The sequence below is a fragment of the Rhipicephalus sanguineus genome, chromosome 5 (assembly GCF_013339695.2).
Source record: "Rhipicephalus sanguineus isolate Rsan-2018 chromosome 5, BIME_Rsan_1.4, whole genome shotgun sequence".
Classification (NCBI taxonomy): Eukaryota; Metazoa; Arthropoda; class Arachnida; order Ixodida; family Ixodidae; genus Rhipicephalus; species Rhipicephalus sanguineus.
In genome coordinates, this window is record NC_051180.1 from 181559069 (window position 1) to 181631157 (window position 72089).

Here is a 72089-nt window from a genome sequence, read left to right on the forward strand (position 1 = left end):
TCGACGGAGACTTCGTGTGCGAAAACAGCGGGAGCCTTACCGGCATAGAATTTTCATTAAAAATCTGTATTTTCTAAAAAAAGGACACCTGTATATAGCCTTCATAGATTACGACAAAGCGTCCAATTCGGTCGAAATCTCAGTAATCATGGAGACACTACAGAATCAGGGCGTCGATGGACCATATATAAAAATACTGGAATAAATGTACAATGGCTCCACATCCACCATAGTCTTCCACAAGGGAAGTGGCAAAATTTCAATAAAGAAGTGTGTAATGCAGGGGCACACGATCTGCCCAATGCTATTCGACGCGTGATTACACGAGGATTTCAAGTTTTCTGCTGTAAACGACACCCAGAACGATTACCTATTGCGACGCCGCTCGAATGGTCTTCCGCACTAGAGTCGTACAAAAGTGAAACTGGCGTCTGACATTCACCGGGAGTGATGGCCAAGGAGTGCGTCTGATATTGCACACCGGCCGTGCATGTTTCATCGTACACAACCGTCCGACTCGACGCGCTCGTAGCCACGACGCATTGCTTTGGGTCATTCACGTCTATCAGCCTCTCGACCTCGTCTTCGTCTATCTCCCCTTTGTCCGGGAGAGGTTCGAAAGTCTGTGGGTTGAAGCGAATGTTGTTGAACTTGTCGAGCGGACTCTTGAGGAGAACGCTTATTAAATTTAGAATCTGCATCCTTGAAACGGTTGATAGCATTATATCTTAGTCGCTTACGCTGAGCGCATACGAGGAGCAGCGTCGAGAATGTCTAATAAATCAGAAATCTGCACCCTTGAAACGGAGCGTCCGAGCACGACGCCAATTTTTTGCCACGCGCTTTGTTTTTCCCGCGGAGACGTAACCGTTGAGGGGCAGAGGTATACAGCTTCGCTGTGAAGTTGTACATGCAGTTGAGAGGAATTAGAGACTTCAATTCGGGAGCACAAAACAAAAGCGCGCCATTACGAACCAAGAAACTTTGCACCACGGCCTTACAGGCGCCATAGAGATACCCCAAGAACGAGAAGTTTTCTTTTTGCGGGAAGCAAGGAAGACCAGGAGGTGCACAGTCGCTCATCAAAAGTGCGCTGAAGTTGGGCAAGGACCTATCGCAACGCGAGAGAACGGCGATAACCACCAGGATACCCGAATGCTGGCGCTCGACCTTGAGCCTTACCTCTATGTCGAAAATCGTGGTTTCACAGAGCTGTTGAACCAGATGGAGAGGTTGTACGAGAAACCCAGCCGCACGGCGTTTTCGAGGACAATCATTCCGCCGTTGTGCGGACACACAGTAATGGCTCTCAAGGGGACGATGCATGCGGACTTGCAGGAAGGCATAGAGTCAATCTCGTTTACAAGTGACATGTGGACATCGAGGTCTAACCGAAGTTATATCGGCTTCACCTGCCACTACTACACCTCCAACTTTAAAATGAGAAGCTTTGCATTGAACGACCAAAGTGTGACCGAGAGCCACACTGCTTGCAACATCCTGGAGCGCCTGCAAGCAATGATGGATACATGGGAGCTGCCACTGCAGAAGGTACCAGTCTATGTGTTGACGGACAATACACGAAACTTCTTTGCGGTCCTTAGGGACATTTCTTGCGTCCCAATGCAGTGTATGTGCCATACACTGCAACTAGCTATACAATATGCATCTTGTGCAGCTGAAAGAAGCCATCCCTTTAGAGCTTGCCACCTCTGAGACAACTGTGCCCGACCTGACGTCACAGGAGTGGAAAGCAGTGGCTGGGCTCGTGAAAGCTGTTGAACTAATCGCACCGGCGAACAAAGATCTTAGTGACCACAAGTATGCAACTTCATTGTCAGTAGTGCCATTTCTCTATGGAACACAAATGATTCTGAAAGACTGCATTGTAGCTGACGATGACAACTCAGAGTTTGCAAGAAACTTGATGAAAAGCATGAAGACAAGGTTTCCAGGTCAAGACAAGCAAAAGGAGTATGGGTTGGCAGCCGCATGTCACCCAAGGTTTAGAAACATCTTTTGAGCTGAAACGTTCCGGGAAACATGGCTCTCGGAGCTTGCAAAAACTGAGTTGCAGAGCGCTCCAGGAGAAGCATCAAGTGACTGAACTGAAGCGTCAACATCTACAGCTCACAAGGAGCGCATCAGCAGTATCTGATACAGCATTTTGAAGCCGGCAGCGTGATCAGAAAGAAGACAGCCTCCGAAACATCCCAAATCGAGGGGTTTGAGCGATACCTTCGAGAGTCCACTTGCAGTAAAGACCGATGCCCTCTATCATTCTGGAAAGAAACAGGCAAGAAACACTTCCTAGGAGTGTGCAAGATGGCCGTGAAGTACATGGGTATTCCAGCAACGAGTTTACCTAGTGAAAAGTTGTTTTCGACAGCTAGCAACATTGTTACGGCTCGGAGGGCGAAAGTGACCCTAGATCATGTACAACAGCTGCTTTTTTGCATGGGAATGTGTCAATATTCGAGCTCCTGTTAAATAAATCTGCTGTTCGATATTCGATTGGATATCGGACTTTTTTATCTGATTCGATTCGGTATTCCATTCGAGACTTACTATTCGGTAGTCGCACATCCCTAGTGAGTGCCTTAGTAAACTGCGATTCGCTGATGACATTGCCTTGATGAGTAACTTGCGGGAAGAAGAGAAAATCATGATTATTGAATTGGACAAGGAAAGCCTAATGGCAGGTATAAAAATTAACATGCAGAAAATTAAAGTAAAGTTCAACCGTCTCACAAGAGAACAGCGCTTCGCGATAGGTAGCGAGGCGCTGGAAGTGGTAAGCGAATATCTTACTTAGAACGGTTAGTGACCGCGACGCCGAACCATGAGACTGAAGTAACTGGAAGAATAAGTGGGGGATGCCGCGGCGATGGAAGGACGCATCCCGACATAAAACATAACGACTGTTTATTAGCGTAGTAGGAGCAGCGGGGCGAGCATACCGACGCTGCGCTCAGTCGGGTAGCGAAGGAAAGAAGGGTCACCTCCGAGCTTAGCAGCTTAATTTTATTGCCACCGTCGGTGACGTAAGCCTCCGGTGACGCTGCGGTGGCGCTGTTCCTTATCGGAGGCGTGGCGTAGCATGCAGCCGTGTCACGCCGGCTTAGTGACGAGGCGGCGGCTGCGCCGGTTTGTGCGCAGTGTGTCGCCACATAAGAATGGGGTGCATTGCATTTGGCAGGATTTGTGAAATCATGAATGGTAGTTTACTACTATCCCTCAAGAGAAAGGTATTGAACAGCTGCACATTACCGGTACTAACCTACGGAGCAGAAACATGAAGGATTACGCAGAGGGTTCAACTTAAATAGAGGACGACGCAGCGAGCCATGGAAAGGACAATGATATGTGTAACCTTAAGGGACAAGAAGAGGGCGAAGTGAGTCAGGGAACAAACGGGTGTGTTAAAACACCTTAGTCGAAATCAGAAGAAATGGGCATGGGCAGGGCATGTATAGCGCGTAGGCAAAATAATCGCTGGTCATTAAAAGTAACAGACTGTATTCCAAGAGAATGCAGGCGCGCGACGGTACGCAGAAATGCAGGTGGGCAGATGAGGTTACCAAGTTTGCCTAGATAATGTGGACGTTATCCCGAGTTCCCCAGTAGTGTAGAGGTTATCCCGACGTGATATGTTATGCCGACTTGGTCGTGGACGCTCCTGCCCGTTCATGTGCCAGTTAGTCTCGCCGAGTTGCGAACGATCTTTCTTGCGGCTCTATTAACTCTTCGAGCGCGTTGTAGACTCTCAGCTGTAGTAGAAGTTCGAGACTCATATGTCCTCATATTGAGGCTGTTTGGCATTTTCAACCTTGTACTAGTTGCGGTAGGCATCCACGTAGATGATGATGTGGCTAATGAAGAAGATGTGCATATCTTACGATGCTGGCGTCCATCATAAACTTGTCTTTGTTAATAATACTTGAACCTCAGGGCGTTCGTGATCTTAGTCTCCAGATTCCTTACCGTTGATCCGCTAGTGCCGTTGGATTCTATGATGAGCGACCAACCCCTTAATCTCGTTGTCCGTCTTTGGTGCGTTCGCCAATTTTTTCGTACAAAGCACGCTGCATGTCACCCTGGGGAGCTGTTCACATAGGCGTCGGGTGCTACAGAAGAAGTTGGGATCTTTCCGGCAAGAAGATGAGACCGGTTCCGACAAAGTAGTCTACGACTACCTCAACCGCGGTCTGTAGCCGGTGCTCGATTTCACCGTCGGTACCCGCCCGTACCCAAAATGTAATGTCGTCTGCGTATACGATGTGATGGACTCCCTCAATGGCGTTTATGCGCTCGGGGATCATAGCGAAGTAGCGTTGGCGGGATGACGGAGCCTTGCGGGGTGCCGACGCCGCCATGCTCCCATCTTCGGGTGTCTATTTATCCAGCGTTAAGAAAACTTTCCTGTTTGTGAGCAAATCCTCAACTTATATAGCTTGTTCGCGCTGCCAGGAAGTGGACGCCTTTGAAACGAAAAAAGACGTCGTCCAGTTCCTGGCAGCGCGAACAAGCCATGTCAACTAGCCCCCATAGCAGCTTTATTTGCTCAACGTAGTTGCATGTCCGGTTTCGTAGATTTAGTGCGGCGATCTAGCGAAGTATGGCTGTGTGAGCTGCGTCGTCGAATGCTTTTAGGTATAGTCCTAGAATGGCTTTGCTACCTCTCGACGTGTTGTCGAGTATCTGGTGCTTGATTTGGAACATTGGATCCTGCGGGCAGAGATGATCTCGAAACCCGAGCATGGTGTCCGAACATGTTTCGATGTCGCCCTAGTGTGCGTCGATCCGGCTGAGGATGGCGTGCTCCATGAACTTGCCGACGCCCGACGTAAGATATATTGGTCGAAGGTTGGAGAGATCTGGGGACCTCCCGTTTTGGCAATGAGCACCATATTTGTTTTATGCGTTGTTCGGGGAGGGATACTTCTTCCAGTTAGAGGAGCCCAAAAAAACCACTCACTATAATACGCATGCGATCCTAGGTCGTGCATGTCTTTGTGATCAAGTGCTCCTGAATATGCGAGTAGAAAGAATGGCTGTTCTCAACATTAGCACGTAAAGAAAATACAAGCGAACATCGTACAATGATCTAACGAATGTTGTGCGATCATCGCTTCCCTTTTCTTTTCATCCTAGCTTTAGGGGCAGCCATTCTTTCTACTCGCATCTTCAGGAGCACTTCTTCACAAAGACATGCACGACTTAGGATTGCATCCATTTTATAAATGTTGGTTTCTTTGGCTGGTTTCCTGAAAAAAGGTGCAGTGAGGGGTTCACGTAAATACCGACTGATGTTGCGTCTTAGAAGAATAGACTGTTGGGTGAGTTGATATTCCATTATCAGGGAAACTGCACGAAAAAAGATGGACAAAGAAAAGAACAGCATAAGGGCGTACTAGCATCTGAGAATTTCACTGAGAAGACACAAAATATATAGGGCAAAAACACATGTGCTTGATTAAACACCACAGAGAACCTACATGTGCGCGTCAAGATAACTAATCTCTGCTTTATGCAAAGCGATGAGTCATCGGTGACACAACTGTCTCCGGCTTTGAAAATTCAGCTTCAACAAGCTCACGCGTCGTATGGTCTTTGTGCAGCGCAAGAGCCTTGCTTCCTCGGAAACCAGGGCTGCAACTACAATCTCGGCAGTGAAATGACAGTTACTGCATTTAGTTGGGCTAGTTGGTACTGACTGAATGCTTCCATATTACTAGCGAACACGCACAAGGACTGCAGACTTCAACTTATTTTTAATCGACATGCTCCTGTAATGACAGGTTTGTTGAAGGCTGCCCGGTGGATAACCGGTGGTCATTCAACCTATCATTGAGACAAAGGCCAGTGTGCCCAATATAGTTGTTACCACTGGAGAAAGAAGAGTATACGACTCCCTTACCCCAGTCTGATAGACCATCCTTATGTTTGACCTTACACTCAAACCACTTCTGTGCACTGCGCTCCACCTTTCTTTGGACAGCCACACAAATTCTGCTTAACCTATCCTTCGCAGAAAACACCACACTGCGCACCCGCCTTCTTGAGGTGGTGCGACACACCATGCAGGTGGGGAATACTGACACGCGCCTTCTTAACAGGACCACTCGCAACACGAGCCAAACCTTTCAGGTCGAATTTCAAGCTGCGCTCAATCTTTTCAAAAAGGCGCGCCAGAGCGGTTGCAGGGAAGTGTGCAGGGAAGCCGCGCGATCTGCTTAGTGAAGCTGTCCGCTAGATGGTGTGGGCATGATTTCTTTATCGCTGAGGGCAAACAAGAAACAGCAACTCCGTGTTTTACTACCTTAGAGTGGTTAGATCGCAAACCCAAACTTGGATTTACAGAACGTGGTGAATAAAGCCACCAAACATGCGAACCACCAAACGGAATAACTAGACCTAGAAATTGTATAGCACCTTCTTTCGGAACGTCAAAAGTGAACTTAAGCCCTGCCACTTTTTCCTTGAAAAGTTTAGAAACATCCACTCTAGCCCCAACACGTCGACTTGAGTCTACGAGAACAAGATAATCGTCAATGTTCAAGATTAGCTTGTTCTTGTAGATTCATGTCTTAAAGAACCTAAATATTCTTACTCTGCTTTTTGCCCTTTATATATCGCGTATTTTTGGTAAAAATATCAGTTGCTAATATGCGCTTGTGCTGTTCTTTTCTGCCTTTGGCCACGTTTTTTCGCGCAGTTTCTCTGATGATGATTATGTTGCATCCTAGTCCAGGCGGAAGCTGTTACTAGCTTTCGTAATGCCATAAGGTTTTAGGTTGTTGTGAAGGGTCGGTCGCATAGGTCGGGACAGCGCCTCCTCTATTTTTCTGTGCCTGGGCGAAGGAGCGGAGCGCAATGGGAACCGACCGTCGGCGTTAGTGCGGGTTTTAGCCGCCTGGCGCCGCCACTGTAGTAGACCAGCCGTCGCGTCGTCGCTCGCGGAAACGAATGCCGTGGCTGCATTCGAAGCTGCTATATGGTTCAGTTTTCGGCTGTATTCGCATTGTTTAAAGTATAAAGAAAACTTGTAAACTGGAATCATGAAGCACTTGTCATTCCGGGCAACCAGCCCATATCGAAGGCCTGTGTCTTTCGCGGCTATTTGGTCGAGACGCTCGCGCGTTGTCTGCTAGCCCGATTCCACTGAGCGCATGCCAGTGATGCGCGGAAAATTGCTTTGTCACCGTTACATTCGCTTGAGTGAGAGTCGGTTTTTGGCTGTCTGAAAGTCGATTTTCGAAAGCAGCATTTGCCAAGAGCTAATACTGAAAGCTTGGGCGCTTAAATTTCCCTGATGCGTGCTACCGTCTACTGGTGTAGCACACTATACGCAAGCCTGGAGTTCATGCGCTAAATAGCATGAAATGTCACTAGACTGCTTCCAGTGACACTGTACATAATGATTGTCGGTTGTTGCGCCGGTAGCGCATGTGGTGTCCATGGGCTCCGATTCTTCAGCTTCACGACCTAATGTCAGCGCTGCATGCACATGGCGGCGATAGCGAGGCAGCGTTGATACTGATACTACATGCATTTGTTGACTGTTCGGACTCAACACGGTCACGTTTAGGGATACTTGCAATGCTTGGTTCAGTTGTTACCTTGGGCTGCAAACGTGAAGGGCAGTCTGCAAAGAGTGACGCTACTGCATTCTTCGTAAGCCGCCTCTTATATTCTATGAAATCTTCGCGTCGTGAACGACGGCTGCATATTCTAGTGTAGTTTGAAGATGTATTAGGATACCAATTATCCCGCCTAATTGCTGCTAGCCACCTCTACCGAACACCAGCGGCAGCTGGAATTTCATGGAACGACAGCTGAACAATGTGTTAAGGCGAAAGCCTTAGATGCCTCATCAAACGCGAAAATTGACCGTCGGCGGCGTCAGCACGAGTGATTCAAAAAACAATTACGTGATGACGTCATAATATGACGTCACAGATCATAAAATTTTGTGACATCGTGACGTCACATTAAGTGACGTCGTCATATTACATCTTCGCTTGGCCAAAATGGGCCGATCACGCAGGCAGTGCATGCCTCCGCTGATGTGCAGAAAGCTAGCACTGCCTCCGATCCTTGATGCTGTAAGAAAACCACGTCAGGCGCAGAAATATCTCGGAGGGAGGCAGGGAATGTCCAATACATTGACTAGAAGAAAAAGAAGATGGCTTTCGCCTTTAAGTCGTCTTAGATGAATGCATAAGGGACCCTGTGAGATTTTTTTTCTTTATTAATAAAGGGAAATAAAAAAAGACAATCGTGATTTCTTTCAGTTCCGTTTGCAGAGTGGAACACAACAGTATGACATACTAAGGCATTGGGGCGGTTGCAATAGCCTGAAATAGAAAATAAAACGCGAATACTATCAAAGTCGAGTGCAAGTATCGAACCGGCAGCGCGGCCTGACACAGGGGCGTAGCCAGGGGGGGGGGGGGTTCAAACCCCCCTCCGCCCCGAAATTTTTCAGTTTTGCTTGCGTATATATACAGGCACACATACAAACGCACGCACGAACATAAAAGTATGGTTGAACCCCCCCCCCCCCCCCGAAAAAAATTTCTGGCTACGCCCCTGGCCTGACAGACTGCCTGCGGAATACGTACAGCGGGGATGTAAAGACACGCGAACATGCGGCATCTGCATTCCTTGCGGCTTCGCATTTATTTTCAAGTGGTTATAGCCTGGGTGATTGATGGGAAGACAACGTAATCCATGACACAATAAAAGACCATCTAGCGTTTTTTTATTGCCACCACAATTAGAGCGTGATGAAAACAGCGCGCCGCTATTTTCGCGTTTCTTTCCATCCCCCTGTACCTGTGAAAGCCTGCAAGAAGCACAAATGCAATTAAACTCGGATGCAAACACGAATTCGTGAGCTTCGTGATATGCGCGGGCGTTCAGCGCCAGCTTCCCGGGGATGGATGCTATGAGCGTCCCCTTTATAACGGGGCGGTGACATATCTGCCACCAGGCTCGAAAAAAAAAAAAAACCCTTCCTTGTTTTATGTTGGCCTAATACCTTATCGACATTGATTAAATCTATGCTATTATAAAAAAATGCGCTGTGCAAGTCTACTTGCACAGCGCCACTACGCGGCAGCGGCGAGCGGACGCGGAGCGCGCGCTCGACGGCCCGAGGAGAGCGTTCACCCAGGCACTGAAAAATAGAGGAGGCACTGGTTGGGACAACATGGTATGTAAAACTGAACAAGTTCTGAAAATTTTTTTTTTCTCTTTGCGCAGGATACATGTGCGGCGCACCGATAAGAAACAAGAGGCTGCATACCATGGCGTCGAGGAATACATGGGGCAGGCCGAAGAATTCTACAGTGCTCTGGCACTGCGTGGGGAGGCGGTCGAGAAGCGAGTATTTGTTGCTACCGATGAGCCAGACGTCATTGATGAGATAAAATTGAAGTGAGGAAGCATTTCTTCTTTTATGTCATTGCTTATAGGTTTTGAATAGGGCAGACAGCTTAAGTCTTTTGGTTAGTTTTCAGGCATGCGTAATTCAGTCACAATATGACTGTATTAGAAGTTGCTGTAGCGCAACAATGACAGCTGTGATAAAAACGCATTCCCCAGACAGCACCGACGCGGGATATGAATAAAAAGTGTCATTTTAGGTGATCAAACGGCGATGTGATTATTAGTCAGCCCTAGCAATAATTTGCTCTTTTAGGATAACTGCCAAATGGTTCATGATGAACAAAGCGCAACTTGCACAAAGACTCAGAAAGAACGCAGGACGGAGCGCTCCGTCCTGTGTTCTTACTGACTCTTCGTGCAAGTTGCGCTTTGTTCATCATGAATAATTTCCTCGACGAAACGTTTCGGAACAAGTCCCAATGTGCGACCATAAGCTTTAGTATGTTCTGACACCTGGGGTCGCCGCAGCCGCCTAGCGGTGGGGACGGAATGTGATTCGTGAGCTTAGTTCTTGTTGTGAATAGTGTGTTGTACTTTGTACACGCGCTTGTTTTTTCTTTTCACAAAGAGTGGCCCAAGGTTTAATAAGTGCTCCACCCCAACTGCATAAACCTGCCTTATTTCATTCTGCATAGCTCTTTCCCTAGGCTGGCTAAATATCTTGAAATGCCATTCTAATGCCGTCGTCATTACTGTAAGCGCGTCTGCATTCAAATGCGCTGTCGACGATTATTAGGGGGCGCACAAGCGACCAGCAATCGTGGCTAACAATGTTTCTTTTTCAATTGTACGCGTTCGGGCATAGAACGTTATTAAAACAAATAATTAAAGGAGAATATGGCTATATAGATAAAAGAATAAATTAATGAAAACAAATAACATATACATTGTGAATTTGGTTATATATCGGCGCCATTCCTTTAAGCTGCACGTGAAAAAACGAAGGAAAATAGGATGAAATCGGGCGGAGCTATGATGAAACCAACGCAAAAACCCAATGCATTTTCTAAAATGCTTCCTTTTTTTGTCTACTGGAAACACATTGATCATGGTAGCAGCGGTCGGTGGAGTCGCTACGCCGTGATGAAAGCGTTACCGGCTTTCGAAATGCCGAAGTTCTTCACACGCTACAGCGCCTCGTGGCATGGAGTCCATGGTTTTGTGCGATCACAGAGGGACCTGCAAGGTTGAACAGCACGAAAGACGAGGACGCAAGAAAACAAGCATACACAGGACCAGCGCTGAATTACCAAATGAGCTTTATTCGATAAATGTGCCTTTTACAGTGTCACTCGTCGCCACTGACGACACGCCGCACGCTCAAAAGTAACAAGTAACGGCGAACGGCCACGACTGCTATCTCTTAACAGCAAACGGTGACAATGTAGTTCAATACACAGAAGCTCATGGCATTTCATTGAATCAACTTGAAAGCAGAACTCTTCTCACTGGGCAAAAAACTATAATCCGCATATTTAGCACCGCCTCTTTAAAACACAGCAGTGCGCGTATGCCTTCCAAATCTGTTAAGCAAAGCAAAATATTAAAGTGAGTCAAAACATGGTTGGTTGGAGACGACAAACTTAAAACAAATTTGAAAATGGAAGTAGGTGGAAGAAAAGAAACACAGAAATGCGCAAATACTCTGTCTTAGGGAAGTTTGGAGGCCACCAGACGTAAGGCTAACACTGTCCACTTAAAGATTTAAAAGAAAAAAAGAAAAAAAAATTACTCGTGCATAGTCTTCCAAGAACGGCAGCTCGTCTTTTGAAAGAATGAGCGATGGTTCACCAACACAGCTGTCGTGCACGTCTTTAGTTACGAGTGTTAGTGGAGTCATCGTTCATTCAGAACCACGAAAACAACTTGAACCGTTTCAAAGGAACGCAGCCGGCAGTTTGCGTTGTCGGCCCAGCAAGAAAAGCCAGGCAAACAGAGTCGGTGATTTCCACGCAACCGTATCACACACAAGCGCCTCGCCACAGAAAAGGCGCCTTCTCTCCACCCCCTCCTCAGTGGAAAGGGTGCAGCTCCGCTGTCGCTCCCCCTGAAATGGGATTCGAGTGGATTCCGACATATCGGGAAATAAAACTATTTTTTTGTTGGAGCCTTTTCAAAGTCTTGACTCTTCAGCGTGCACATGCACTATTACACTGCTATTAATATCCAATAGGCTTGTTTAGCGCCCTGCGAAACGACCTATCTCTAACACATGTTCTAGCCTGGCTCGAGACTAGTATTCTGCTTCGTTTGTACAGCTACTACTGCACACGTAGGATGCTGATCAGTCCAGTAGATACAGAATGCATGTGATCACCATTGTGGCAATGTTTACAAAGATTATCATTGTGCACTTTAGAAAAAATCACAGTTTCACTTGAGGGCGAAGCAAGCAAGAAATGCGATAGCAACAAAGTGTAATGCTCTGCGAAGTAAGGCTAGCAGCTAACTCTCTTGGATCCGATCTCGTATAACTTGACAAAACGCTGGAACACGGCCGCTCCCGGGAGAGTAACGGTTTTCGTGCAGTCTGCCATCTTAACGCGAAGCCGTGAGAGAAGAGCATGAAGACGGGCAGGGGCGTAGCCAGATATTTTTTTCGGGGGGTGGGGTTGAACCATACTTTATGTACGTTCGTGCGTGCGTTTGTATGTGTGCGTGTATATTATACGCAAGCAAAACTGAAAAATTTCGGGGGGGGGGGGGGTTGAACCTCCCCCCCAACCCCCCCCCCCCTTGGCTACGCCCCTGCAGACGGGTTAGAATAACAGAGCTGAGCTAGTTGGTAAGTATTCATTCTAAAAATTTAATGTAGACCGGTATACGGGCCGTTTGCTGATGTCTGCAGGGATAGCGCTCGCGACCGCGCCCTTATGACCAAAGTTCGCAGATGCTGCTCGAGCGGCATCTGTTCGTCCTATATGACGATTTTTTCTCGAAACTATTTGAAACGCTGTGTGGTAGCAGAGCTGACTACCACGCGGAATGCCTAGGTGTCATACCGGCTGGAGCCCCGCATTTTTATTCCAGCATGCTTCGACATTTATGGCTCACGGAAAACGCCACTGGCGCCGAAACCGACATGGGCTCTTTCCTGCTGTCGCGTTAATACGAAGCGTAATACCGGTTTCCTTCTGCCTTCAAGCTAACCCGAAGTAGTGGATGACAGTCTAGTTTATTTGGGAACTACTCAATAAAGGGTTTTCTGAAATTGTAATGCTGTGTTGATACGTACACGCCAAGTATGTTCGCACTCGGATTTGAGTTTCCTTGCGTTGGCGGCGGCATAGGAGAACGAACGTGGCTGTCGAACAGGCTGTAGAAGAAGCGTTCCTTCCAGCGCGCCCGTCGTTGCGTATAACAAGGAAACAAGCTCCTCGATTCATTCCTCTCATTTCTTTCGTAGCGAATGTGTCGTCCAGGCAGGCTGGGTGTCGTCACGTAGCTTGCGCGGGTTTATTGTTCAGCTACATGATGAAGAAAGGGTGTTCCACACTCGCAGTGATGACTACGACTCGCGCTGGCAAACACTTCCCAGATCGCGCGTACAGAAATACTCAATATAAGGGACGGGGAACGACTGATGTGGTAGCTCAATTGGTAGAGCATCTAATTTGAAGGTTATGGGTTCGGTCCCCACCAACAGCAGGTTGTTTTTTTTTTCTCGTCTACTTAATTTCTTTCCATTAGTGTCATAATTACTACACTAACTGGTCATATCTCACGCATTGAGGGAATGAATATCATGCCAAGCAGTCAGCAAGTAGCAGCCATGCCGGATTTTTTCGCCTTGAGCCAAGCGTTACGTGGTGCATCAATATCTACGTGCGATTCGAGCTGTTGTGCTCATATCGTGGGCTTACCAGGCACGCCGAATACATTGGAGTGTAAAGGGTAGCTCATGGTCTGATGTAACGTCGGCACTCGCGTTAGAGAGAAGGCGTCAGTTTTATCGCCATGAAACGCACGCTACCGTGCACTGATGTGCATATGTAGCGGTCGTAGGCGTATTCCCGCAACGCACGACTGTAGATTGCGGACTCACAGGTGCACGTATGTATGATTTATTGCGTTGATATAAAGGCGGATAGCCAGCACTCCAACCACAGTTTGCGTCAACCTGACATGACGCTCGTATAGGATGTTTTTACAAAGCAGTTTAAGTAATCACGTGGCTCAGTGGTAGAATGCTTGATTGCCATGCAGAATGTCTGGGTTCGATTCCGGCTACAAACATGACTTTATTCTTTGCTTCCATCCAGATAGGATGGATGGATGGATGGATGCTATGAGCGTCCCCTTTATAACGGGGCGGTGACATGTCTGCCACCAGGCTCGAAGGCGAAAAAAAAAGAAAGAAAAAAAAAATAAATAAACTTTCTTGTTTCATGTTGTCCTAATGCCTTATCTACATTGATTAAATCTACGTTATTATACCAAAAAATATAAATTCACGGTCCATCTCTCTGCCTCTTAAGGCAGAATGACCTTTTTTTTTTTCCCCAGTTATTTATTTTTGTACTTTATCTCTACTTTTCTGCCACCAGTACTCTAACCGTCTCTTACTTATTTCTATCGCGGACGTGTTCAGCTTTCCATTGTTGTCCCTAAAACCCAAGGCTTCATGTAGACTCGTGCCCACACGTATACCTGGGTGAATATCGCCACATTCAATCAGTACATGTTCCATCGTTTCCTTAGTTCCCCCGCAGCATGTACATTGTTCTTCTTCGTTACTGAATTTCGCTTTATAACTACGCGTTCTAAGGCAGCCCGACCTTGCTTCAAACAGTAAAGCGCTTCCCCTTGAATTATCATAAAACCTTTCCCTCCTTATTTCGTTTTTTCCTTTTCGGTAGTTACTCAGAGCCGGCTTCTTTTCCATCGCTGTCATCCAATAAGTCCTCTCCGCCTCTCTGACCTTCCGCTTAATGCTCCTTGTTGTCATATCGCCCGCACTGCCAGCCGTATATTTACTGGTGAGCCTCCTAGTTCTTTTTCTCCACTGCGTGTCAACGCTTTTTCTATACAAATACCTAGTTCACCCATCGACAACGCCACCTAGAGGTGTGCGCCGCCGCCTGTTTTTGTCACGCCGCTCGCGCCGCCGCCGAAATCCCAAGAGAGATCACGCCGCCGCCGCCCGCGCCGCCGCACAATAATTGCTGCGCGCCGCCGTTAGTCTTTTCTTTTAATTCTAATGGGGAATCTGGAAATAAAATGCAGCACTTCGCCGGAGGAGCTCTTCTCGATGTGTCCATGTAATGAACAGTCCATTTCAGCGGCCGCTGAATAGCGGGGGCGCGGCGAGAAGCGTGCCCCCTGTTTCCGGTTCTTGTTCTGCAGCGCCATCATGACATCACGATGCTTTCAAACACACTCGACACAAATGATAGGGACGGAATGTGCTTCAATGCAACGAACTCAGCCCTCAGAGATCCAATTTTCGGTGCGCATTTCTTTTGATCATGTTAGCCATCGATTTAGGTTTAATGCGGCTGCTCGTCTAACGCAGCTGTAAGGTCGGTACGCATTCCCTGCATTGTTCTCAAACATCTGGGACACATTCATATGCAAATTCAGACTTGAAAAGTTCCTGTTTCTGTGCATTTCGTCCACTCTCTTCTTACGCTAGGAATGTGCTGGCGGGTGCGGTGCGGCGACGTGGTCAAGAACCAGGTGACATCACGGCTCACCGCTTTTTCGAATAACTGAATGCGCTCAGCCGTAATGGGGTGTGGACATCCCCTTTGGATGAGCGCATCGAGAATAGCGCCCCAGAAGTTGTAGTATCTCTTTCTTCTCCAGAAATATCACGCGTATTGCCTGACCTTAACGCTGCCATGTCCTCCAGCTTTAAAGGGCGACGACCCAACTCGCTGGATAGCATGTTCTTGGAGTCTTGGACCTAGTGCACTGTGCATAAATAAATTAAAATAAATAAGTAATATATATTTCTCGGTGCGTTAGTACACTTTTTCTTTTCATTGTTACTCGAGTAAACCGGTAAATAAATACAGAAGTAAAGAGAATGGTAAACTTAGAATATAGCTGATCTAGTTGGTAAGTATTCAGGTTAAGAAGACATGACGTGGAAACACGGACATAAGGTAAAAGTCAAGAGAGCGAACAGCTATCTCTCACGTAGACCACTACTCGCACTTGATTGATAGGTATAACCTCTTGTGTGGGAATGCGCATATAAATATTTGTGTCCACCTTCGTTTCCGCCGCTGCATGATTTTTCAATTGTTAGCGGCGTTTCTGGTGTCTTTACTACTCTGCTGTGTCCGTGTTTGTACGCCCTGTTTTTATAAAGGGCCCCTAAACAGCCTCTGAAAATACAAAAACATGGCTGATCCCTCCGCCATAGGAATCGGTAAAACACGAAAGTGATACTTGTCTACACAGAACTAGTGTTTATTCTCTAGTGATATATGAGAGCTTGTACAATGTCTATTCGTGCTTGGCAGCTATAGCACCGATTGGCGTGGATGCACCCATGTTGACGCCTAGTTCGTAGAGGTTCTTAGCTTGAGCCGCAAACGCATGCGTCCCGCTGGCCTCTGTCTTGCTCCACGAAGGCACGGCATTCGTCCGTCGAAATCGTGTCCTTTCTGCAACACGTATTACAGCAGTTTTGTTAGTCGGTTCTCTCGCGATCTAAGTAGTCGGCGGCGAAGAAACCGGAGAAACCCCGTTGGTGTATGTGGAAGCTGCACTACTCCGATGAGCCGGCTCACGCTCATACGAAGCGAAAAGCAAATAACGTAACTGCGTCTAGGGTGCCTCGGCGACGCCAGTGCGACCAGTGTCCCTAGCTGGTATCGAGACGCTTTAACCGTGACCTCCTATATCGCGCGCAATATTGGGGTAAGCGCTAGTATGTGTCGATCGTGACGCATTGCTTCTTTTCACCTCTCACAGAGGGCGGCACCGCCCCCGCTCCGTCCCGCCTGTCTACACCGCTAACAGAGCACTGTGCGAGACAGAATGTGTGAAAGATATAAGGCGCGTTCATGAGGTGTCCAGCATCTGCGAAGTTAGCTTAGTTGGCTGAACGTCGGGCGCTTACCGTCGCGGACGCAGCGTCGTGGGTTCGATTCCCAGCGGCGGATCTCTTTCTTCGTTTTTTTCTTTCTCACCGGTTGGCGTCCATTTTATGAACGTCATACCCGGTAACGGAAGTACTTTGTGGACCCCGGCATAAAACACTTTCGTGTTAAAAGATGGTTGATCCCTCCGTCATAGGAATCAAAATTACAGCTGTGCACGGGCCGTATTTCCGAGCCCGGCCCGGGCCTGCTGACTTTGTCGAAGGCCCGCCCGAGCCCGACGGCAAAGGGCTGCGAGCCCACCCGGTCCGGCCCGATGTACGAAAACACAAACCCGTGCCCGGCCCGATGTACGAAAACACAATCCCGTGCCCGGCCCGGCCCGGCTTTTTGAAGGTTCGCTGCGAAAACAAAACACCGTTTTTCGGTAATTTGGCATTTTATTGAGCATATCAAACATGATCAAACAGTCTCTGTTACACAGATTACAAATTGTCGTGCAAGTACAGCAAGCAGTCCAACAATTCCGGCTTCAACGAAGTGCGGCGCTTTTGACCATGCAAGCGTCAGCTTGCACGAAGGCGATCTTCGTCGGGTCGCTCGTCGCTGTCGCGTGCATTTTCACTCATATGGGATTTGGCCTTAAATCTAACGCGAACAGTCGCGTGGCGCCGTCACTAGCTCAGGTGGTGTTACTTCTCTGTTTGTCGGAGTGCAACAGAGGCAGTGCTCTACCTGCTCCCCTTTTGTTTAATGTAGCGAATGGAAGGTATAAGCGGTAAAGGGCGGTCGCGGAAAAGGCGCTGTATGCGTGCTGGAAAACAATTCCCGCTCATTCTCTATATTTCGGGCTTTAGTCGGGCTTTGCGCCGGGCCCGAGCCCGGCCCGATAAAACTCCAAGTAGTCCGAGCCCGGCCCGCGGGCCGGGTCGGGCTTTCGGGCTACCCGGAGCCCGTGCACACCTCTAATCGGAATAACACGAAAGTGTGCCCTTACAGAAGTAACTGAATGTTTACTGTACATTGATATAAGAGAGTTTGCACAATGTATATTGATGAGCACCGTTTAACGAGGATGTACCCACTTTGATGATTGGTGGTACATCTCCATCCCGACGACTAACCTCCATGTTAAATGAATATACAAAGCCTTGTGGTAGCTGTAGTAGTTAACGGTGAAAGCGTAATCAGAGAACGAGGTGTGATAGCCAGAAGAGCGTCGGATATTGGACGCAGAACTTGGTCGCCATCCCGCGGCATGTGAAAATCTGATTGAACACCCTGGCCGGACTAGAGGGAAACGCAAAGCGCTTCGTGCCGCCCCCTAGCCGCGAATTTTCTCGGGGCGCGCGCGTGAGCGGGGAACGCGGTGTAACAGCCAGGTGAGGCAGGCGCGCGTCGCAGAGCTATTTTTAGTTTGGATTAGCGTGATGCTATGAGCGAAGCCGACGCTTTTACGACGTTTTTACGGCGCTTACGACGCTTGGGCTAAGATCGCCACCTCGCGGTGCGTTAAAGCATTGACAAAATTGAACTTCTATTGAAAACGCGCCGAATGAGACGGACGTGTAACGCGTTGCATCTGTTAATCGCGGAGGCCACAGTCATGACTTACTTTACTTTGCCGCTCCCAGAGGGCAACACCACCCCGCCGACCGGGAGAGTGGCAGATATAAAAGGCGCGTTTGTAAGCCTCTAGAGTCTGTGACCGTGGCGCAGTGGATAGCGTGCCCGGCATATGTTGTTGCGGACCGAGCGGTCGTGGGTTCGATGTCCGTTGACGGAACTTTTTTGCTTTGCAATCTGATCGTGTAAATTTTTTCGACCTCATTTCCATGACGGAAATACGTCACTGAAGTCTTGGTGGACCCCGGCATAAAATACTTTCGTGTTAAAAAACGAGCGCGTTATTTTCTCTTGGCGTTTCTTGTTTTTTGGTGCACTTCGTGACGCCAGAATGGTGATTAACGTGACATCAGAGTACATACACTCGACAGATCAATATACGAGGAATAACCGTTGTGAGTTAGTTGTCTCCCACACTGCTTTGCCATGCAGCCACCCACCAGTCCTTGCTTGTCTCGTATGACTATCGTGCGCGATTAACTGATTTCCCTCCATTTTGTGCGTTTACGGCCGTGCATGCAGAGATAACAGACTGTAGCCGACAAGCGCGAAATCATGATAGGTTCAACGCTTAGTGCTGACAATGTACGCGTGTTTTATGAAGAAATAAGTGGCGAGGAGATGTACCCTGTAAGAAGGTTATTGAAGGCGAGAAAGAAACCAATGGAAAAGGCGTCGGATTATATGATTCTTCCAACGAATGCACTCTTTACAGCGGAGACGATGCAGCATTCCAGGAAAAAGGCGAGCCCGCTTCGATGGTTTTTTATACATCTTTTATTGCGTTATCAATTGTATGGACACTCAGGACAGGTTTACACCGTCGCCGTCATGTTCCGTATAAACTCTAAGTCGATAACATCACTCCGCGCATTGTATGTTCTACCCGCGAGTAAAAGCTGGCGAGCGTTGGAAGGAACATGGCTAAAGCAGAGATGAAACGAGCTGGTCATCTCCGTCACACGGAATAACACCAACCCATGTGCGAGGCCTGCCGTCGATTGCTCCTCAAGCAGAAGGAAACGCCCCGTCCGTCATTTGCTGGGCGAAGGAGCAGGAAGGGATGTTTGGGGAGAGGGACTGCGTAACTCTAGCAGGAACTGCGAACGTTGACTATAATGGCGCGGTCGAGAGCGCTGGCACGCGCGCTGTTTCGGCAGACATCCCCCAGCGAACGGCTCGTATACCTCCTACGCGCTGTGAGCGCCGTGATCCCACTGCTTCGCGCTCGGACCACTGATACGACAAACTGACCGAAGACAGCTTCTCTCCCGGGAGCGGCCGTATTGCCATACACCAGGGTTTTGTAAATTAAGTGAGATCGGATCAAAAAGAGTTAGCTGCTAGCCCTCGTTCATGTAACATTACGGCGTGTACTGATCGCATTCACTGCTTCGCCGTTCCTGGGTATATATAAACTGTCCAACAGCTGTGGCGCATACCCGTACACCGCGGCTCGTGGTAAACGGGTATGTGCTACTCGTGTCTGGAGGGAAGGGTTTGACGACGTACACGACGGGATTTTCACGTTATTCATGTCATTACCCGACAGTGATATTCGTCAAACCCTCTTACTCTCCCATGCCAATTTCGGTTTACACCAAGTTAAAGAGGCTATTATGAGAGCACCCAGACGTAGACGGCTAGATAGATAGATGGATACGTAGATAAAAACGCTCAAAGTGCCAAAGGTTCGCTGAGAAATGCTTCGCATTTAATATTGTCCCCTATGCTTTCGTTTACTTCATTCTCAGTCCGCTTATAGAGGATAGCTGTTATGGTCGAGGTCTGCCGTGTGTGGTAGATAGAAAATGATCATCATCAGGAACCGGCACGCGCTCAGTCACCGCCCAAGCACTCGGTACAAATGCTTAACAAGAGATGAAATGTGCGGCCCCTAATCGCCGCCCGTGTCTGGCTCAATGTGGCGAGAAGTTGGATTTTTTTGCTTAATTTTTCTGGCATATACGCGCTATAGGAGTTTTACTGAAGAGCTATTTTGGTCGAGGTTTGCCTAGAGGCATAGAGAGAAATAAATAGAAAGACACAGACTAAAAAAAAAGATAACAAAGAGAGCAAGCACAGCCATGCATGGTGTAGTATCTAGCATAAGTGAGAGGATCAAAGCCTCGCCAACCCAGGATGAGCCCACCAGCTCTACTGTGACCCAGCCTCGCTCGACTTAGTGCAAGCTGTGCTAGTTTTTTAGGTTGTGTTTAACAAAGAAACCAGCCCATCGACCCATACGATTCTTTCGTTTTATCTCAAGCACATATTTTGTTCTCTCATTCCGAGAGACTCAGCGTTGCTGTCATTAGAGGGGAATCTAATGAAGTAATTGCTCATGTAGTTGTGATTGCTCATATTTTCCAAAAAAAGAGAGAGAAAAGTAAGGCATCACCTGAATTGACAATAAAAATCTATTGGTTGTACAGATTTCCAAGTTTCGTCGTCATTGCGAACCGACCTGCGTCAAAACAGGCTTCGTCGGTGGGTACCAGATACGGGATCAGCGGTCTGGAAAACGTCCTTATCGACATTCACCTACTGGCGGAGTCGGACAGACTTGTCTGCACCTTTTCTTCGGGGGTGAGATATGAAGTATACTCATGTAAAGTGCCCGCATTCGATCGTATTCTAAAGCTTTACTGGCGCTTGACACAAACAATAAAATGTTATCAGTAGCGGTTGATATAATTACATAATATTCTATAGTTTAAATATCACTGCTTTAGCTCCTAATACACTCAAAGGAGCCCTGAAGCGGTTTTAACGATTTTTTTAGAAACGGATTGGACCGCTAAAGGAAGTCATAAGGATCATTTGCAGACAAGTTTAAAGAGGTCATGAGCCACTTTTCCAAGTAATGATCTAATGACCTCATTATCGGAGTTTACTGCCGCCCGAATCGATTGCCGCAGAAATTTCTCGAATCCGTCAAGAACGAGCGGAGTGACGGGGGTCTGGCGCACGCTCTGAGCGCTTTCTCTCTTTGCTCGTCACCGCGAGAGCACTGGAAGCTTCACTCCTCCGCCGCCCGCGCGCCGACCTTTCTTTCTTTTATTGCGATAGCAATCATATGGACAGTCTCGACGGGTTTTTGCCGTCGCCGTTGCTGTTGCCGTCGCCGTCATGTCCTTCCGGTATGAAGTCCAAATTGATAATATCCCCCCGCGCATTGTATGGTCTACTGCGCGTAAAAGCGCGCGAGCGGGGGCGACGAACGCGGCTGAAGCAGAGTTCAAACAAGACGGCCCATCGGAGGGTGCATGCGATAACATAACCCCTCTCGGAAGACCTGCCGTCAGCAGACAAGAAATGCCCCGCCCGTCTTTAACAAGCCTTAAAAGATGTGAAGACGCGGGGGGGGGGAGGAGTGTCGCGTCGCGCGAGGAGCAACTTTGAACTTTGAATCTAAGGGCTCGGTGGCGATCGCTGGCGCGCGTGCTATCTCGAAGGCCATCACAGCGGGCGGCTCGTATGCCCTTCTACGTGCTGCGCTCTCAACGCGAAGTGACTTTGCGGGGAGCATATCTCCCTGGAGCGGCCGTATTCTCTTACACCAGCGTTTTGTAGTTACGCGAGATCGGATGCAAAACAGTTAGCTGCCAGCCTCACTTCGTGTAACACTACAATTTGTTGCTATCGCATTCGTTCCTTCGCCCTTGCGGTGAAACTGTGACTTTTTTCTGTCTTCTGCTAAAAATAATCACGAACGCTGACCTAGTTGTTGCTACTACAGTAACGGAAATAACAATGAAATAAACTGTCAATACGACTCTTACCGGAGCAATAATTTACACCTCAGTCAACTCGCAGACTAGGAGGAAAACGAAGTTTTATCCAGAAAAAATAAATTCAGGCAGTTATGGTCGGACCCTCAGTCTATGGCTACGCTAGCACTCGTTTACATTTCCGCATAAGACCCATCGTTTGCCCATAAAGAGACATTGCCTTCATGAAGAACTGTCCCTATCTTTCAGATTTTCCAGCCCACATGCAATTTTATGAGTTCATTGAAGTTATGGCGCTGTTAAGACAGGGACCACAGAAAGAGGACGGGACGTGCGATACAATGAACGTTACAAACGAACTAGCCCAAAAGGCTGTTCTCATAGCTTTATGAGGGCTACGTGAAAAACTATGGCTCCCTGTGGAGTGCCTCTACTTTGTCAGTCGAAAGTTTCAGACGCATCCGAGTCTGTTTGTGAGAAATGATTGAACATACCTATTCGCATCGGCGTACGCGGACATCACTAAGTTCTCATGCAGTGTAGCACCACGGTTTTGCGCGGCAGCATCCATGGCTTCGTCGCCCAAACCCGGGACCCAACGAAGCGGTGGTGGCGACTTGAAAATTTTCTGCCTCCGCAACGCTTTCGTTCGTAGTGGCGTGAGTAACTCTCAAAAGGCGAAGGAAATTCGTTTAAAATGAAAAGTGTACCAGGCTTGAGGATTCGTTAAGTTGAAAATACCTCGCGCAGGGCGTGAATGTCGTGAACGCGAATCGATCGGGCTGCACTCAAAGCCCACTCAAGTTCTGCTCGCGCCCACTTGTAGTTTTGTCTGTTCAAGACATTCATTCCGTAGGCATTAGAGTACGGTCTGCCCTCAGAATCGCACGGCGCCACTGCTCCAGATGATCTGTCTCGGACGGTGCTTTGAAGAGAGGCACACGCTCCGCGGAAGTCCGATAGCCAGAACGGCAGTTCGATACGAAGCATGTCCTACCCATTGCAAACAACTCTCAGCAGTCTGTTGCCACCTTCGTCGATACAAGAGCATAAAACTATCGTGCATAAAACGCACACGAACAAAAATGTCTGGCTTCAAAACAGCGCGGCTGCACATGCCAGCAAAAGGCACATTATCAGCAGCATGCGCGTTGCTATGGAGACGACTGCCCCGCTTTTCGTAGCGCCCTCCAAGAAGGCGCCGATGAAACAGGAAGTCAACTGATAAGAACCGGAACATTATCTGGCCGCGCGTGGATTGCGGTTTTCCATGCCTTGGGGAAAGAGTGTCAGCACCTGAGTATATTCTTACACCGTGAGGGAGGGATGGCACGGGGGAAAGAAGTTACGTCAGCGCGCGTCATGAAACGCGATCGGTTTCCCGCTGTGATTCGCGTGCGCGAGTGTGGCTACCGTGTAAGCTTAGCAGACGGAGGAGTGCGGAGCTGGGAAGCGTCACTCCGAGACAAGAAGCGCATCTGATCCGAACGCCGCTCTCGATTTATGTCGGCTATCGGTAAATGACGACGCTATGTCTTCTGCGACGCGGAAAAACAGATACGTGACGTCAACTGGCAGACGCCCCGCCCACCGACGAGAGTGAGAACCGGCCTCTGTTTGAAAAGGGGGTGCCTGAGAAAACAGCAACTTCGCGTTCCGCTTGTAGCCATTACGCTGTGCGCACGACTGCAATATTTGGCTGAGCAGTTCATTGCCGTGTCAACTTTCCGCAGGATGTTTTTTCAACAAGCCCAAGGGGTGTTTCATCACCCCTCTAAGCTCTCAGCATTAACTGTGTAATTTATTACAAGGATTTAAACATGCGAACCGAGAGAGATAGCAGCGGCGCAGCTGAACGAGTTTTAAACTTCGTGATTCTATTCTACGTAGCAATGTTCCATGATAAGTAGCACTGGCGACCGATTTGATTGGGTATGTCCAGTCTACGTCACTGAAACTCCGGTGGACAGCCAGCGTCGTCTGACTGTTACAACGCGCTCCGTGTTCACGTGAGCTGCGCGACGGTGTTTATCTCAAGGTTTCTTTTCTCGGACGCCATGAATAGTTCAAACTGCGTTGTCTGCGACAAATCTAGCGAATTGTAACTTGTGAAGCTGCGACGTTGTGTAGGGCTTGTAAGGCATCCAGCGAGAGGAGTCGCTTCAGCTCGTCGCGGCAGTGAGCGTCGGGAACTCCCTACACGTTCAACGTCAGGATGCACGGATCTCCGGCTGTAACTTAGTCCTAAAGACACAGCCATGTTCCGTGACTTTACGCTTATCGCTGATTGTTGTCAAATACGTTTTGTTTGTCCCCATACTTCTTGGCGCTTGGAGGTTGTGGGCGTGCAGGAGAATAAAATAACAATGGCTGGTAGCACCTGTCGGGGCCGATCTCAACCACTCTGAGCGCTTCGTCTCCGTTGCCCGACAGCGTGCTGCGGGCACTGTCGTGTTCATTGCGGAGGCCGCGGAGAGGGCAGCGTAGCTTAACCCGTCGAGTGCGCTGCCGTCGCCAGCGACAGCGGTTCGTTCGACGAGTTAAAGGGGAAGTCCGGAGCATTTTCGACCATATTGAGATAATGCCGTTTTCAAATAGTATTAACAGTCCTGGAACAGCTATGGTGGTTCATTTTGCAGAGAGACTTGTTATTAATTTTAAATAAGCAATAAACGATGTGTCAAAACCGATCCTGAAATAGGTAGCTGCTTCATGCTGGGTAGACGATGACGTCACGAAATGCACTACATGCCGCCATAGCACACGTGATTGCTCTATCGCGCGAAAAGCACGGTGGCGATGTTTTCCGACGCGGAATCAAGCTGTGCCAGCTCGTCTGAACTTACAAGCGACGACTGCAGCGATGAGTGCAGCTATCTGAGCGCGGAAGCATCGCCTTTTGATTTCGTCCCGCCTGCGCGTGAAGCAGCGAACGTGCCCCGTATCGATGGCATGGAGCCGCGGCAAAACGAAGAATGAAGCGCGCGCTGCGTCCGTCTGCTGCGCGAGGCGGGGTAGGAAAGGGGTAGAAATGATGCGTCACGTGCAGAGTGGCGCGCATTTAAATGCGTGATTCCGAAATTGGTTACCGATCTGTAAATTCATTTTCTAAAAAAGTAAAGGATTTACGATAGTATAATTCGGCACATATCATCAGGGTACTGAACAGAACATATGTTGAAAATTTTCTTGAAGTTAGTGAATATAAAAATTCGCCGGAGTTCCCCTTTAAGGAGGTAAGGTAGTGCTGAGAGGAAGGGTAACATATGACTGCCCGTAGCGGCCTTGATACAAAGTACGTCGCTTAATTTATGGTGCGAATTATCTGATGATGTTGTAGCCTAAGCGCTGGCAGAATTCAAAAACAATTTCAGGGTCTCTGCAAGATAAACCGGTGCACTGCGTTTTAGATGCTCGACCATGAAGGTTCATTCATTTTGTAGACGTAACGCATCAGCAACGACTGCAAAATAAATAGCGCGCACTTGTTTCTGGTTTACAATTCCTAAAGGCACAACATTCCAACTAGCCCAAGCCCTTCTAAGATATGTCCCGCATCGTGATTGGCCGAAATATTGCGAAAATGTTCTTGCGTAAGACGTTTTTGTGAATATGAGCGCATATCTAGGGGTATTTAGCGTTTCAATGAAAACAATCAAGGGGCACTTTAGACAGCATTCTCATGCAGAGAAACTGTGTGCCTTGTGTTTGGTTATTAGCATAGAACAACTACATTTGAGAATCATTGAAATAACAATACCGGATACACGCATGAATATATCTGTGCATTCGTAGAGATGAACTTACCGCACTGACGGAGCGGCGACTGAAAAGTTAAATTACCCACGATGTCAATGTACGCAGAGGATGCGTTCACTTTCGAATGTGAAGTTTGAAGGGATTTTGCCAACCGAAGCCATCAGGTGCGCTATTTTAGTTTGTTCGTATGCAGATAAAAATATAGCCTAAGGCTCTAGTCAAGGCGGCATGTAGTAATCAAAATGAATACTATCTTCTACGCTTCTTTTAATTAAGGAAACCCGCCCACAGGAAGCTAGCAAAACAATTGCCCACGAGTAAGAATGTAGATGAATAATGTTAAAATGGTGTGCTAAGTGGTGGCTCTCGGGCATCGGGTACACATACAGAATACACGAGGCGCTGATGACAGTAATCTTGATTTAAAACACTTACTGAACGTACGTACGCGTGTCGCGTAAAATATATCCCATCCAAGCTTTCAACTACTAGCACCAAGCGCAAGCGGTCCAGTCAATTAGCCTAGGCCTAAGGAGCTTGGAATGATGGATACGGGGCATTTACTGGCCTCCTTAAAGTGACCCTCAAACGGTGTTTCGATATTTTGTCGGTGTTTGGGCTAAATCATTACAATGTCATCCACACCATAAATTACGCGACGCCTCTTGTATCAAGGCAGCTAAGGGCAATCACTTGTTGCCGTATTTTTCGGCACTGCACTTCCACCTTAACGCGTCGAACGCCAGCTTTAACGCAGTGGCCGCGGACAACGGCAGCGCACTCGACGGGTTGAGCTGCGCTTCCCTCTGCATAGCCTCCGCAATCAACTCTGGCAGCGCACCGTCGCACTACCGAAGCTAAGCGAATCACATGGATCACGTTGAAAGGAGCTCATGGTTGAGATCTGCTCCGCTGCGTGCCACAACCATACAATTCGTTCGCATTTTATTCTACTGTATGCGAATTATCTACGATCGCCAAGAAGTACTGGACAAGCAGAAAGTATCTGAAAGCGATCACGGATAAGCGCAAACAGAGGCAATGTGATAGGGTCTTCGGGGGTGATGTTACAGCCGAAGACTCGTGGGTCCTGGTGTTGATCGGAAAGCGAGAGTTCGAAGCTCACTACGCGGAAGTTGAAGTGGAGTGTACTAGCTGACGAATGCTTTAGATGAAGTGACTCCACGTGCCAGTTGCCGTACACGATGTCCCAGCTTTACATGCCATCGATCGCTAGGTTTGCAGCGTACTATACACTTTACGCAGACAACTTGAATAGGCTTACGAATGATGACATAATCTCGCTCTACCGGCTGAATGCATTTGTAAAAAAAACGTAAGAATCCTTCCACGGTCTCTTTAAGCATAATCCAAACTCGTGCCATTCTCAAGGTCGTTGTCGCTGCTTGCTGGGTCAACAACGTCGCGCGCTTTCACTGTGAAAGAATTCAGTTTCACCGCAAGGGCGAAGAAATCAATGCGATAACAACAAATTGTAGTGTTACACGAAGTGAGGCTGGCAGCTGACTGTTTTGTATCCGATCTCGCGTAACTACAAAACGCTGGTGTAAGAAAATACGGCCGCTCCAGGGATAGATGCTCTCCGCATAGTCACTTCTCGTTGAGAGCGCAGCACGTAGAAGGATATACGAGCCGCCCGCTGTGATGGCTTTCGAGCGACCGCACCCTTAGATTCAAAGTTCAAAGTGGCTGCTCGCGCGAAACCCGCCCCGCCCCCCCGCCCCCACCTCGTGTCTTTTCATGGTCGTTAAAAACGGGCGGGGCGTTTCCCCTCTGATTCGACGGCAGGCCTCCCGAGCGGGGTGATGTTATCGCATGCATCCTCCGAGCGCCCGCTCACGTGCTTTTACCCGCGGTAGAACATACAATGCGCCGGGGGATGTTATCAATTTGGACATCATACGGGAAGGACATGACGGCAACGCCGACGGCAAAAAGCCGTCGACACTGCCCCTATAATTGCTATCGCAATAATAAAAACAGGAAATAAATATATGAGCTAGTTGGTGTGCATCTTGATCGAAAAGGCGCAATGACAGACACGGACTCAACAAAAGAAGGAACGCGCGCTAGTGTCGTCATTCCTTCTCGAATAAAGACCAAGAAAGGGATAGTGTGGTGATCAGCGGATGCGTGAATACGTGACAAACATGACACACCGACTAGTGGCTCACCTTTGTGCGTGGTCCGAAACAGACGTTGTGCATAGGATATGCGGCTTCTTTTTTCGCCAGTTATGCGGCAAGATTTCGAGGGGTTTTGAAGGTACCGAAAGCAGCTCGAAAGTAGTTTGAACACTGAAGGAGCTATGCGGGGCTGAGAGTACATGACTTAATCGACAGGTCATCACACTTGAAAACACGAGCTGATTAGGCCAATTTTACTGCTCTCTGCGTGAACTTTTACTTGTCGTAGAAATCAGTGAAGTATTTAAATACGAATTTGAACACTGCAATCGATCAGCCTATTTGACTTCCTTGTTTTTGTTGATTGAAAATGCGCGACACTCGAAAGCTGCATTTTGTATCTTTACGCTTGGGATTCATTTTTGAAGAAAATGTCTTACATAGCCAGTTCCACTCACGTTATATAGCGTGGTATTCGTTGTTTGGGTTAGATTTACGACGACAATAATTCATGACGTAACTGCATCTGACTTCAGTGGAGGGAGCGGGTGTAGTGTAGATTGGAACTAGGTCACGAACATATCATAAGTGTAACACAAACACATAACACACACGTAACTATGACAGGGGCTTACGACGGAAAGTGCAAGCGCGAAGCGACCTACGAATAGAAAGAGAGCATTGAAAGTGAGTGACTGGAAAAGGCTTAACTAAAATAGTTATAACCTAGTTCTAATCACGCATTTCCGAGTGGGTGTGTGAGCAGCGACAGAAATGCAATAATGTCTTCATGCATAACTGATCACGTAGCGCAAAATTTGACACGCTATAAAATTTTTGCGCTACGTGATCAGTTATGCATTACCAACATGCCCAACTTCATACTCTTGTCTTCATGCAGTCTCCATTCGTAATTATTTGCCAACGGTTTCCTTTTACTTCGCCTCTTACAAAGTGCACATTTCTTGATTGTGCCTGTATGTCCGCCATGCGTTCTTGGCGATACAATGTTAACCTTCTCATTATACTGAATGTACTTGGCTTTGCCTTCCTTTGATAAAAATTAAATTTAGAATGTGGCTAAATGTGTAACCTGATGAATATATGACCTTTTACATGCAGTTCTGCCGTGTCGCATACGAATTGATGCAAGCAAGAAACGCCGGAAAGGGCAGCGACGCCACTCGCAAGGCTGTGTCAATTGACTGGAAGTATTTCTACGCTTTCGTGCCTTTTCCGCCCAGTCGAACGCTCTACGAGAACAGCGGCGTAATCGACAAAGAAATGAACCGGACACAATCTGGCGTTCTCATTGAAAGCATGCGCGACCTCAAGCTTAAAAGTGAGCCAACGATGAAGAAGCATGCAGACGGGTTTAGCGCGACTGCCATAAAGAGGTCCAAGAGAAAGCATCGAAAGATTGTGCTTCCGCGATTCAAGACTCTTCATACATACTCAGTAGCATGCTACGCCGCTTTCAATGAGACAAGACAGATAATGTAATGCGTAGAAAGGACTACTTGAAATATATCAGGTTGATTATTAATATTTCCTGTGCATGATCTCATCCGTCTTTTTCTGTGAGCACGAAGAAAACTTTCCATAACAAAGCTTCAACATATATTGTGATTGTGATTTCTGCTGCTTAATAGGGGATATTCAAAATGTACAGCGCCATCTGTCGACAATCCTATAAGCTCAATCCGCCATGTTTTGTTGGGCGCGCAATCGAAACAAGTCGCATATCGCAGCCTTTCAATTGTTAGCTACTGGTTTTTTTATCTTCGTTCTGCGATGACTTCCCAATGCTTCGTGCGCTGTTCAGGCAACGAGGGAGCCCTGGCAATGCCGGGAGCAAAGTAACACTATTTTTAATCGAATTTATCAGTTACCAGAACGAAGAAACAAATGTACCGACGCGAACTTGTTTCGTCAACAAGGTCGGCACTGTGCTTTGGTTCGGAAATTATCGACGCCTGCAAAGCGCTCTTCAACGTCAGTTCTTATTTCTCCGTGCAATTTAGTTGCGCGCCTGCAATATAAGGTAGACTTGCAGAACAATATCACGATATATGCATTGTAAAACCGACGGCCGACGTCGCACACGCGCGAGAGAGCATGGTTGATCAACATTAGTTTGTCGGTGTTGAAGATCGACGTAAGCAAGCATTTACGTACGTAAACGTGTGTAAGCAGTGCCACAGACGCTGCTGCGCGCGTTCGCGGAAAATCAGTGCCGCCACACAAGACTAGATCGGCGCAACGTAGATCCCAACAGGCATCTCTTTGCAAGCTTCGCAAGGCAGCGTGCGCCGAAGTACATAGTCCGCATGCCGCGTCTGTGCTTCGCTTTACACCTCCTTATCCATCGCCTTTAATTTTTCTTTTGCTTTCTTAGTACAGCATGCGCTGCGAACACTGAGCCAAGAGTTACGGAGCCTTACAGTAGATGGAGCTGTTTGTCCGATAGATCACCGCACTCATCTTTCCGCTGATCGCGGGCCCAAGCTGCCGTGGGATGCGAAAGCACAGAGCGTAATATTTTACAAAGATATGTGTATGAGCGCACACGTATAGCGTTCAAGAAAAGCAGAACAACAATACTAAATCGGCGCCATAGATTACGACCACAAAATGTTATAAACAACCAGTGCGCTCGTAAACGAGCATTACTCGGGCCGCTCTCTTTGTATACAGTTGAAACGCGGATGAGTATTTTTGTTTGGTTTGCGGCGCACTGCTCATGCATATTTCCATGCCGTGTTTATTTCGATAAAAACGAGCACACACACTACTGCGGAGGGTGTAGAGATACATGTGGCTAAAAAAAAAAAAATGAGCCGAGGAAAGCAGCACAGCGCTGCTCAGGTCACGCAGAGACAACGCGGTGTCGATATCTGACGTGTGCTTATGACGCGTGTACATATTCGCTGTGAGAAATACGATGGAGATGTATTGCAGTGCAAGGTTATCTGAGTCATATCTCCTCTGCAACGAACACTTATCTTGGACGCCTACCACTGATCGGAAGCGCACGCCACTAGATAACGGCAGTTCGGCTTTGCGAAGCAGTGCGCCTCTTGCAGCTGCCGTGCGGATGAGTTTTTATGCGCTTGGAACTCCGATATTGTGTTCTCGTCGATTTGTGGCAGCACAGTGAGATCCTCTGGCCATTCGGCTATGGGTGTCCAAGAAAACGGCCGCATTTTTTTTTGCTCGAAAGCTCCGCCAACGTCTGCTGCTCAACCTCTCCGTGGCTTTTCCTTATGGAGCCGCTAGCAGACGATTCCGCAACGCCGCCCAACAAAAAATGGCGGAAGCGCCCAGTGTTGCCGAAGCACCAAGCATTATGAATATCCCCTGTTGGCCTTGTGCACCGCCTATAGAGGCGCCACCGATAGCCACCTAGCGGGCGCCGCCGACAGTATGTGCGGGAAGCCGAGCAGACGACACCGCTTTGCACAGCTTTGCTGTGAGGAGATGAATGAAGTTCGCGGCTGCTATTTCCCCTTCGTGCGGGTGCCAGACAACTAATTCTGCACTGGCAGCTGCAGGAAAGGCGCGGGCCTCTACGAAAGTGGACTTGTGCACGATGTTTGTCACGAACGAGCGCTTACTAAGCGCACGTCGCCGATTTCGAACGACGGCATGAAAGCCTGGCGCCGACGGTTCGTGCGCGACAGAGCGCGCGCATCGAAAAAACAAGTATAAAAAGGCGCCGAGAGCGCTCCCGCGTGCCTCTTACTCTCTCCGCAGAAGACGCCACCGACACAGCGAACGAACGCGAAAGATCGGGATATTTGAGAAAGCAAAGCCGGCCCAGCGGCGCCGTCTGATTCCGCAGACGAATCGGTGAGAGGATCTCGCCCTTTCCCTAGCTTTCGCTGTGCTACGCACAGACGAATCATACGCACCTTCCCGAACCCAGGCGCGAGCCGATACAGGCAATGCAAGCGCAGCAAGCGCGCGGGGGCAGTGTCAGGATGAGGAGTTAGTCATGGAGTTAGTCGGCGAAGAAGTTATGTCGTTCTAGTGATAGCATCGTTCGCTCGACCGCAGAAGACGTGTTGTTTGATGATCTAGTGCTGTGAGTTAAGTATCAAGAGATGACAGTGACAAGTTTTGAAGAGGGTCGCCGAGAAGACATGTGATGACCGACTGCGGAGGAGAACGAACGTCCGCGTGGAGTGAATTGTCATGCCGGTGAATATCAAAGGTGCGTCGCGCAGACCAGCGTAACAGGATCCAGCTATGGTGATGAACAGCTCGTGGTGAACATCCGCTTTGTTTTGTCTCAATCACTTCTTGTTCTTTCTGAAGTCAACCATTGCTGCATTTCTGTTTCTGTAAATAATAAATATAGAACTTAGCTTGTAATAGCGCGGTACATGTACCACGCTAGTACAAGCTAAGTTCATGGATGACCAACTAGCCCGAAGTACAACACTTCTGAAATATAGAACGTTTGAGCGAAGTGCCCTGCACGGCGTTCGAACCGAACCAACGCATGCTCAGGCTGATAACTTTGGTCGCCTACCAGTGTCAACATGATCGAGTGCATCCAGCGAGCACCGATATGACAGAACGAAAGCATTAGAACAAGAAGCGACGTGTTAACCCGCACAATGACGAAGCGGCTCGTCTTTGCCAACGAACATCCATTGCTTCCGTCGCTCTTGCTCAGGAGGCCTTGCAGTGAGTAAAACCGTGTTCCGGGCGCGTTTTTGTAGGTGTTTGAGCACTCCACTCCGCAGTAATCGTTATTCGACATCCCTTGAAGTTTCGGGCACCACACATACAACGAACGTTGCATATTTCACTACGGAAACGTGAACAACGCGGAAACACGTACAACGACGTAGGAAACCACGGCGGCCGTCTGCTTGCTTTCCCGAGAGCAATGATTGAGTTCGCCGCCTATGGGCACCGTGCATACGTTAGGAGCCGCCACAGTCGCGCGCTGCCTCCAGCGCCAAAGCGGCCACGGCAGCAGATTTGGCGGGATGGGGGGGGGGGGGGGGGGGGAGGCAGACGACACAGGCGGCGGCAAGCCACTGCTCCGTGTTTTGGTGCTTCGCTTGAAGCGTTCTCTTTCCCGTTTGCTTCCAAATGACGTCAAATTGTTATCAGCTGTCAGAGAACGTAGCGTTAGCGCATGTGCTTCTTTTCGCCAGACCTCGTGTATCCTCAGGCGAACGCGGCAACATAAAATGCATTAACTGGGGGAAGACAACGGAGGTGACGAGCCCGCTGAGCGAAACTGCGCACGTGTAACGCGGGCCGTCTCACTCACTAAACAATCACAGCTTATCACCCTCGAGCTAACGCGGCAGCGAACTCAGCGGCAGCTTGAAACCGGCAATACCAGCAATTGCACTGTCACGGCCGCTGAATGAAAAAAAAAAAAAAAACGCTTTCCATCGAACGGCCATGGCACTGCATTCGCTGCGCCGACTTATTCAGTGCAGCCGAGTTCGTCGTCGCGGCTCGTGTTTTGCTGCCATGGCACTGCAAAGCGTGCCAATTATTATTACGCTTGGATTCAGAGAGCTACGTGATATAGATGGTTTCTTCCGAGGAGCTAACCTGAAGAATGGCAGGGAACTCCTCGAAGCAGGTCACGTTCACGGCGTCGTGGAAGAGGTGTTGCTCGGCAGATCAACAATCACGGGCAAATGCAACCCCAGAAAAAAAAAAACCATCTATTTGCAAAACTCGCTTTTGTCGTCGAACGAGTGCGATCCAGCGTTCACGCCGATTCCGTGCATATTCTCTAAATGGAAACCGGTAAAAACGCGTGCCCAGAGAATTCCTGTAGGGGTTATTGCACCCAACAACGCAGCAATTATTCCTGGAGTTCGGCATTCCTACGAACAGCGGAACCGGCACAAAACGAACTGCCCGCGAAAATACCTCGCGCCGTCACAGCGGGAGCGTGGAGCGAGCAGGGGTGCAATCGCGGAGCGATGTTGTATGCTATATTATTCTTATCGTCCACCACCTGCGGCTAACTGATCGCGTTGATAACGCGGACGACCCGTCGCTCTGGTCACTAGCCAAGCGCGAGAAGCACGAAAAGTGTAGTCATCGTAAAAGGCATAGTTCCTCGACTTCACCCCATTGCGAGCGCGTCAGAGCATCCCGCCAAATCTGCGCTTCTTGCCGCTAGGGACGCCGAGCGGAGTTACGTCTGCACGGAGCCTATGGCGCTTCCGTCGGCGCGCACTAGGCGTATTGCTAGGAAGATATACATTTTGTAACGGCGTCGGCATTTGAAGTTTTCATGCATTTTGGATGCGAAAGCAAGAGTGAGCCCTAACACCTACATAGGCAAACACCAGATTATGAGTACTTGTACATAAATGCTACTCTGTCATTATGAGTGTAGATAGCTGTAGTTAATTTGTGTAAAAATTCTCGATCAGAACCACATAACAAATTGTGATTACGGTGGAGGAAAAGTGCACGGCACGAGTATCTGTGATCGAATAATCATAATTCATCTTGGCGTTTTGGTTCCGCGTGAGTAATGCAGGAATATCATAACGTAGAGCTATTCCGTCGTGTTTTGGTTCCGTTCTGCGTGATGTCAAGTTTGCGTCTTCGCCAACGCAATCACGCGCAAGAACCGGCTGCATTATTTGGAGAGCCTTGTTCTTTCTCCTTATAGAAAATCACTTTTTGTTTTGCAAAAAGAAAAAAAAGAAAAACAAATAGGATTGCCACATTTGCACGATCTTTAATCTTCCCTACGGACATGACTTGGTAAGCGTGCAGAAGTGGCGAGTTTAATTTCCCTGATCGCTGAGCAACTAAAGCTGGGGAAGAGGGTTCCGCCTGCGTCTGCGATTGGTTCAGCTTCCGTTGCTTCTAGTGCAGTGGCTTGCAGCAAGGCAGTAAAGAAAGTTGTCATCAGGGGTGCAATATTGTACGCGTTCTGCGATTTATAACGTACCAGATGTTCGAAGTATCTTCCTGAACTAACATGATCGTTAAGATGCTGTAAATATCCATTCTCACCCTATAGAGAACCTCAGTGCGGTATTCGAAGCAGTAGATAGGACCAACCAAGCAGCAAGCTCCGCCCTTACAGTTGTAACGGGTGATTTTATTGCACCGCACGTAGAATGGGAGCTGGGGATACAGGAGAACCCTCGGAAAAGCACCAGCCTCTTTTAATACATTCAGCGAAACATATGCACCTCAGCCACTGATTGCATGCTAGCCACACGCATTGGCAACAGTGTGAGCAGACATACCAATCCGGGCCTTGCTTTCGCTAAGAACGTCGGACAAGCAAAGTGGAAACACAAATGAGTCAACCTCGCCAGCGATCACACTGTCCTAACAATTGCATTGCTGTGTGCCAATTTACGCCCGCAGTCCCATTTCAGACCTGTTATCGACTGGGACAAATTTCGCGAAATATGAAGCCAGAACCTGACAAAATAAATTCAGAAAAACAAAGACTGGGCGTCTAAGTTACAACAGAACCTAGCTCTTAGCGAAAAGGTGGCTCCGGCAGAACATATCCACGATTCAGTAGAGAGCAGCTGCTTCACCTGTCTGATTTTGGAGAAACGATAGGTTAGGCAAAACACCAACGCAAACGAAAAGCTAAAATAGCACAAACGCTCCAGCTCGTAACTCAACACGCGGCCTATTTATCATTAAAAGCAGTGGAATCAGATGTGCAACCGACATGACGGCAATCTAAGTAAAAAGACCTCGTGGTCCCTCCTTCGCCATATGTTAGATCCGTGCTCCTCGCGCTCGGAAATAATAGGGAAACTACGAAACTCGTGTTTCAGATACAGAAACAAGGGCAAGACCTTGAAGCTGCTCTTAAAACCGCACACTTCCTCGACCTAAAGCACGACCCGTCACCGACTATAAAGGAGCTCCCGCTTCAGAACCGGATGCCCCCACCACAGAGACGGAGGGGTGGTCCGAACTAATTACACATCGCACACCACATCCTCCTCAGGATTAGATGGGATTACTAACAAAGCACTCCGAAATTCAGACACCAAGTCATTGGCCGCTCGCAACAGTTACATGCGCAATGGCAGCGGGACGCGCTCCCCGACAACACAAATGAGCTAAGATGACTTCCATACACAAAAACAACAAGCCTTAAGACCTTAGGAATATGAGACTAATCTCTGTCACCTCATGCACAGAAAAACTCACGGAGCATGTAATCCTAAACAGCCTTAACCACTACATGGAGAAAGAACAATTCTTTGCCCTCGCCATGCTTGGCTTCCGAGTAGGGCTTTCCACTAGGTGTGTCATGCTACAGCTTAAAGGGACACTAAAGGCAAATATTAAGTCGACGTTGATTGTTGAAATAGTGGTCCAGAAACCTCGTAGTGCTACTTTTGTGCCAAGGAAGTGCTTATTTTGAAAAAAATTCACGTTTTAGTGGTCCGCATCGCGTTAGCGCACTTCAAAACACCCACCTGAAATCAGTCTTTCACACTGCGCGGCGGCGTGTACTGGCGGCGTGCACCATACGGGCATCCGGCAACATCACATGCATGCGGCGTTTTGTCGAACTTTCTGTCAGAGCAACTTTCACGAGCGCGCAAAACACACGCGGCAGTACGCGATACCGAAACTACCACTGAGACGCGACCGCGTGAGCGAAGCAGGGCGCCGGGCGAAGCGCAGTTCGGCGAAAACGGAACCTTTGAACCACGCGCGCAGTTCCCCATGGCAACGCCAAAGAGGTTCTTTTTTCCATGAATCAAACAGAAACGAACAAACAGCATTTTATTACGTCTCTTGATGCACGGAAGGTTCTTTTTTTTATTGCTGATAGTTTGATTACTAGTGAGTAATTGTAGGCAGATTCTCATACGCCGTCGGGATGATTTTGAAAATGTGCCGCTCGTGGCGCTCATCGTGTGATACATTTAGCTTAATTTCTCGGTAAGTAGGGCACTGCTGTTGATAATATTGCCGTTTAAGACGTTGCCATACATTGAGCTTTCACAATGACATAAATTGTTATTTGCCTTTAGTGTCCCTTTAAGGAGGATGTGCTCAATCCCGTTTTTCCACACATTCCAAGAGCCATCCTTGTATTTGATGGACGTGGCCAACTTTTTTATATAGTCTTACTTTTCCATTTTGCAATCTCTCAGCGGCCTACCCTGACAAAATAAACATGGTTGATCCCTCCCTCATAGGAATCAGCGTACCACAAAGGTAAAACGCGTCGTTACAGATGTAGTCGAACGTTTACCTTAAGTTCACATAAGAGAACTTGCACAATGTCTATTGGTGTTTGGCAGACATAGCACCGTTTAACGCGGACGCACCCACGTTTACGCTTGGTGATACGTCCCCATACCGACGAATAACGTCCATGATCAACAACTGAACAAACCTTTCTGGTAGCTGTAGTAGTCAACGGTGACAGCGTAATTAGAGAAACCGGTGTGACAGCCAGAAGAGCGTCGCTGATTAGACGCAGAACTTAAGCTAAAGCCGCCATCCCGCCGCATTTAGAGAGTTACTGAACACCACGGCGGGAATAGAGAAAAAAGCAATGCGCGTCGTGCCTACCCTCTAGCCCTGCCGCGTCTTTTCTCGGGGCGAGCGTAAGGCAGAGTAACATAGCAAGCGTAAAGAGCGGACACTCTCATTGAACCATGCGGCCCACACGACTGCTAGCGATCGTAGCGGCCGGCATTAATCTTGCGTCAACTTCCTTTTCCATCCGTCCCGTCGTTCCAGGATGGTTTCACTTTCCGTTTCAACGTTGTTCGCGTAAGCTTCGGGTGTTTTCTTCTTTGTGATTCGTAAGATTGCGCTTGTTAGCTGTTTTTAAAGGCGATACAGGCTGGAGGCATGTCAATCGCAAATAGGTGTACTCTTCGACAGTTTCTGCTTCAAAAAAAGAAATACAGCCACATTTTATAAATGTATAGTTTTTATTCAGATTGTAGTACCTAAAAAATAGTACAGATCAGTAAACAAATGTCTTGGGACAGATGCATTACCTCACTATAGGCACTTTCAGGAATTCACACACAACGGTACATGTTCATACAAACTTAATTATAATAAGTTTATTAAAAAATGCGATTGCTATGTACAAAAGAAATTAGAAGTACGCAATATCCGCAAGCACAGAAATTTACCAGGTGGCAGAAAACAGAAACAGGGATTATGTAGCAAAATTGTGCGATGTCGGAATCATTGTCAGCACGAACATTGCAACATATATAGAGTAAACATTAACGAACATTTTACGAAATTTATCTCAATAAAAAATCGGTAGATCGAACCACTTGTGAGAATCGGTTTCATGCGAAGAAATCAGTGAGTACTTCTATGCAGCATTTTATGTCTTTGAGCCAAACGGTATGAGGTGGGTCTACGTTTATTTGTAAGTTTAGTAGTTGTGTGCACATCATGGGCTTACTAGGTACGTCGAGAATACTGGCGTTTAAAGGGTACCTTATTGTGTCACGTAACGTCAGCATCATGTTAGATCACATATGTCAGTTTTATCGAAACGATCATCATCATAAGTTGGACGTCTTATTGGAGGAAGGAGGACGCAACACAACAACATAACAAAAAAATGTTGACCAAATACCGCGCCGCTTTCGACTTCATCGACCATTCATGTAGAACTTTGATTTTAATCCAACTACAAGCCCTTGCATGCATAAGTTTTCGCCATTGACACCCAAAGGCTTCTTTAATTACTGCGCTCCTTGCTTTTTGGACAACTGCGAGTGCCAATACTGTCCATAGCGTACAAGCGAAACGACACACAAAACTCAAAGCGCCGAAATTAATTAAAACGTTCCAGCAATCATCAAGCAGCCTTACATGACCGTGAATTAGCTCAAAATCAGCCACGGCACCTAGATACCCGCCGCAGTTGCATGTTCTAAACAGCCATATTGTTCGTAAGTGTGGTCCGGGCTACTCTTGGGGTTTCCTCGTAGCCACGCTGTTTCTGCGCAAAATTTTTACTTCGTGAATCCACTTAGGAGCCTTTTTCAGTGACGTCACCAAATATAGCAACTTCATCACCATCGCTGACATGTTCCTGGACAGTCACAACGAGCTTTACCGCAGCGGCCGATGTGATAACGATGGCCTCTTACGATGTTTTTTTCGCTTCGTGAATCGACTTACGCGACAAAATTTCTCTTACGCGACTATTTGCTCGTAAGTGAGTTTTGTGAATTCGTCCCCAGATGATTTTCCTTACCTTAGAATATTTTGCTTTCAAGGCAACGCTGCAATGACTGCACCTGCTAGAGAAAAATGCCGTTCTGTGCTTCGAGCCTCTCGGCTCTTTCTCGCCACATTTTCTTGTCTGCCACCTCTCTCCGAAGCTCTGACCGCGCGACTAAGGATTCATCGTCGTCTGATCATGATGCATTCCTGTTCTAGCATCGTTTCTTCGGGCTCCGAAAAATTTAAATATTTGAAACATTATCAAGTGGAAACAAATACAATGTACAGATGACACTCACAGGGCTTCGGCGGCTTGGTTGGTTACAAGAATCACCCTAGGCTTTCTATTGCACGTCTTTTGCATGCTTAGCAAGCATTTTTGAATATGCGTCTGATTTTGCACGTGCTTGCGCATTTTTGCACTTTTGTGATGCGTAGTCAAGTACATGTCAACATGTCAAGTCCATGTCAGGGTGGTTGCATACCTCCTTATAGTCTTGCTTTTTGCTGGCCTTATCGTTGTCAGAATTCGTGTCCATTTGTATTTTCGGTATCGGCATTGGCAGTATTCTGCTGGTCTTCTTACTTTTAACTCCCCGCGATTCTGCAGAGAAAGGTACACAAAGGGGATGACATAAATTAGAGTAAAACAAAACAGTGTGTGTAATTTATACAGAGATAATGTGACAACTGATTCTCGAAATCCATAATTTAGCTAAAAGAAAATGACGCCGAGCTGGCAAGTGTGATCGAACGTAGTGCAGCTCTGTAGCGTCCAAACACATAGCGTTGCAGAACGACTGAGGCGGTGTTTACATGTTTGTGCAACACTTCGGAAACACGTCAGTTTTCTCAAACATGCTTTGGCCACAACCAAGAAAAAAAGTACGGGCGCTTAACTAAATTTACCCCTTTGTGCAGTACCTGTCAGCTGCTTTGCGAACCTCCCTTGAGATTGCGCACAGATATCTCAAAAATACACGCGCTTGTAGGGCAGAGCTACGCGAAGCTATCCGTACAAAACCTGAATCACAGTGAAGTTTCAAAATCACATTCCTGTATGTGACGGGGCACCATAAAAGCAAAAAAAAAAGCATAATTGTGCAAAAGGCGAGCACTACGCGAAAACGGGCTCATCCCTTCTTCAAATTACGCGCTTTTTTTATCGTACATGACCGAACTACCGAAACATAATTCCATTCTGGCTAATTAATACGTGTGATGTAACGAAACTCACCAGCCACCAGCAGTACTTGGGCCTCGTACGACCGCGTATTCTCGTTGTCCTCCTCGTCAACCCAGAAGACTGAATATACCCTGCGGTTGTCGAAGTCGTCTGTGCTTCGTGGATAAATGTCCAGAATGGGCTCCGAACCGACAACGTAAAGGTGATCACTGTAGAACACTTAAAAACTTTACGGCAGCAAACATATAAAAAAACATGGTTGATCCCTCCGTCATAGGAATCGGAATAACACGAAAGTAAAGCGTGCCCTTACAGAAGTAACTGAATGTTTACTGTACATTGATATAAGAGAGTTTGCACAATTTATATTGATGTCTGACATCTCTAGCACCGTTTAACTTGGATGTACCCACTTTGATGATTGGTGGTACATCTCCATCCCGACGACTAACGTACCTTCTCGCTTTATAACTACGCGTTCTAAGGCAGCCCGACCTTGCTTCAAACAGTAAAGCGCTTCCCCTTGAATTATCATAAAACCTTTCCCTCCTTATTTCGTTTTTTCCCTTTCGGTAGTTACTCAGAGCCGGCTTCTTTTCCATCGCTGCCATCCAATAAGTCCTCTCCGCCTCTCTGACCTTCCGCTTAATGCTCCTTGTTGCCATATCGCCCGCAGTGCTAGGCGTATATTTACTGGTGAGCCTCCTAGTTCTTTTTCTCCACTGCGTGTCAACACTTTTTCTATACAAATACCTGAAAACCTTCTCTGCCCATCTACTGTCCTTCATTTTCCTCAGCCTCTCTTCGAATCTCATTTTGCTCTGAGCTTCCCTCACTTCAAAGCCTGTCCATCCCATATCACCCTTTACAGCCTCATTTGTCGTCTTTCCGTGAGCGCCCAACGCGAGGCGGCCCACCGTCCTTTGATTTACATCCATTCCTGATTGTACCTCTGACTTCATGCACACTACTGAGTTCCCAAATGTAAGCCCCGGGATCATCACACCCTTCCACAGCCCTCGAAGCACCTCGTACCTATTGTATCCCCATAAAGCTCTGTGCTTCATAAATGCAGCATTCCTCTTTCCCTTTGCTACCGATGCTTTCTCTTGTACTTCCCTATATCTATCCCCCTCATTTACCCATACTCCGAGGTACTTGTACTCGCTTACCCTCGGTATTTTTTGGCCCTGTATAAAGACCACATGGTCTTCGTGATCATTGAATACCATCAATCCACATTTTGTTGCACTAAATCCTAGTCCTAGAGCCTCACATTCCCTTCCGCATATATCTGCCAGTCGCTGTATATCATCTTGACTGTCCGCAAATAAGACAATATCATCAGCATAAAATAGACCTGGAAGCTTCTGCTCAACCATCGTGCCGACCTGCTTGTGTGACAAATTAAATCCAATGTTGCTACCTTCTAGCGCTTTTTCCATCCTCACCATGTACAGCATGAATAACAGCGGGGACAAAGGACATCCCTGTCTCAGTCCCTTGCTAATTTCAACGCTGTCCTTGCTACTTATTCCTTCCCATTCTATACAAACCGTATTTTCTTGGTATATTTCCCTCAAAAGCTGTATACAGTCGTCACCTATGCCCACTTCTTTCAGTATATCCCACAAAATTTCCTGATTAACGTTGTCATACGCCCCGGTAATATCTAGATAAGCTACGTATAAGGGCCTGTTTTCTATTTTCGATATTTCTATACACTGGGTAAGAATAAACAGATTATCGTCTAACCGCCTGTGAATTCGAAATCCATTCTGAAGTTCTCCCAAAGTATCATTTTGTTCTACCCACGCTTCTATTTTTAATTTTACTGCCTGCATCGCCAACCTGTATAGCACCGATGTAATGGTTAGCGGTCTATACGAGCGAATGTTATCCTTTTCTCCCTCGCCTTTATAGATTAAGTTCATTCTACTTTTTCGCCAACTGTCTGGTATTTCCCTCTCCTGTAAGCACTTTTCTACGGCTTTCAGCAGTGCTTCTTTAGTTTTATGTCCGAGTTCGTTAATGAGGCTGACGGGAACCCCATCTAAGCCCGGAGTAGTGCGCTTAGGAATTTTTCCTTCGGCCTTCTTCCAATTGAAATTCTCTAGTACTACATCTTCGTGGGTTGCACTCCTTTGCGTACTTTTACTCACTGGGGGAATCCCCGGGGCGACCTTTTTAAACGAATCAGCTGTTATCTTTCGGATGTAACCTAGCGCTTCATACCCTTCCAATTGATTTCCTCCTTCATCTACCATATGTTGTTGCATTGTGACAGACTTCCTACCCAGCGCTTTTAGGTGGCTCCAAAATATCCTAGGCGCGGCCTTCTTCTTTTCGCGAATCTCTGTCATCCAGCGTTCACTTTCACCTTTAATTTTTGCCTCGACTAATTTCTGCACAATGGATTTTCGCTCTAAATATATTCCCCATATTTGGTTGACTTCGTCCTGTGGCCGCTTCTCCTTTTTTGCTTGTGATACCTCACGTCGCTTCACGACGCTGTGGGCTAAGGTCGCCACCTCGGGGTGTGTTAAGGCATTGACAAAATTGAACTTCTATTGAAAACGCACCGAATGGGACGGACTTGTAACGCGTTGCAGGTGCTTATCGTGGAGGCCACAGTAATTACGGATTACTTTACTTCACCGCTCCCAGGAGCAACACCTCCTCGTCGACCGGGAGAGTGGTAGATATAAATGACGCGTTTGTAAAGCCTCTGGAGTCTGTGACCGTGGCGCAGTAATTAGCGTGCCCGGCTTCTGTTTCTGCGGACCGAGCGGTTGTGGGTTCGATGCCCGTTGACGGAACTTTTTTTCTTTGCCATCTGATCGTGTATACTTTTTCGACGTCATTTCCGTGACGGAAATACGTCACTGAAGTCTTGGTGGACCCCGGCATAAAACACTTTCGTGTTAATAATGACTCGAACAACAACGAAAACAAGCTCAACATGAACTAGGCACATGGAGGCACATTTGTACTGGATCGGATCGGATCAGACTCTGGGACATCTGAAGGAATTGGTCAAGTACAAGACACAAAGTTTGGCTGTTTTCGCGCAAGGAAATAACGAGGGAAGGGGTCCAGGGGAATTGGATTGACCGGGACATCACTTTTTTACATGCGAAGTATCTTATGGCGGAATTAAAACCGGTGGTGGTGTGCGCCGTGACCACCCTTACTGCGCATGCGCGAACCCTTTACAGAACCTCCTCTCCCACTTTCCTCCTCTCTCCTTCCCCTCTCCCACTTTCTCTCTCTCCACTTTCCCTCCAAGTCTCCCCTCCCCCTCTGAAACGCGGGCTAGACATGCCGAAACGCTGCTTCGCGTCCCCTTATGGTCCCCTTTAGCGGAGATGGTGTGGTTTTTTAGACGATAGTCTTTCTTGGGATACTTGAACGCAGACATTATGGTCTGTCTGTCTGTCTGTCTGTCTGTCTGTCTGTCTGTCTGTCTGTCTGTCTGTCTGTCTGTCTGTCTGTCACACGATTCAGCCACCCGGCCAACGTTCAAGCACTTGCTGAATGCCCAGCCATCTTGAACTGGTAGCTGCGTTCATACTTGTGAACATTGTCGATCAAAAAGCAAATATTACGCATATCTGAGGCGCAACATCAATATGTAAATATTAGGTGGTGTGTTCCTTTACTATACTCGGGGACAACTTTATGTGGCAATGCAGTCAAGGCTATAGTGTACTAAAATACCCCTAGTGACGCGTCCAGGAGGGAGGGACAATAGGCCGGTTGAAGCAAACGCCAGTAGACGCCACCCGTGGCGCTGTTGCTCCTTTTTCTAGTCACCGAGCCGGCTCGAGCCGGCTTGCAGACAGGCCGGCTTGCGCGCAAGCAGACGCGTATAGCAGACGCGCTTTGCGTCTGCTTGTCTCGTGCGAGCGCGTATATCCCGTGCGACGCTACTTCCAAAGCGGTTGATCTGGTGAAAAACGCTGGAGGACTTTTTTTTTCTTGGGCGTTCCCATGTTGTAGACCATGTAGGATGCCGAAAAGAAAAACAGAGTCGCGTTGCCTCGCTCTGGGCTGCCACAGCGGTTATCCCGGTGCTCCAAAAGCGTCCTTGTTCGCAGCGCCAACCGATGATGAACTTCGGAAGAAGTGGGAAAGCAATTTACGAAGAACAGACAAGCCTCTGACAGAATCTTCAGCGGTATGTGAGCGCCACTTTGAGCCACGATTCATATTGAGAGATTACGTCCATATCATTAACGGCACTGAAGTGCGACTTCCACGTGGGAAACCATCCCTAGCGCCTGGCGCGGTGCCTACCCTTTTGCCCGACTGTGCGTGCAACCTCTCTGTCACACCTGTAAATGAAAGGTCGGAAAGAAAGAGGGCAGCCGCGGCAAGTGTACCGGCTGCAGGCAAGAAGCCACGCAAGGGCGCAGAGACGGCAAAAAATGAAGAACTAGGTGCAGAGTGTCAGCTACAGCTACCACTTCATGAGAAACAGTGCGGCAGTGCGCAAAATGAAAATGGACAGTTCATGAAGAATGAACCGTTCACGTTTAGCTCGCTCCAGGCAGTGAACGTTCCCTCGAAGCTGTGGTGTCGCCTCAATTGTGGCATTGATTCAGCCATCGTTTTCGCTACACCCTCGGTGCGAAAGCAAGAGAGGCTCGAAATCTTGCACGAAAAAGTTGTGTGTTTGAATGCTCACGAAGACAAAGTGTCTGCTCAAGTGTACTTTCGAGGTGTGCTGTTCTAAGAGACAACACTCCCTTGCCGCCGCGAAGCATTTGCTAACGGACATTGACCGCGTTGTGACCTGTCAATGAATAATGCCTGAAAGTGACCTTCGGGACCTATCCCATATTTTGACCGCAAGGTTGAAATCTGCCACTGTGATATTTGGGGGCTCTACTTTCAGCATCAAGTGCCAGGGCAAGGTTTCTTTACACGGTAAGTTATCTTTTTTGAACACTTGCTACTTCGCCACATTGGCGTGCCAGAATTTCACACGTGGACTTGTGCACTGCTTTTCTTTTTTCCAGGCGGCGTTTGTGCGGACTGTAACCCAGTAAACCACGAATGTCCATGGTACGTAGCGATATAATCCAAACATCTAGGACGAAAGAAGATGTCTTATTTGCGTCTGAAAGATGTTCAATTTTCGCTTTGCGCAATGTGGACGTCTAGAAGATATACAGAGGCTTATTGTAACGGATGTACAATGCACATGTACGCTGTGTGAACGACGGACGTATTTTGGACGTCAGTGACAGGCGGTGCACATTTGTGCTTATTTTTCACAACACACCGACATTCAAGGAATTAGAAATAATGAACGAATGTTGCAACGACACTAGATCGGCGCATCCACTGAAGTCTGCCATTTAATCAAACGAAAATATTTTATTCGTGCAATACAGGTTTGAGGAGAGAAAATACAAATTCGGTTGCCAAGAGACCGGTCGCGTTTACATATGTTGCTCCCGTTCCGCCGTATACGTCACACGGAGCGTGGAGGCGGAGCGCGTTCGGCCACGTTCGTTTCTTGCTCTGTCACCGCGCATTCATTCAACACCACCTATTTTCTTAGGTGGCATTGATTCCTCGCGTTAGCTCGCAGAAACGGATGCAACAAAAGAGAAAGAAGAAGAACGGAATAAATTGGGCGTCTGCTGATGAAGACACCGCTGTCGTCTGCTCCTCAACGCTTCCAAAGGCGCGCGCTGCGTGTTCACGCGGCGGTCGCGTTTTTTTTTAAAGACGATAGTCTTTCTTGGGGAACTTAAACGCATAAATTTTGGTCTGTCTTTCTGTCTGTCTATCTGTCTTTCTGTTTGTCGGCACGTCCCTCGATTCAGCCACTCGGCCAAAGTTGAACCACTTGCCCAAGGGCCAGCCGTCTTGAACTGGTACGGCTGTTCATACTTGTGAACGTTGTCGATCAAAAAGTAAATATCATGCATATCTGAGGTGCAACATCACTAGGTAAGTATTAGGTGGCGTGTTCCTTTAATAGAAAATGCATACATACGTAATTTTAAGGACCCTAGTTTCTTAAGCTGCGCTGAAAATGCATAAGAATGGAAGCTTGAGCGAGTTGGTATGCGTTCATCTTTGTTGAAACAGCGCTCACTAGACGACGACGAAGTAAAAGAAGGCACAGGACAGGCGCTGCCTGTCCTGTGCCTTCTTTTACTTCGTCGTCGTCTAGTGAGCGCTGTTTCAACAAAGCTGAAAATGCGACTGCGCTGAAATTTGCCTTCCTCCGTGCCCTTCGCACGAGCTCATTGTTGTGTTTCGGTTTCAGTTCTGTATTGCACTGTACGAATGCCATGGGTTGGTGTTGAAAAACTTTAGTTTTGAGAAGGCCAAGAAGGTGAAAAAAAATATTTAAAAAATGAACAAGCAGCGTTGTGGGCGGCCTTCAGGCTGCCGGTTGTGGGCGCCGCTCTGGCGTTCCTGTTTTACCCAGGCGACGTGTAAATAAAAGAGTGTGTGGAGAGTACTCGTTGAGTGCGGACGTTTCTCTGCAAAGGTCTTCGCCTGCTGCTGCGCCGGGACTACCAGCACACAACACAGCACTCATGTTTCCCGACGTATTGCCAGATGGCGTCCGTATCTCACACAGCGCCTCTTCTATCGTCTTTACACGACATTTGCAGCGAAGCACGCAGATACGCGGCCAATTTTTTTTCTCCCGTCCCTTTTTGGTTTTCCTTCCTGCGTGGCCTCCGACATTAACCGGTGGTGCACGCGCTTGCCAATCTCGGAGGCCATGCTCCCTGCACCGTGGTTGCGGCTCTGCGCCGCAAGGCGCCGTTAATTGAAGCAATTGAAGTGCGTCTGCCGGTACAGTATGAGTTGTGCACACTGTACCATCGGCGCATTTTATTTGTGTTATTTTTGTGATGTTATCTGGCCATCCACGGACGCCCGTTCTAACGGGAGAGTGATATTTGTTGATCCCGGCCCACATCTTGAAGCGACACTTTAGATCTCAAAGGCTATGCTTACTTCCGTTTGCAACGCAAATTACGTCATGGCCGCCATGATTTATACAAAAAAAGCATTACTTTTGTAAAAACTTTGTACAGTTACTTTTAAATATAAACTGAACGGCAATATAAAGCATGAATTTGTACATAATTTTTCCCTAAGTTGTGACACGCGTCGACGTCGTCACCATCACCGCCATCGCCATCACGTTTTCTTTCGCACATGTACGCACACACATGTATGGACCGGTCGTACCGTCGTGGTTTGGTTTTGAGGTTTGGACCTCCCAGGGCCAACGCTGCCAGCAGCGACGTTTGTCCGCCGCTTTTTATCTGACGTATGTGTACTTACGTTGACCGCTGTTGGGTGTTGTGTGCATGGTAGATGTTCTCTGGCTGTGTCGCGTGCAACAAGAACAGTAGAAGAGTTTCTGAACTCCGGCCGCCTCGGCAGTGGACCATTGGCCAGCAAAGGTAGTACGTTCTCTTATGCTTTCCTTTAGTGAATAAGGCCGTTGTGTAATGCGTGAATAAAGGTTTTTGTTTATTTTCGCAGTCGCGTTTTCCTAAACGCACAGTTCTGTATCGCCGTGCATGCCTCAGTGAAATCGACATCATTACTTCTGCTTCGTTTCCTTTATGTAATGGTTTGTAGCTGCCAGAGTAGCCTTGATAAGCTTAGTTTAGCGTGTCCTTTTGTAGTACTGTGCATTTGTTAGCGTTGTTTTTCGTGGTATGTCGTAGCTGTAGTTCTGTTTTTATTTGTTTAGCGTTGTGCGCTTGCTTGTCTCTTTCCCTATAGCATGCCAAAGCTTAGTTGGAATAAGCGCCATGCTCAAATCAGCCAATGGTGGAACTGTGCACAAACACGCTATGATTTGTGGACTAACACATCATTTGTCGAGAGAAGAGGGAGCAATGTTTAGGTGACTTTGAGAATTTATTGTACAGTCCAGGCCACGTGCTGCGCTATAATATTTGGCTTGCGTGTTCTCGGGAGCGTCGACTGCAGATTGGCAGCGCTTTCTGACCATGCTCAAGAAGTATTGCAGGGCCCCTGTAAGGTAGTGATACCGGCTAGGTGAACTGATTAGCTCCTATATTGAGGATTAGAAAAGGGGAAAAGTACAGTTTGCCTTCATAGAATGGGGAAATTCTCTTGCAGTTCATTCCAGTCAGTGATCCAGTTCCTTAATTCGCGCCTGATTCCTGAATACTGCTTGATCGCATGCTTATTCAAAGGCTGTTACCTAAACAATCTACACGGACCTCAACGAGGTTGTGTGCAAGCTAGTATTTGGAAATATGGATATATATATATATATATATATATATATATATATATATATATATATATAATACTTTTTCAATTTACGATAGTTTATGGTGCCCCCTCAAAGTCATAGAATTGGGGCTCCATTGATGTGTTTTGCAAGCCGTCTTTAGCGCATAACATACCTTTCCTTTCCTGTTAGCCATTTTATTAAAAGCAGCGCTTCATTGTTTGCACCTGATTGGGAACTAATGCATCACACACAAGGCTTAGTCGTGTCCAGTATGAATGTTCTCAAGCTCGCAAGAAATGTTCTCCGTCACCATTTAATGATGATGACACCATACTTGACACCCTTGATGGAAAGCCGTTTGTAGCAGGTTTCAGCTTTGTACTTGACTCGTCACTGCAGTTAATGTGCTGACTCATTTTATCCTGGAGAAAAGACATGTTAGATTGGATAAGAATTATCTTTCACCTCCTCCAGTTAATTAATTAGCTGCCATGTTTTCTTAAATAATTTAATCTACTTTTCTTGAAGCAGTGCGCATTCATGTCGCATTTTTTTGGGGAAAGACCGACAGTCTCTGCGTATCTTAATACTTTTTCAATTTACGATAGTTTATGGTGCCCCATCAAAGTCATAGAATTGGGGCTCCATTGATGTGTCTTGCAAGAGAGCCACTTTAAGGCATAAAATAGAAAGAGCAATGTGACAAGTTTCTAGTTCAATCAGTTTCATGAACTCTCGAGTCCTTTACTGTACCGGCTTTCTTTTTTTTCACCTGCCTTTCTACTTGAATCCAGGCACACAGCGATCGGACTGAGCATATCAGGTAGCCCCTCCTGTGACCCACAAGCCCACACTAATTCGGCCGAGGAGCCTGTCTGGACTTATGTTGGGACTGCTGGCAGACAGTTTGTTTTTTATGGACTTATGCTGGGACTGCTGGCAGACAGTTTCGGTTTTAGTCTTCAGCTGGTGCACAGTTCACTTTTATCATACCGCCTCATTTCTTTTGAGTGTATCTGCGTTCTCTAGACATTTAGCCTGTGTTGTTACACGTTGAGAGTAGTCTTATGGTTTACAGTATTGCTTTACTCATAAACTTTTGTGATACTGCCTTGTTGCTTTTGACTCACTTCATTCTCTTGTCATTTCGCCAGTATTGAAACACTGTTACGGTTGTATGTGCAGTAATCTTTCAGGGCAATGCATTGTACTCATTGTGTGTAACAAAACATTGCAATAGCCTGAGAAGAGTATTGCACACTTGATGTGTTATCAGATGTGTTATGCTATATACCTAAAAGGAACAATGTGAGGTATGCAGTGTGCTCTGCATAGAAGGCAGTGCAATACAACTGCTCTTTTATGCCGAGACACCTACACCTACTTCCAAAATTATAAATACTAAAATTTACAAAATAGTGATTCGCAACAGTTACTTTCAGGTTACAACAGTACATATAGCGAGCACTCAAGTGAGTGAAAAGTATTGTGGCCTACAGTCTGTCGAGCGTTCATTTTTGAGAGCCATAATTAGTGCACCTCACAAGCCGCTAGACGTCATGTGGATGCGAGTTTAAGGAATGAACATCTTTTAATATGTACTGATGGGCTAGTTGGTGAGCCATGATTTTCGAATAGGCAGCGCACAAAAGGGCAACAAATACGCACACATAAGACTCAAACACAAGCGCTGTCAGCGCTTGTGTTTGTGTCTTTTATGTGTGCGTATTTGTTGCCCTTTTGTGTGCTGCCTATTCGAAAAACATCTTTTAAATGTGCAGAACATCCAGCCTTGATATCCATAGAACGTACTGACAGCGTGACCCGGGTGCATTTTAGATGACCTATAGTACGTCTGTGAAATGTCATGTGGAGAATTGCAGATATCTAGAAGATGTACTGAATATCCCGAGACTAGCATTCTATAGATATCTAATGGACATTCATGGTTTACTGGGAAGGCAGTGCGAAAGCAGATTCTGACGAGAAAGTCGCGTGTTTCAAATAGGGGTGTGGCACTGTCTAGGAGTCGAGCCCTATCTCAACGACTAAAGCTCGCCAAGCAAAAGGCACTGCGCCTTAGTAACCGCACCACAAGCTTGAAAAGACAACTTGATGCCATGGCGGCCGAGAACGCAATGATTCGTGAAGATGAATTTCTCACAAAAATAGCAAGCCTTCCACCCAAACAGCGTGAGGCTGTTCATCACATGTTCAACGCATCCTCATACCAAAGCACCAAAGGGATGAAATATTCAAATGAGTGGGTGCTAGAATGTTTGATGATGAAAATGAAGAGCCCCAAGCTGTACGAACACCTTCGCAAGGAATGCATACTTACGATGCAATCTAAAACAACACTACGAAAATACCTGGAGTCTTACAAGACAGGATATGGCTTCAGCGCAAAAGTTCTCGATGTGCTCAGCAAAAAGACAGCGTCAATGGACCTTTTCCAACGACATGGGGGTCTTATAGTGGACGAGATGAAGCTATCCGAACACCTTTCTGTCACCACAGCTGGCCACATAGAAGGCTTTGTAGACCTTGGGCCATTCACCTCAGAAGATGACAAACACACTGTTTGTGATCATGGCATGGTCATAATGTTTGTCCCTTTTGTTGGCAAGTGGACACAGGTAATTGCAGCATTTGCCACGAAAGGAAACGTAACAGGAGCCATGTTAACAAAGATTATGCTTGAAGCTTTGATCTTGGTGGAGAAGGCCGGCTTGAAGGTTGACTTTATCACGTCAGATGGGGCAGCATGGAATAGAAAAATGTGGAAAATACTTGGTGTAGGGGCATCTGCAACAAGCACACACTGTAGTGCAATGCATCCTGTACATCCAGAGCGGTAACTATATTTTTTGTCCGATTTTCCTCATTTGATAAAGTGCTTACGCAATGGACTACTTGGATCTGGCTACCTGCTGCCAGATGGTCGTGTAAGTCTTTCATAAGCACATAATCGCAGCCATTGCAACCATATACCTAGTGCACTGGGTGAACATGGTGACATTTATTTTTATTATTACAGGTGACACTTCAACCAGTGCGCACTGCTATCGCCCGGGACGGAAATAACCTGGCCCTGCAGGCCCTGCATGGAATCACGTCAAGCCACACCAACCCGAATAGTTTTGAGGTCCAGAGAGTGTCACTGGCCTTCCAGTTGTTCAGTGAGAAAGTGACTCAAGGACTACGACTCCATAGATCAACAATTGAGGATACCTGTGGTGACATCTCTGCAACGCTGCATTTCTTTGAGTGAGTAGTTGAACTTCTTTATATGCATGCCTGTTACAGACAAGAACGAAGGAAGGGACATTCTTATTTCGAGCTGGTTTCTTTGTTAGACACGTCCAAAACAAACATAGTATGACAGCAACAGCAGCCTGAAAGGGATTCGATGAACATGTGCTCATGAACTCTGTCCTGTTTCAGGACAGTTCGTGACCTCATTCAACTGATGACCTCTCGTTTTCCTGCTGAGGCCCTGCGCCCAGGATCTGCATCGGTTGACAAGCTGCATTCATTTTTGGCACTTTTGAAAAGTTGGAAACTCCATACAAACGGAAAACAAGGTTTCTTAAGCCAATCAACAGCTACAGGACTGCGAGTGACCTTATCAAGTGTGCTGTCACTTTTGGGCTACCTATCAAGAAGTGTAGGCTTTAAGTACCTTATGACAAGCAGACTGAGCCAGGATCCTGTCGAGCACGTCTTTGGGATTGTGCGTCAATCTTCTGGGTGCAATTCTCATCCAACACCGCAACAGTTCGTGGTGACTGTGAACTGCCTCTGCTTCAGTAACCTCGCCCATTCTGTCTCTAAGGGAAATTGCGAGCCCAGTGTCCTAAGTGCCCTATTGGAGGCAAATGCCAGCCAGCAAGCCTCTCCGAGCGGAAGGAAGGAACTAATTAACAAGTTCTTGGATGTTGGCGACATAGATGGAGCAGAGGCAGCTATGGTGAAAACACTTCCAGACCACTCTCCCTGCATTGTAGCATCTAGTGACAGCCGCCTCATTTTTTATATTGCTGGTTATGTGGCGAGGAAGTGTATTTTGAAGACAGGCTGTGAAACCTGCCTAAATTTACTGCTAATGACAAAAGAGGCAGCAGGAAATTTGAGACTCGCCGAATTTACACTAATGAAAGCCAATGGTGGTCTCCTATATCCTGCTGCCCCTCTGTACCAGTTCATGGTAAATTTGGAAAAGGACTTTACAACTTGTTTTAGTGCTCTTGAGTTACACGCCGACAGTGTTTTAGATGCCTTAAATGTTGTCAAAGCCAGGCGGCAGCGTGAACTTGGCTGTCCTGAACTCAGCGAATCTCTAACAGCAGAACTAACTGCCTTCTACATCACAACCAGGCTGCATTTCTTCACAAAGAGCGTGAATAAATGTAATGAAAGAAGGCGCCAGACATCCAAATATATCAAGCTCAGTCGGTGCACCTAAATTGCCGTGCTACAAGCTGTTCTAGTCAGGTGTGCTAACAGTGCTGCTTGTACTGTGATTATATGTTAAGTGTGCACATGTATTTCAACTTCCATTATGGTTGTCAATAAATAAATAGAAACACCAATGCGGCTCGATCGTTCTCAGAGTTACACCCGACTATACATCCGACGGCATGAGTTGGAAGATGCGGCGGATTTCGTTGTTTCGCCGAAAAAAATTATTTCCGGGTTAAAATTTTCAAAACAGCTTGATGTCATTATCAGGCACGCCGTGAAATCGGGCAAGGGCCAACGCCGCGGGATGATTTTGTTTAGGCGCGGTTATAGGCGCAGTTGTACCGACAATATTGCACGAACATTTTACCATCATCAATATGCGTCCGTCGTACGCCTTCTGGCATAGCAACTATAGTGTACTAGAATAATTCTAGTACACAATAATAGCAACGTAGCGCAGAAATCGCTGTGCGCTTTTGTGTCGAGTGTGAAAACACGCGATTTAAGTGTGCTAATACTGCGCCATAGAAGAAAAACAGGCGCACATACGTGTTTGCGCAAAGGGTGATAAAAAGAAAACTACGAATAGCCACTGTCGCAGGCGATGTCACGAAGTGCAAGCGTAATTATAGTGTGCTAGGATATTCTAGTACAATATATTAGCGCCACGAATCCGCAGGTCCGTAGCATTTTAGCTAGCAGTCGATCTTTTCATACTAGTGCGTTGATGTGGTTTTCAGAAACTTTCTTTACACTATACTATATACTCCGTTTCATACATCAGGTGCATTTTGCGGAAGCTAAATTATTCTAGTAAACTATAGCGGAAGCTATGCAAGAAGTTCGGCCAGCAAGTTGTGTGAAGACGCGCGTCTCGCGTTTGGCTCTCGCCGTTGTAAACACTCGTGCGAGCCGAGCACGAGCCTGCTCGTGATGCGTTGTGACAGGCTGTAAATCAGGGGCGTAGCCAGGGGGGGAGGGTCCCGAAGTTTTTCAGTTTTGCTTGCGGATATATTCACGCGCACATACAAACGCACGCACAAACATACATAAAGTACGGCTGAACCCCCCCCCCCCCCGAAAAAAATTTCTGGCTACGCCCCTCCTGTAAATAAAATACCAAAAAGCGAAACCAAAGAAACTGTATGCGGTCCAGGACAACCTACTGACCACCGTATAACGGGGTTTGTTTATATCTGAGGCACAAAGCGTCTTCCTTTATTACTCAGCCTATAAAGACGAAAAAAAAAATCCTTTTATGGGTGGTAAAATCATTGGACTATTTCTCGGTGCGAACGCAATTGCTACAATAAATCTCGCTAAGAAGTCTCGCAATCTAGGAATCCGGGGCACAAGGAACGCGTAGGAACGCGGACAGCGTCAAGCCACGGCCGCTCTATGAAAACGCACGCAGCTGTGGTCAAACGCAGCGGCGGAGACAGCGGTCGGTCGACTGGAAAAAGGCGCAGCGGCGGCACCTGGTGGCGTCTACACAAACGGGCACGTGCGCTCCTTGCCGGACGCGTCACTAGGGGTATTCTAGTACAATATAGTCAAGGCTACAGAGCCGAACCACGCCGTTTCGTCAGTGTCGCTGCGCAGCTAAAAGTAGTTCCGCAAAAAAAAAACAAAAGCATTTCGTGCGTAACCTAATTATTTAAAATTGTGCAGTTATAACCTTTAGCTGCTAATTGAAAATGCCAGAAAATTACTAGTGATATTATGTGAAGTAGCGCTACATTTTAGATTTTTCGGGTTTTTTTTAGTTGCTGCGTTTCCCACTGCCGTCGCATTGGATAGAGTGAAACAAACGTGTTCAGAGCACATGTGGGTTTCGGGCACAATAGGTGGAAAGAAAACGTGGCTAGGTGTAGCTTACTTGTGGACAGGCAATAACTGCAGAGAAAAGAATCTGGAGATAGTGAAATGCATAAGCACCGATATTAAAGAATTTGGTCATGATGCCGAAATAATCCTTCTAGGGGACATGAACGCTCACATTCATGACCTTGACGGATATTCAGACACCAATGGCAAGTTATTGCTAGATCTCTGCGAGCAACGTAGTCTTGAGATAGTTAACGTGGGGCCTAAGTGTGAGGGGCAGATCACGTGGGAAGTCGGAAACCGGCAATCGAGCATTGATTATTGTCTCATGACAGAAGGAATATATGACAAACTTAGAGAGATGAGAATAGATGAGGAAGGCATTAACAGCTTGGGTAGTGATCATAAAGGCATAATATTACAAATGGGATATAAAACTGAAAATAAGAACATAGAATCAAAGTTTGGCAGCTTGTATCTAAATGACAAACAAATAACAAATATAGCCGCAAGAGTCGAGGAGAAAGTAGACGAACTACCAGGCAAAGACTGGAAGTAGAGTGAGCTGCTACATGTAATCACGAAAGAAATGGAAAAAGAGAAGAAAACTATTTGTTGGAAAGGAAAGAGAAAGCCAAAAAGTTGGTGGAACAAAGAAATCCGGGAGGCGATCGAGAAGCGACGTCAGGCATCACAGGAGCACAGACAAGCAAAAAAGGAGAAGCGGCCACAAGACGAAGTCAACCAAATATGGGAAATATATTTAGAGCAAAAATCCATTGTGCAGAAATTAGTCGAGGCAAAAATTAAAGGTGAAAGTGAACGCTGGATGACAGAGATTCGCGAAAAGAAGAAGGCCGCGCCTAGGATATTTTGGAGCCACCTAAAAGCGCTGGGTAGGAAGTCTGTCACAATGCAACAACATATGGTAGATGAAGGAGGAAATCAATTGAAAGGGTATGAAGCGCTAGGTTACATCCGAAAGATAACAGCTGATTCGTTTAAAAAGGTCGCCCCGGGGATTCCCCCAGTGAGTAAAAGAACGCAAAGGAGTGCAACCGACGAAGATGTAGTACTAGAGAATTTCAATTGGAAGAAGGCCGAAGGAAAAATTCCTAAGCGCACTACTCCGGGCTTAGATGGGGTTCCCATCAGCCTCATTAACGAACTCGGACATAAAACTAAAGAAGCACTGCTGAAAGCCGTAGAAAAGTGCTTACAGGAGAGGGAAATACCAGACAGTTGGTGAAAAAGTAGAATGAACTTAATCTATAAAGGCAAGGGAGAAAAGGATAACATTCGCTCGTATAGACCGCTAACCATTACATCGGTGCTATACAGGTTGGCGATGCAGGCAATAAAATTAAAAATAGAAGCGTGGGTAGAACAAAATGATATTTTGGGAGAACTTCAGAATGGATTTCGAATTGACAGGCGGTTAGACGATAATCTGTTTGTTCTTACCCAGTGTATAGAAATATCGAAAATAGAAAACAGGCCCTTATACGTAGCTTATCTAGATATTACCGGGGCGTATGACAACGTTAATCAGGAAATTTTGTGGGATATACTGAAAGAAGTGGGCATAGGTGACGACTGTATACAGCTTTTGAGGGAAATATACCGAGAAAATACGGTTTGTATAGAATGGGAAGGAATAAGTAGCAAGGACAGCGTTGAAATTAGCAAGGGGCTGAGACAGGGATGTCCTTTGTCCCCGCTGTTATTCATGCTGTACATGGTGAGGATGAAAAAAGCGCTAGAAGGTAGCAACATTGGATTTAATTTGTCACACAAGCAGGTCGGCACGATGGTTGAGCAGAAGCTTCCAGGCCTATTTTATGCTGATGATATTGTCTTATTTGCGGACAGTCAAGATGATATACAGCGACTGGCAGATATATGCGGAAGGGAATGCGAGGCTCTAGGACTAGGATTTAGTGCAACAAAATGTGGATTGATGGTATTCAATGATCACGAAGACCATGTGGTTTTTATACAGGGCCAAAAAATACCGAGGGTAAGCGAGTACAAGTACCTCGGAGTATGGGTAAATGAGGGGGATAGATATATGGAGGTACAAGAGAAAGCATCGGTAGCAAAGGAAAAGAGGAATGCTGCAATTATGAAGCACAGAGCTTTATGGGGATACAATAGGTACGAGGTGCTTCGAGGGCTGTGGAAGGGTGTGATGATCCCGGGGCTTACATTTGGGAACTCAGTAGTGTGCATGAAGTCAGAGGTACAATCAGGAATGGATGTAAATCAAAGGACGGTGGGCCGCCTCGCGTTGGGCGCTCACGGGAAGACGACAAATCAGGCTGTAAAGGGTGATATGGGATGGACAGGCTTTGAAGTGAGGGAAGCTCAGAGCAAAATGAGATTCGAAGAGAGGCTGAGGAAAATGAAGAACAGTAGATGGGCAGAGAAGGTTTTCAGGTATCTGTATAGAAAAAGCGTTGGCACGCAGTGGAGAAAAAGAACTAGGATGCTCACCAGTAAATATACGGCTAGCAGTGCGGGCGATATGGCAACAAGGAGCATTAAGCGGAAGGTCAGAGAGGCGGAGAGGACTTATTGGATGGCAGCGATGGAAAAGAAGCCGGCTCTGAGTAACTACCGAAAGGGAAAAAACGAAATAAGGAGGGAAAGGTTTTATGATGCTTCAAACAGTAAAGCGCTTCACCTTAGAACGCGTAGTTATAAAGCGAGATTCAGTAACGAAGAAGAACAATGTACATGCTGCGGGGAACTAAGGAAACGATGGAACATGTACTGATTGAATGTGGCGATATTCACCCAGGTATACTTGTGGGCACGAGTCTACATGAAGCCTTGAGTTTTAGGGACAACAATGGAAAGCTGCGCACGTCCGCGATAGAAATAAGTAAGAGACGGTTAGAGTATTGGTGGCAGAAAAGTAGAGATAAAGAACAAAAATAAATAAGGGGGGAAAATAAGGTCATTCTGCCTTAAGAGGCAGAGAGATGGACCGTGAATTTATATATTTTTTGGTATAATAACATAGATTTAATCAATGTAGATAATGTATTAGGCCAACATGAAACAAGGAAGCTTTTTTTTTTCTTCGAGCCTGGTGGCAGACATGTCACCGCCCCGTTTTAAAGGGGACGCTCATAGCATCCATCCATCCATCTCCCTTCAGAAAAACAAATGGCCTCCGCGACGCCGGTGCCTCCTTCCTTCGGTTGCTCGCCGATTCGCTCGCCGCACAGGATATTCAAGAAGCTTGAGTACCAAAAGCTGTCGAAACAAACCAAGCATTTGGTTGGCATTGTGTACGCCCAAGTGAGACTGATGCAACCGGGACTCTCCGTCGCTTCTGTGTTTCGTTCGGTCAGCCAGCTTACCGGCGTGAGCGAGCGTACTGTCGCGCAGCTCAAGGCGGATGTTTTAAAGCGTACCCTGAAGTCCCCGAAGCGTAAAAGGCTTAATTCGTTTCGTGGCTGAATCACCAGCAAACGTTACTGGAAAGACAAGAGTGCAGCTGTACAATAGTTTTACCCTGTCTGCTCTTTGACGTAAAGTACATCGGTACTACATTCGCAACGAGGCGCCAACGGCAGAAAAGATCCTCAGCGAAGTAATCGGCGACACCGACATGGGGCTACCGAAGCAGCTGAGTGTCAGAACGATACGCAGGCTTCTGAATGACATTGGATTTGCATTTCGGAAGCGAAAACGTAACCGCACTGCTGCAAAGGGACGACATCAGCGTGTGGCGGCGGAAATATCTGCGGACTATTCGAGAAATGCGAAAGAAGAAACGGTACGTACAGTTACTGCTTGGATTTGTTGGACAGAGATATAAATGTCAACGATGTCAATTAAAACACAAATGCCGCATGTAAAAATTCAGAGTTGAAAGAGTAGGAAGAGGAAATAACGATGGAAGTTCTCGTACCGCTAAATATTTCATTTTTAATTCACCCATTTTAATTCAGACGTGGCAAAGGAATGTTGCGAATTACTTGCAGATTCACGTGGGGTGTCCACCTATTGAAGACCCTTTCAGGATCCGGAACTCCGACGCTGTAGTGAAGTACCTTAGGGACTGCCCTACTGTAAACAGTTTTTCCATTGATGCCAAAGACTTATTTTTCAACATTCCGCAAAGCGCCGTGTTAGGTGCTGTTGAATCTGCGATTAACTTGTTTGGATGTGTGAAGTTTCAGAATCAGTGTGGTTGTGGCGCAGACGTCTTTCTAGACTTGTTAAGGATTTACCTACGTTCACAAATCATTGAATATGATGGCAATTTTTACATGCAGAGAGAAGGCATTTCAATTGGCTCCTGTATTGCTCCGGTATTGTTCGACCTGTTCCTGGCGGAAGGCGATCGTAAATTAGCCCAACAAATGAACGACCTTGACATATCAGCCTGTTTCAGATACGTAGACGATTTCTTAGTATGTCTCAAACCAGGCGTAGTACGTAACACCGAAGATATTGTCAAAGCGTTCCAAACCGCACATTCAGGTCTTGATTTCACTTGCGAAATCCCAGAACAATCTAGACTGCAGTTCCTCGATATAGAAATACGGTTCGAAACGCAGCACACGTGCTGGCATTATAACACCAGAGGAAAGAAAGAAATCCTAAGCTTCCAGTCTAACCATTCAAAACTCATCAAAAGAGGCATAGCATTGTCATGCATTCGGCAAGCGCTCAGGAAGTCTTGCCACCATCTTCTAGGGCATAGCCTTAACAACCAGTTGAAGAGATTAAAAGACAGTGGCTATCCCCAAAGCATGCTTGTAGCAATCAGCGAAAAGCTTTTGAAAGACCAAAAACCCACGTGCAGTCGAAGAAAAAGAAAGGGGGAAAGTTGACTTCAGCAAAGCGGCAGTAATTCCGTATGCGCATGGCATACCGCACCGTTTCAAGAAAGTAGGGCAAAGATATGGAGTTAATGTCCTGTTTTCAGCGCCTCATAAGCTTAAGGGGCTCTGCAAAGCAGTTAACAATAGCCAATCAAAGAAACAGTGCTCAATAAACCACCGAGAACCCTTCGTGCAATGTGCCGTTAAGGCTGTATACAGTATTCCCTTAACCTGCGGCAAGAAATATATAGGACAGACAGGACGCTGCATCAATGAACGCCTCTTGGAACACAGATACGCTTGCCAGCAGTTACAAGGAGCAGGTCACCTCGCGGCGCATTGCAAACGATGTTCCTGCACGCCGAAGTTCCGCGACACCACGCTGCTAGCACGTGGTGGTGATAAAGACACTAGGGAGATAAAAGAAGCACTGCTCATCTTAACTGCAAAAGAGGAATGCATCAGCACATCCTCGTTACATTTAACGCAAGCATAAATAAAATTTCTAGAGAGTGGCGTACGCTGATCTGCGAAAAATTTGAGCTCAAGATGGCACACGTCATATGCTTGCATTATCTATATTTACTTTTTGCCTACCTTATTCGCACTTTCCCTTCCCTCACCCTATCCCATCTGATTGTCAACCTATATTTGACACTTCGCAAGATGTGAATAAACCAGTTGTTTGTGCACCACCTGTCCTGTGTCCCTGTATCGACCTACCGTCCTCGTCTCGTCATCTGCAGCACAACAAGGAAACCATGAACGACCACCAACTAGCCCAATTCATTCCGTTCATCTTGCCGTTCATCTTGATTTCTATTTTTTTATGGCTTGCTTCTGCATCTGTGGCTCCTATTTGTATTTTGCCTGTTATTCTGATTAAGCAAGCGAAGGTACAAGTACGTATAGACGTGTTCTAATCAACTATGGATAGCTCTGAATGAAGGTACTTTGTTATTCATGTCAGTAGGTACCTTCTGCGAACATTTTTTTTATTTTAATGTTTTATGCCGGGGTCCACCAAGTACATCCGTGACGGATATGGTGTTGATAAAATGGACGCCAACGGGTGAGAAAGAAAAAAAAAGCAAGAAAAACATACCCCGCGGGGAATCGAACCCACAACGTTGCGGCCACGACGGCAAGCGCCCGACGCCCTACCAACTACGTTAACTCGGAAGATTCACAACATGGCGCGAACGCGCCTTATATCTTTCACACATTCTCTTTCGCGGCGGGCGGAGCGGGGCGGTGCTGCCGTCTGTGAGATGTGAAAAGAAGTAATGCTTCACGATCGACACTTACTAGCGCTTACTCCGAGATTGCACGTGATATCGGAGGCCATGGTTAAAGCGTCTCGGTACCAGAGAGGTAGACTGACCGCGCTGGCGTCGCCGAGGCACCCTTGACGCAGTTACGTTCTTTGCCTTTGGCTTTGTGTTAGCGTGCGTCGGCTCATCGGAGTAGTGCGGCTTCCACGTGCACCAACGGGATTTCTCCGCCGCCGACTGCTTTGATTGCGAGAGCACCGACTAACAAAACTGCTGCAATATGCGTTGCAGAAAGGACGCGATTTCGACGGGCGAATGTCGTGCCTTCGTGGAGCGAGACAGAGGCCAGCGGGACGCACGCGTTTGCGGCTCAGGCTACGAACCTCTACCTCCCGTGTTGCTGAAGCGCAGTGTGTGTTATGTATGCATGAGCACAGGCGTCGGCTACCCATTACTAGAAAGCGCACACCGTACCGTTTCTCTCCTTAATTGACGACGCTTTGAAGAAGTGCATACCGGGTACCAGTGTCGATTATGCGCTTGTTGATATCATCCTTACGCGGGATTCACTATTCGCTGTGTCCAAATATATGTTCACACCGTCAGCTACCACAACGGTTTAATCATGATCATGGGCGTTAGTCGTCGCGATAGAGACATGCTGTCAACATGGGTGCATCCACGTCAAACGGTGCTATAGCTGCCTATAGGTGCTATAGCTGTGGTAGGAGTTCTGTCAAGCTGCTACGAAGCAGCCTTTTCTCTTATTGCCACCTTTTTTCCGTTTTATCCTGTAAACGAAGGACGAAAAATAAAACATGATTGATTGATTGATTGAAACACGAATATACATTGTACAAGCTCTCATATAACACTACACAATAAGCACTACTTCTGTGAAGACACGTTTCACTTTCGTGTTATACCGATTCCTATGACGGAGGGATCAGCCATGTTTTTTTGTATTTTCCAGTACCACCCAAAAACTGCAAATATCTGCCTGTCCGATAGAATGATATTAGATGCAGATAATAAAATTCTTCTGTCTCAATTGACCCCTCTCGTTAAAAACAGAAACCTGGCACATTTTTCCTTGCTTTCGCAGGGCTATATACTACCTTGACGAGACTTGAGTGAATGCTGGGCACACCAAGGAAAAGGTGTGGGAAGACGCAACTGTGTTGTCACGCGAGGACGTCTTCCGCAAGGGTCTCACAACTGGGCTTCGCGCACCGAGTGGCAAAGGTGGTCGGCTCATTGTCCTCCATGCTTGAAGCGAAAACGGCTTCGTGGATGGGGCATCTCTCGTTTTCCGGGTGAAAAAGATTGAATTACCAGTGACTACCACAGTGCAGTGGATGGCCCACGCTTTGAGAGATGGTTCAAAGAACAAATTTTACCAAACATTGGGCCACGGAGTGTAATTGTCATAGACAATGCTTCATACCATAGTGTTCAGCTCGAAAAGTTGCCCTCGTCGTTGTTGCGCAAGGCCAAGAATCAGTCTTGGTTGACTAAAAAAAAAAAAAAAACATCCCGTGGTCTAATGACCAGTTGAAGCCCGAGCTCATTCAGCTGGTTAACCAAAACAAGCATCATTTTTCTGGATACCGGATTGATGCCCTGGCCAAGGTTGCTGGTCATGACATTGTTCGGCTTCCTCCTCACCATTGTGAATTCAACCCTATTGAAGTGGTATCGAGCCAGGTCAAGGGGTATATTGCAGCCAACAACAGGTCGTTCACTCTTGCTGGAGTCGGAGAGCTTCGGGACGAAGCCATTGCCCTTGCGACTCCAGAAAACTGGGCGCGCGACTGTGGTGCGTCTTGAAAAGGAGGCCTTGGAGCAGGATGGTGCAATCGAAAGCACGCTCTACAGCATCATAAATACTCTGAAATCTGACTCCAGCAGCTGCAGTGACAGTAGTGTCACTGAAATGAGTGGTATAAAGGAACTCTGATGAACCCGGTGTGCGCTGGCTCATGTGATGCTGATTGTTTGTGAGATGCTATGTATTCCTTTTTGATTCCCAACAGCTTGGAAGTATGCTCTGTCATTCTAAAAAGAGCGCGTGCAAACAAGGACACAGGAAGGAAGTCAAGGCACCACAAACGCCGACTAACATGTGACGGAGTGCACTATCCGCTTACGTGATTCCGGTTGCATGCAGCACCAAGCAATCATTTGGTATGTTTGTTGTCAGCCTGTGAATTAGTCTTTTGATTGTCAGTTGCGGGTGGCACTTGTACTTCACACATAAAACGGCAGCTTAGGAGAGCAAGCAGTGCTGAGTGGTGCATGACATATCTTGTTTCATCCGAAAGAAATGGTAGCAAGATTTTGATTGCAACCCAAGTGACTGTAAACAGCCTTTCCAAATATCTGTTACGGGTGGATGAACTGACAAGACTGGAAGAATTATAGCTCAAGAGCTGCAAGACTGGAAGTGGCTTCCAGAAATGCATTGTCTCATCATCTGTAATTGTTTCACTCATGTGGCAAAAAAATACCACCATCAGTTACACTACGTACGTGGATAATAATTAGTACCCACTTGCTCATGTTTTGTTTGTCTCTTCGACTGCGTATGTTAATTGCTTAAGTAAATGGGCACGTTGAGCACAAATGCTTTTTCAAGTGCGTTTTTACAGGGCCAAATGACGAGGTCCTAAGGGAATACGCGCAGTAATGTGCGCGTGTTCATGAAGTTTTTAGTGTACATTGTAGTCAGATACTTCATATAAGTGCTCACGGAGTAATAAATGTTTCGTTGAAAATAAACGGCTGTCTGGCTGTGATGGATTAAGTTGGCATGTAAGAAGGGGACACAGTATTAAAGCTTTATTCCTGTGACTGGTGTGCGTGTGTGTGTGCATTACTACTTGAGGGAATTTTAGATTTTAGCCAGCTGATTATGTCGGAAATATATAACAAAACACCTTGTTTTAGTTGTAATTTTTCGCGTGGCACAATTTATTCCTCCTGACAAATACTGGCCGTGTCCAGATTTAAAACTGTCTGCAACAGGCCGTGGTAGCCCTGTGCGTTCCAGGGGTTTCCTTGCTGGTTCAGGAATAGTGCATGTGAATACTGGCCACAGCCACGAAAATCCAAATTTTAATGTGGAGGGAAGAGGGATGGTGTAATCACCAGGCTAAGTATGGCTCAGAATGTTGGCGTTTGACAAAGTTAGCTAATGAAATGTGCTTTACGATGTCAGGAACCAATTGTTGCTGACGAAATGGTTGGTGGCCATTTATTTTTGAACTTTAGAACCAGCGCTAATTGTGTAGATGTTCAGAAAGCATGACATTTTACAGACGTGCAGGGGCTTACACGCCTTCCTGTTCTAAGTAACCTAACAATACGATTGTTATTCTGAGGTGTACGTAACCGGCGCCATGCAGTATCGTGAGAAATGATCGCATGCCCGTACGGTTTCAATGGAGGAGACGGAAACGGGCAGCGGTTGGGGTTGAGCACAGGATCCGTGGGTTCTGCAGCGGCGCAAGGTCGCCGCTATACGTTTTCTGAGCGGCGGAGTGCGTGGGCAGTGGGCCACCGATGCCTTTTGATGCCCGCGTAACTCAACGCTATTCAAACTGAATTTCACTTCGCGCCGCAGGATGTGCGAGCTGCTCTTTGATATACCGCGCCCGCGCTATGTAAGCACGCTACACGCGTCAGTTTTCAGCTGTAGATGAGTTTACATATCAGTGCATGCCCTAAAAACTGCAGCGCTGAAAATATTCACGTCATTTCTGGACGACACAGAATGACACAGACAAATTAAGCGTAGGGAAGGAAATGCCAACATGCCTGCACGCTCGGTACTCGTGGTTCAACGCAATCAACCAAGGAGCACATGCGAAGAAATGAACGGCAGGAAATACGCATGTGTCACGCCGAAACTGAAAGCGAGACAAGTTCATCGGGGTCTACTTTGGCGCAGTAATACAGACCAGTTAGCTCCGCCCCCGTAGCTTTCCCTTCATTGCCACAGAAAGTTGTCCTCGAGTATAGAAAATACATAGATACGTAATTCTAAAGACCCTAGTGTTTATGGGTGCGATGAAAATGCGACGCTATGCACGAAAAAGCCCTCTGCCGACGATGTGGTGCTGCCACCTGGCAGTGGCCGTGGGTTCTGCACAAGCTCATGTTTCCCGAGGCCACTGCCAGATGGCGTCCATATCTCATGCAGCGTCTCCTCTTTTTTATCAATGCCAGCCTGATGCGGCCGATTCAACATAGAGAAGGCGCTGTCTGAGGCAAGGCAAAAGATAAATGGCCGCTTGATGAAAAGATTGGTACGAGAACAGCATCACGAGTGGCCGCGGATGAGACCAGGACTCATGCAGTATGGTCGGCAGAAGACTATCGTCTTTCGACGACATTTGCAGCGAAGCACGCAGATATGCGGCCAATTTTTTTTAGATGCGAAGCATTTTATAGCGGAGTTCAAACCGGTGGTGGTGGTTTGCGGCGTGACCACCCTTACTGCGCATGCGCATACCCTCTCCACACTCCTCTCCACCCCTCCTTTCCACTTCCCCTCCCCCCCCTCTCCGATCTTCCTCTTAAACGCAGGCTAGACATGCCGAATTTCTCTCCTGCGCAATGCCGCGATGAGCACCAGCGCATGCGCGTCCCCTCCCCCTCTGTCTCCTCTCCTACGCTGCTCCCCTCTCGCGTGGCTGTCGACCGCGTTCCCCTGCTCACCCTGTGAGAATTAACGGCCAGGCTAGAGGGAAGACGAGACGCGCGTAACGTTCCTCTTCGCGTTCCACGACGCAAGGTCAGTAGCATGCCCAACTAACGCCAACGGAACACGATCGTGCAAGTGCTCCGGCTTTGCATCGCCTCTTGATCCCCTTTAGGGGGAAATGGTGTAATTTTAGCGTGCCTTCTTTTATCATGGACATCAAGCAGTTGTAATATACCGTATTTTAAACGTAATTGTTTTTAAGCATCCGCAAGTAAGCTTTATTTTGATGGTATAAACTATTAAAAAGCGCCAAAGCGCATGCCACCTTGGTGCATGTGTCAAGATTCCGTCATAGCCATCATGTTTCGCGTGTACCAGCCAAGTCGAACCGCAGCCAAGCGTGTTGTGCGTGGTGTTGTTCAGTGAAGTAATGCCGCGGTGATGCAAGCAACGTTGCGCGTATGATCATCTATACGTCATGAAGCCGCGTAAACGTTACCTCGATCCCGGAGGTCATGTTACTGACCTTCCGTGCACCCCCTTGCCAAAAATCAGGCTGTGTTGCAGCAGGCAGCCGTTGAAGATTCTGCATGTGCCGTCGTCTCGTCGGCGGCTTCTAGCGCTTGGCACGCGTATTTGGGCGCCTTAACGAAGTTTTAAGAAACGGCGCAAGTTCAGCGGAGCCTGGACGACGAAACTTCGGGACCGGAAGAAGACCTGACGACACCAAGTAGAAGCAGCGGGACAAGCCGACGCAGCTGTGATCCGATGCTGCGACCCAACGGTAACCCAAGAAGACGAACTAGCGAACGTAGAAGCACATGCAGCCTGGATATGCTGTCGGAAAATCCAGACCTGCCTCCAGCTTTCCGCTCGAAGTATCTTGGAGAGCCTTCTAGATGTCCTCTCTGTAGGCGCTAACTGCCCAAGTAACAGCTTAAGCACTGAGTTTGCCAATAATTGTGAGAGAGCATTACTGACATGGTCGTGACTTCGTATGTTCGAAGCCGACTGCGGCTCTCTCTCTCTCTCTTTTTTTGCCTAACCGCATCGTAGTCTGGCAGTTTTCCGCCACATTGCATGCGACGAAATGCAGGTGACTTAGTTACGGCTCTTGTTTTGTTTCTTTCTCTCTGCACCAAACCTTTCGTACAAAAAATAACTGGTTCCACGGTTCGGTAGAATATTGACATGTTTTTAAACGTATTTCTCATGTAGATACAAAGTATTTTGAGCAATAAACGCTGATAAGGTGTTTTGAAGTTCAATAGTGTCCCCTTTGTCCGTGTCAAAAGTGAGCTTCTTCACCAGACGGATTAATGAACGTGCTTTGAAAGTTGATTTACTTATTAAGGCAAGTGTTTGTGAAGATATTAGTTGCCTCTGCAGTTTTACAGCGAAAGCTGTTATGAGATCATTTCAGCGGCCGTTTTTGACGCCGTAGTTGTCCGCCGCCGCCGCCGGTGTCCGTAACCACTATCGCTCGAAATAAAAAAAAAACGAAATAAGAAAGAAATTCCAGGATGGAACCAGGTTCGATCCTGGGCCCTCTGCGTGGGAGCCCAGCATTCAACCTCTGAGCCATGCCGGCGCTTGAAACTGCTTTGCAAAAAGGTCCTATACAGGCTTCATATCGGGAAGGAACCACAATAACATATGCAATATAGCGTGGTAGAAGAGTAAAATAAGCACCAAGCGTGGCACAACGCGAATTCTGTAATCAGGCGTCACACAATGCGAATTGCGCAACGAGTAGGTTGTTGAATGCTTCCAACCCATTACAAAGGTCTCCGCCATAATGCTTCATAGTCATCAGGCACAGCATCGACAAAGCGCATAATGCCTTACATGCGTTTAGCAGGTACCACGGCTCTCCGTAGAATGACGAAAAATGGCATAGCGCCTGCTTCCCTACTTCTCAATACATTGCTTTATAGCGTAGTGGGTTCCTCGCAAGTGCACTTGTATTGGTTGCCAAGGAAGCCCATAAGCGCATGATCCATTTCCTCGGGGTCTGTTGAACCCTTTTTTGAAACTTTATTCATTCCAACATTCCATAATTTGGGATGCTGAGGGCCGGGGTCAAAAAGCCTCTTCACGGGCTTGACTAGGACCACGACCCCGTACAAAATGGCAGGGATAGGCACGCGTACAGGTCAATAAAACAATGTACAGAGTGAAAAAATAACGTATATAGTTCAAATTTCATCGAACATGAACAGAAATAGCTCAGTGAAATTCTTTTTAGGCGAAAATACGCAAACAGCCACCGCATTTAGAATTTCTTCGCCCCCCCCCCCTCGCGCTCCCTCGTCAACGTATGTTATACAGAATTGCGGGAGAGGGAAATAAGGACCGCGCGTTGCCCAATGCAAATTGCATAACTGGTGGGCCGTTTAAAGCTTCAAACCCATTACAAAGGGCTGAGCCATAGTTCTTCATCGTCATCATTCGTCGCGTCAAAAAAAGTGCACCTAATGACTTACAGACGTGTAGCTGGTCCTTGCTTCTCGCCAAAATGACGAATAATGGCTTAGTAGGTGCTTCCCAACTTCACAAAAATAGTGATTTGTGGCGTAGTGGGTACTTGTATTAGTAGCCCCAAGAGAGCTTACAACCGGCTCTAGAAACGCCGCTCTTCCAGCTTTCGCTGTGACTGTGCTGCGGTTTCAGCGCAGGCCTAGCGTTTTTTTTCTTCGCCTGTCTTGCTTGACCGTAAAGGAGGGGGGGGGGTTCGCCTCAAATGACGTTGAGATGCTTCTTGCATGTGATGGCGTTAATCTTGCAGCGATACCACCGTGCCGCACCACAGAGCTTCGCTGGTCGCGCGCCTTCACAGAGTGGAAGGGCTCTGAATTTTTGGGTTATAATTTTCATTGACAAGATCGCAACCAGTGATAACAACGCTAAATTTAGAATCCACGCAGATAACACCAGCTTATATTTTTTGTAGAAAATTTAAATAAGGATTTAGTAAGAAGAGCTGATGAGACCCCAATTGGTGTAATTTGTGTTAATCAAAACCAATTAAAATTACCAAATTAAAATTAAGGTATTATTGTTTCCACCACGAAGAAAGGCGGCCGAGATGCTGCCAATTCAGCTAAATCACGCAGAAGTACACCTAGTTCATTATTGAAAGAACCAGGAAATTCTATTGGAGAAGACCAAAAAACGGCAGGAAAAGGAAGATGAAAACTTGCGATGGAAAAATCCTTGAACATCGGGTGGGTGCTCGAGCCGACGTTTCAACAAGTGGACAAGTCTTGAAGGCTGGAACTGATTTCCTTAACGCTTGTGTGTATATGCTTCGTACCCTCTCCTCCAATCCAAAGGAGGAGGAGAGGGCCACTGCGAAAGCGAAGATGGGGGAGAGGCCGCTGTGACGAATTGGATGTGTCAAAAGGAATGAGGTATTCCGTAAAAAATACAAGAAAAAGCGGGGGGAGGGGTGGGGGATGTTTCGATGAATTGTGGCTGTGAGGGAAAGCACCACTTAACAATTTTAGGTTAGAAATTCTTAGTAGAGCGGCTTAACTCTCATTGGTTTTTGTTGTGTACGTGCCATATCGGATGGATTCAAGAGGCTCCTTAGAAACATTAATTCTTGCTGGTTGGACTGTATTGAACTTGTGAATAAGGTATGACCCGGGTCATACCTTATTTACAAGTTCATATCATATCATGACTAACGCCACCTACAGCAAATCAAGCAGGCCTCACTGAGGCCTGCTTGATGTGCTGTAGGTGGCGCTAGTCATCAGCTAAAGAAATAGCGATGTTAGAGTTCATCAAAGAAGCGTTCTATATGTAGGACACTGAGCATATATGGGTTAATGTTAGATTAAACCGGCATCGCGCGGACACGGTAAAGAAATTACAGAAAACAGTGACACATTTTAATCTAGCAGTTCACAACATCGACGATCTCAAACTTTACATACTTCAGTCAATCTTCCGGTCCCTAAGAGACAGAAAATATAGAGATTCATACCTTATTCACAAGTTCAATACACTCCAGCCAGGAGGTATTAATGTTTTTAAGGGGGCTCTTGAATCCATCCGATATGGTACATACGCAACTAAAGCCAATGAGAGTTAAGCCCTTCTTCCAGGAATTTCTAAACTACCATTTTTAAATGGTGCTTCCTCTCACAACCACAATTCAGCAAGTTCCGGCCTTGAACAAGACAAGCCCACTTGTCGAAACGTGGGCTCGAGCATCCACCCCCTGTTTACGGATATTGGAGAACAAATGTCTTGCGCAGAACACGTCAGCCATTTGATCTGAACAAAAGCTTTGTATTCAACGTAAAATTTCTTAAGATTGGCGTACGTATGTCAACGAGCTTGTTTATGGCGCGCGGTTTTTAACAATTACAGAACTTGAAGGACGATTGAGCTTCGCCTTTAAGTGGAGAGCGCGATAGCGTAATAGGCCCCGTTGGCATCGCCTTCTCAATAGCTAGCCTCGCTTTCTTCTCATTAGACACCTCAACCGTGCCGCAAAGAAAGGAACGTCTGTGCACGCAGCATTGGCTGTTTCAAACTATCCTGGAATGCCTATCGCAAGTGCAGTTGCCAAGTGCCCATTACGCCATAATTGTTTCATTTGCGATCGGTAAGGTCACAAGCGTAAATGCGCAGCTGCAGGCTTTGTTGATGCTGTTGCTGATAATCATTATTATTATGAGTGTGCACTTGGGGATTGGTGGTCTTTTAAACCAAGCGCTCACTGTGCAATTCAAATGTTCTGACGCTGGTGCGATTCTACGCTTCTGCTATGCAATATTACATGCGTTAAGGGCGCTTCTCGCACTACATAAAATTATTATCGTTTTTTTTTTCAGAAACAGTTTCAAGCACCGGCGTGGCTCTGTGTTTTAAATTAAAAAAAAAAACCGGCGTGGCTCCGTGGTAGAACACCTGTTTACCACGCAGAAGTGCAGGGTTCGATTACCGCTGGAACGGAAGATTTTTATTATTTATTTATTTGCATCCAGAAATTTTGCACACGGACAACTCCGATTCTTCGCTCACAACCAATGACGCCGACTCCAACGCCGACGCCAGAATTTCTCCAAACCGAGCTCTTTAACGCTGTCGCGTTAAAACATATCGCTCTTTTGCGGATTACTTAAGCACCCCCCAATTGAAATCCCGCGCTGCAAAAGCACGTGATTGGTGTAATATCTATAGTACCGTGCCATTTTCACATCAGCATGGCATTGGTTTTTTCTTTATTGCGATAGCAATTTTATGGACACTCTCGGCTGATTTTTGCCACAGGCGTCATGCCCCGGATATGTATATGTATGTATATATATAAAAATGCACAAAAAATTCCGAAGAAGCCGACTGCGGATTCGAACCCTCAACCCGCCGCTCCCCAGCGCACTGTGTTAGACAACTCAACCACACGCCATGTATGCGCCAGCGAAATAAAGGCGAGCTATTTATATACATCATTTCCCACTGGTGGTAAGCAAATCTCGGAGGAGCGTGAGCGTGTTTTCTATCACGCAACGCTCCTAATTTTCTTTCAATTTGAAAACTGCCCTTGACACGCGCACGGCAAAGTGGCCCTTTTCTGTACCAACTCGTGATGTGGAAGAAAAAAAAAAAGCAAAACACCGGGTACACCTTGCATCAGATGCCCCCTGTGGCTGGAGACGCAGGGGGTCACTCCACGCGCCACAGCTAGTTTAAAAGAAAAAAAATGCCCCCACCTCCCCGAAGGGAATTGTGAGGAAATGCGAATGCATTTCTTGCGCCGAGAGTACACGGCGTAGTAATTTTAATGGCGTAAATTATTGACGAGAGGAGGATTTGTACCGTAACCATTTATTTACACATTCATCAGCACCTGTTTGTGTTGTCATTGTACCTGACGGCCATAATCTCAGCCTTGTGGTCTACACTTCTTGCTAGGGGTACCGTTGCCGTCAGACATTCGCCTTCACCGACTTTTGCCATCGCCTTGAGAGGCGCCCAGCCAGCGAACGGTCGAGAGTGAGGCGCGCACTTCACTCCATTTATATATACGTGCGAGCGAGCGGACGGGAGAGTGGGGCGCAGGGAGGAGAGAGAGCGAACGGCGAGAGAAGGAGCGGCGAAGCACTGCACCTGCCCTCTCTCCACACATGCGGGAGCTCCGCCAACGCCACCTAGAAGTATTCTAGAGGGCGCTGGCTCTGCCGAGCTCCCGCGATGCGAGCGTCCTCACACGCCAGAGCGCGCTCCTCCTCTCCACTCACTCTCCGCTACTCCGCCCGCACCATCTGCTCCGGTTGCTAGGGGCGAGGATAAGCGCGCGCGCCCGCAGCTGTTGCTATGGGAGAGGGAGTGAGAGCGGAGAGATAACACCTGCCGGCGCGCGGACACCGACAGACGCCTGACAGGCCCCGACTAAGAAATGCATTCGCATTTAAAAGAAATATCTAAGAGCGTGTCATTCTCCATTGTCGACACTTGCAGCGCGTTGTTCAAGCACATAGACGCAACAACTGTGACAGTTAGTTCATGCTTGCCC